This window comes from Nicotiana tabacum, chromosome 21 (assembly GCF_000715075.1).
Source record: "Nicotiana tabacum cultivar K326 chromosome 21, ASM71507v2, whole genome shotgun sequence".
NCBI lineage: Eukaryota > Viridiplantae > Streptophyta > Magnoliopsida > Solanales > Solanaceae > Nicotiana > Nicotiana tabacum.
Window position 1 is genome coordinate 29,411,334 of NC_134100.1, and position 72,089 is coordinate 29,483,422.

Genomic DNA, 72,089 nt, shown 5'->3' on the forward strand with positions numbered 1-72,089 from the left:
GATCATGAAACTTTACAAAGACAATTTGCCAATGATATTTTTTTTTGAGGACGAAGAAAATGAGGAAGAACAATTAGAGGAAACACCGACTAGTCCCGCAACACAAGCTCCAACTCAGAGTCAATCTTGGTCTGAAGCTTTACCCCTTGTACCTCTTGAAAGGGGTAAGCCTAAGCCTGAACGTCCCAAAACATCACTTGTATGAAATTTTTTTAAACATGATAAAGTCAATCATCGTGCTATATGTGGAAAATGTAAACAATGATTTTCACACACAAAAAGTGGTGGAACGGGGGGTTTAACCAGACACTTACTTAAGGAGCACAAATCTTTATGGATACAAGCTAACATAGAAGCCGGAAAAATTATGGATCTTAGCACTAGTACTGGCACTCTTGGTGGATCTGGCGGGGGTTCTAATTTTTTACAACAACAGCTTGACCCTACTTCTGGTACTGTTTTACGCCCGTATAACAAAGATAGAGATCGTGAAAACTTAGCAAAAATGGTGGCTATCTGTGGCTTACCTTTTACTTTTTCTTCTCGCCGTGCTTTTGTGCATTATATACAAGAAACTTATAATCCTATTTTTCAAGGTTTTCCTAAGACCACGGATAGAAATGATGTTTTCAAATTTCAAACCGAATATCTTCAGTATATTCGTTGTGTATTTTTTTACTTAGATTGTAAAGTGTCTATCACATCTAATATAGGTCTTAGTCCTAATAGTTGCGATTATTTAACTGTTACATGTCATTGGGTTGATCATCACTAGAACATGCAAAAACGTATTATTGGTTATAAATTTGTTGATTCAAAACACACTGGAGCATATATTGCAACTACTATTCTACAAATACTTGATTTTTATGGACTCATTGATAAAAATTTAATTATCACCTTAGATAATGCTTCTGCTAACACAACCGCAGCAACTAGCTTAAAAACTAGACTTTGTCCAATTAATCCAGCAATTTTTCTTGTTAGATGTGCATGCCATATTTTTAACTTGGTTGTAAAGGATGGTATTAAATTATTTTCTGATGCTTATAGTAAAATACAACATGCTTGTGACTATATTTTTCGTACTAATAAAGCGAGTAGACTTCGTGAATTTGCTCAACAATGTGCTAGTGATAACCTTCCATTTAGAAAAGTTCCAAAAGATATTTGTACTATGTGGAATTCTATGTATGAAATGCTTAAAGTTGCTTATCATTATCGGGTGCCTATACAAAAGGTATTTAATATGCATAATGGTACCCCCGCTGATCAAATTGTTGATTCTGATTGGGATGAGATCAAAGAGCTTACTAAATTTTTAGAAAAGTTTTATTATGCTACACAATAATTTTCTTGCATATATTATCCTACTGTTACACAAATATTATGGTATATTTGTGGAATTTCTGTTGTATTTGGTAAGTATAAAACAAATCTAACTTATGCACCGGCCATTAATGAAATGATTTCAAAATTTAAAAAGTATTTTTTCCCTATTCCCCAAGTTTATTTAATTTCTACCTACTTAACCCAACTTTAAAACTAACAGGTGCAGAGGGACTTGTTCGTAAGATTTATGAGAGTTTAGCAATCCAAGAAAATGAACAACCATCTCTCGAAGACTGCCAAGCTAGCATATATTCTTATGGTAGATCAATATTTGATAAATATAAATCTATGGAAACAACAGGTGGTAAAACTGTTCCTTCTATTTCTAAGTCTATAGCAAAAGTTCTATGGGAAGATATGGATGATATAACAGGTTTTGATTCCTCTATTGATGATGAACTTGATTCTTATCTTAATAAAGTATTGGAAAGTATTAAAGACGAAGAAGGCAACGAACAACTTTTGGCATGGTGGAGGGAGCGTGGCAAGGTTTTTCCAATACTTTCAATAATAGCCCAAGATATCCTGGCTATTCAAGCATCATCAGTAGCATCGGAGAATGCTTTTAGCACGACAAAATTTCAAATTGGAGATCATAGACATTCACTACCGGAGGACAGTCTAGAGATTTTCATATTATTCAGATATTGGATTAATTCATAAAGAAGAAATCTTGGTTTTGAAAAATTAACCATTAGGGAAGAAGAAGAATACAATGAGATACTTAGCACTAGGAGCGATAAAGACGTGGAGCTCCTTGGAATGAATTATAAAATTCTTATCATGAGGCAAATATAATTTATCAAGTTCATAAGCTCTTGAGTTTTCTAGGATTATTTGAGCAATTTAAAAAGTGAGGTCCAGGATTTTGTTCAATGCCTAGACTTGGTAATGTTTTGTATTTTCATTTGTTTATTTTGTTAAATACTGTGTGTACGGTGAAATCGAAGGACCAATTTCTCATTGGCAAATTGCTTCGGGAGGCCGTCCCGGAGGCTCGGGACCTCGAGCCGGTTACTTCCCTCAAGATCTGTAGATGCCCAGCCGAGAATTTCATCAACCGAAACCCTGACGAATACGAGAAACCTCCGAAGAGTGCATCCGGAGTCGATCAAGTATACCTAGGCAGCCTAACATTAGCCTATGTATACGTCATGAAGCTAGTTAACTGTCTCATCCCGTTTCCTTTATCACTCAACATATTTTGTACTAAGTTTAGACTCCTATCTCTTATAAAAGGGGAGTCGTTAACACTCTGTAAATGGGGTTCCAACTATTCTCCACAAGATCAATAATATCTCTCTCTCTTCCTTCTCTCTAACGTACTCGCTCTTACTCGTTCGAGGCCATTCTTAGCATTTATTGCTTTCATACTTGTTCTTCATTTATTGCTTGATATTGGCCATAAAGAGCCTTCTTTAATTATATCTTAGTTGTTATCCCTCTCCCAGTTACCCCTGATAGCTCGAGCTCGAGCCGGATATCGACCCGGATATCGACCCGAGGCCCTCCATCGACCAGTCCGAAGCCCGGGCAGCAAGCCCCTCGATTTGATTACTGCTCCGTTTTAGCTTGTATCTCTTCGTTAAAACTTTATACTCCTAGCATCAACTGCTCTAACAACTAGCACAAAAATAGATCACGTATTTTTAGAGTCTCATTTACTAATTTAATTGTTGTTACCATTTTCACGGTAAACATACTGCATTGCTTTTGTCAAGCGACCTTTGGCCATAAAAAGAATTTATTTTTTCGATTTATTTTTATTGTTTTTCGAAATCAATATGGCCATGAAATTTTCGATTTTCGCTTGAAAACAAAAAAAATTCGGAAATTTAAAAAACCAAAAAAAAAACTGTTTTTAAAAATTTTCACTTCAGATCGCTAACAAAAATTCAAAAATAGCCTAAAGTTATATTCATGTCCAAACACAACTCTAATTTTCATATACTATTTTCACTTGATATTTTTTTTTACGTATTTTTTTTAAAATTTTACAATTCTTATGTCCAAACGCCTGTTAGGTCAAGAAACAATTTTACTTCAAGTATACTATTTGTTTTGTGCAAAAAGAAGAAAGATAAAAGTATTAGACATTTTCACAATGGATCCAACCCCAGAATATATCCTATTTGGTGTTGACTAATTAGATTAGGGAGACTTATCTGTTAAAAAGAAAATTACTTGTAACCTTTTTATTTTCTGGTGGAAAGATGCAGATGAAGAAAAGTTACACGGGTTACTTTGTTTCTTATTGAGTTAGTTAACTAGGATTAAAAATTAGTATTTTAAAGAAACTTTACTTTTTTAATTTAATTTTACAAGTGAAATAATTTTTAATGTAATAATTATGTAACTTTTTAAATATTTTATACTCATCAAAATTGGTACATACACAACGTGCATATTTTAAGACTAGTAATACAAATCGAAGAAAATGCTCTTTCGTTCGAGTTGGGATGGAGAATCTAAGTTAGAATATTACACAACTAATGATGAGCGTGAAGAATCTCCAAAAATTTGTGGAGCAAGTTAGGATAGAATTGCAGACATTAAAGTTCAAGTTTTTGGAGGAAGCATATAGTATCAAACGTATGTTAAATGATGTACACACTCCAATTTCTGGGCATCTTTTTACCCCCTTACAACTTGTTTGGATGGTTATTATATATCGTTTCATAATGTATCGTTTTGTATTGAATTATACTGTACTGTATCGTTTGATGAATACAATGTTTGGATGCATTGTATTGTTTTGCCTTCGTTTTATGGTATCACGTACTAGCAATATAATGAATAAACTTGCAATATTATAAAGAAAAATTATGATACGATATATAAAAAAGGTAACATAAATGATAAAATAAAATTATTTAATAATAATGAAGGATGAGATTGAGAGAAAAAACAATCAATAAATACTATTTCTTCCACATCACCTATGTGGGGCACAATCAATATTATTTGAAGAAGAATAATAGTCTGTTTGGCCAAGTTTCTCCAAGTTGAAAAAGTGTTTGGCCAAGCTTTTAGGAGAAGTAATTTTGGAGAAATAGAAAAAAATAACTTTTTCTCAGAAACACTTTTTTGATAAACATTTTTTAAGAAAAATATACTTACAAGTACTTTTTAAAAGTTTCGCTAAATACTAATTGCTGCGTAGAAGTGCTTTTTAAATTAATTAGTCAAATACAAGCTACTTTTCACCAAAAATACTTTTAAAATAAATTAATTTTTTAAGCTTGGCCAAACATGATATAAGGAGGTAAGAGGTGTAACTGATTTTTTGGAATAAATGCGACCAAAGTTCCTATTTTTTCTTGGATAAAGAAATGGAAAACTTGTCCACATCCCCAAAACATGAAAGGTTGAAATTCAAAAAATTCAAAATAATAGTGACTGATCAGAACCAAATTCTCACCAAACAGATCATTTCTTTCTTTAATTTTCACTTTAATTTAATTTAATAAATAAATGCTCCTACCAAAAAGTACTCCTATAATCCAAACTAAAAAAAGAAAAGCGATATACCCAATAGAGCTTCCTCTTCTAGCTCCTTCCCCCTCCTCTCCGAAACTTCAAAAAAGCTAGGGTTTTAACCCGACCCGCAAAATTCGGGTTTTGCAGATCTATATCCGGAGCTCCGTTGCCGGATCGTGCTCAACGACGGCAATGTCGTCGGTGTCCGACGACTCCCCCTCCGATTGCATATCCCAACCTTTAAATGATCTTCCGGTAATTCGTCCAGTGTCGATTCTGTAATTTAATGTTTTCTTTTCAACTACATTTCGGTATTTCTTAATGTTGCTCTGAACATAGAAAAGATCGTAACTTTATTTAGTCTCTTTGATTTCGTAACTTATATAGTGAATTACCAGCTGCATTGTTATTTCTTGGAGCTAGTTTATGTCCCAGGTAGATAATCCCACAATGAAACCAAATAGATAATAATTCGTATCAGTGGAAAACGCAGCTGGCCACAAAAAAACTTTCTTTTTATGATTGATGGTGTAGGGGCCAGCCTGCACACTTTATCAATTCACTACCTGCTAACCAACACAGGTACCGTGTAACTCCATCCACCAAAGCTTAGACTTCGGTAGATGAGAAGAAATTACCTAGTGTTTGTTGTAAGCATAATTGGGTAAATCTTACTTTTTCTACTCCTTTGTTTATTTTCTCAACAAAAAATGAATTTTGCCGGCTATGCTTAATGAAAAGAAGTACTGCCAGCTATGTTTTTGATCTGTACGAGTTACTTATTCTTTGTTTCGCTTGTTGTATAAAGTCTGATGTTTTGACTTAAGAAGTTCTTGATGAATTCAGAGTCTTTGTCAGTTCTAGTTTGGACATGTAGAAGGGCTTGTAGTATAGTTGTGAATCTTGCAGGAAAAATTGTATCTGTTTTTCTTATAGGAAAAATTATATTTTTAATACTTAATTCTTTGTTCATAGAGATAATAATGAGCGCACATCCCTAATTTAATAAATTCAATGTGCTAAACGTACAGCAATGACTGGATGGTAATTTTTCCGGTGTTTTAAAAGGCACCGACGCAAGGCGAGTTGTTTTACCTGATACGGGGCGAGGCATAAGCTTCAAGGCTCTGGGCGTAAACCTCGTGGATCTTTAATTATTAATATATTATAAATTGATATAATAAAGATAAATATTAAAAGAAGGTAAAATACATTGAAATTAATTAAATTTCTTGAAAATATGATATAAGTGAAAATGCATATAGAACTGCATAATCTTAAAACGCTAATCATAATCAACAATTGAGTAAAAAACTAATTAGAACTGCGTCATCTAAAAAACTATTCAGACTTTGGAAAAAAAATTTAGTAGAAAATTTTAAACTAACTTGAAAGAGCAAAAAATAAAAAATAAAAGAGAAAAAGCGATGAATGAACCTACCATCAGAAGCGTCGAACCAGAGCAAGTGATGGAAGATGATGCCATTTTGCTTTGGAGTTTGCAAATTGATCATTTTTCCTTTTACCCTGTAGAAGACAAGGAGAAAGAACAAAAATTATGTCTAACAATAAAAAATCTTTTGACTTTTATGTTCATTAACGTTCTAGGATTTAATAACAAGTTGGCTCTTGTGTTTTTTGTATTAAATTAAGGACTTATTTAGTAATTTTATTTCTAATTTGAAAGTTTTTCTGTGCTTACGGCCCAACCAAAAAAGAACTCGCCAACGCCTAAGTGTACGCTCAGAACAATGGGGCTTATGCCTCGCTGTACTTTCACCCCCAAATTTCCCCGGTGTTTTTTACTACGCCCCGCCCCGGGACTTGCCCCAGAAACGCCTTGTAAAACACTTTTTATTTATTTATAAAGTAGTGTCAATTTCATTAGAATTCAGTACCAAGTAGGTAATATAAAGAATACAAAAACAAGGGACTAAAGATTTCAACTATGTCTTCATGCCATCCAAAAGATCTTGGGTGAATGGTACTTTAATTCCTGATTGCGAAACTAGTTTGAACACTTTCCTTTTTCGGGGTCTTCTTTTGGTGGTTCTCTTATTTCATTTTGATTTTCACGCAGCAAAATGCCCATGTTCCTTTTATTGTGCTTCTTTAGTGCATTTACCCCTTTCCTCAGAGTGTTGTGTACTCGAGTACAATACTAGTAGTATTGGTGTGTCTATATATCTTGTTCTCCTAGTCTTTGAGATTTTTCAGAACATTTAATTAAGACTTCTATTGCATTATTTGTTTAGTTGTGTTTAGAATTACTGCTTTTGGATCGCATAGGGTTATTTTCATACCCGAGTGTCTCTCAGCTGGTGTCTTGTGCATTTGTGCTCGGGTGTTTTTGCTTATGTCGCATGTAGGAGGCTCTCGCCTATTTTGAGGAAGTGAAACCATATATTGCATGTGCATTCCAATATTTGTTAATTGTTATTTCTCTTGCCACACTTAATTCCTTTTTTCTTTTTTTCAATATACAAAATTGGAATGGTACATATCCAAATGGAGTGGAATGGTTATTGAAGATTCATATGGCGAATGGCTGGTAGTTTGGGTTGAGGCATTGTTGATGTTACTGTAAAATTGAAAGATTATCATTTAATGGGATCATAATTTCTTGACAGAATGTGCCACCTGAAGAAGCAACTGTAGAACCTGAGGAAGTATTATCAGTTATTAATTCTTTGAAGGAAAAAGTTGCTTCTGAACGTGCTGAGTATATAAAGGTGCTCTTTCTTTTTCTGTCTTTCAGTTTCTTCCGCATTCTGCCCAATAATCAGTTCTGAATTTTGATTATAGGTACTTTACTATATTTGAACTAATGAGACCCGTTCTCTTCTCTTCGTAGAAAAGGGTAGACGGAAATACACAAAAGTTGGAGAATCTGACAAAGGATCTTTACAATTTGGCAACAGAGAGAAAATCTCTTGAGATCTTTGGTGCTGACAGAACAGTTGATCTACTATCGAAAAGGCAGAAGGATGCAATTGATATGCAAAATGGCATTGATACCAATAATGGAGATGATGATAGCAATAGCTCTGAAGATGACGGATACGCCACTTCTGCAATTCTTTTAGGATCAAGTATTGCAGTCAAGAACGCCGTACGTCCCATTAAACTTCCAGAAGAGAAAAGAATACCTCCATATACTACATGGATTTTCTTGGATAGGTGCGTTAAGTTGTCTTGACAAAGTACACATCTGATGTTCAAGTTTGAATTTTGCTTCCTTAACAGCTTGTGGTTTCATGCACCCCAGCTATATTAAATTATTAATGAGGTTTCTCTAAAACTGTACATGCCTTGAGAATAGCTTTTAATCATTATTCTCATCTCCTATTAGTTTGTTAACTTTTAATCTCATACCCAGAATAGGACTTTTTATCCAATGCTTGTATTCTGTAATGAAAGCCAAGTAGAACCACCTATCCTCTTACTTATCAAAAAAAGAAAAGAAAAAGGAACTGCCTATCCTCTTAATTTATAGTCTATAGCAGCTTTTATCTTAATCTCTTGTATGATCTTAGATATAACTTGTAATATTCTTGACTTCAGGACCGTCTTCTTTATGATTATTATTCCTACAGGCTAAAGATCAGTGCAGTAGTGGATTTTAGTTGATGCCTGTGTTTCTGGATATGTGAACCTGATCTTAGTATGTCAATACTGATTAAGTGGTTATCTGTTGGATTTCGTTCCTCCCTCTTCACAGAGAACTTTGATATTGTTGTAAGTCAAAGAATTTCATTAATAAACACCAATTCGGTGTCCAAAAATATGTACAAGATGTGCGTCTGTCTGGGTGATGCACTTTCTTCCACCAAGCTTGATCAACTACCAATGGTATTTTCTCTTTACACCAAAAATACAAGTGAAATAAAAAAGTTTTTTTAATGCTTTGACATTATTCCCACTATTATGAAACAACCTCCTATCCTGTTTATTCCGCATACTCCAAAAGAGACCTATGTTGATGTATCCTTGTTTTACATAGTAGTTTGTACAGTCTCTTTATTCTTAGAAGGCAGAATGGAGAAATTGATGCATGTCTTTTTGTGGGTTATTTGCATTGGTTTTCAGCGATAGGGCTGTCTCAAATTTTTTTACCTCTTTTCCTTATTGCCTTTTTTTTTTTCTGTCCAAAGCCAGGAAATAACTGGGACTCTAAATGTTAAAATTTCCATTAACAATGCCGCTTCACCATTTTGATAGTTGTAGGTGTCAAAGTGTTCATTGTAGCTATTGCCAGTTACTTCTCTTCCTGATATTTTAATTTTTCTGGTCCTACATTGCGTTTTGCAGAAATCAGAGAATGACTGAGGATCAATCTGTGGTTGGTCGTAGAAGAATTTATTATGACCAGAATGGTGGAGAAACTTTAATTTGTAGTGATAGTGATGAAGAAGTACTTGAAGAAGAAGAAGAAAAGAAGGTGTTTGCAGAGTCCGAAGATTATATGCTGCGGTTGGTAAAATTAAGCTACCTGAAGTCAATTGTGCCCTTTAGTAATTTCTTTTTCTTTCTGGTAGATGGAGAATCTTCTTCAGAGAAAACGTTTTCCACATGGAACAATGGCATCATGTTTCTCTGAAGGATTAAGTATTCTTTAGCTAGGGGATTAGAACTAGATAGTTCCATCAATATTTCCTCCACTTTGGGTCAGTAATATTCCCATAGGAAAGATTTACCTGTTACGTATGTCATAGCTATTTTTTTTCTTTCTCCGCTGTGAATATTATACCTTGAGAACTAATATTCCCTTACCCAAAAAAAAAAGACATACTTTCCAGTCGTGTAGAGAAAGTTCAGACATTGGGCCTATGGCGCTTGCTAATTACTTTGAAGACAAGATCATCACAATCTGACTGTAGTTAATCTTGAGGTGGCTTCCACCTTTTTAATCTCATGCTATCATGACAGTTGTATTAATTACTGTTAATGATGCCAAGTATGGGTGTCCGTATTCTCTTAATTTATAAAGGCTGTGCATAATTTCTAAGCTTGTATTCTGTCTAAATCTACTGCAATTGTTTGATAATTCTTCCCAGACTTAAGCTAAGTCTTGTTTTTATGTATCCCTGAATGTAGAACTTGATCTAGATTTTTATGTCACGAATACGATGGTCAAAATAATGTATCTTTGTCTGCTTATTCGCAGAATGACGATCAAAGAAGTTGGCTTGTCCGACAGTGTGTTGGAATTGCTAGGACAGTGCTTGTCTAGAAAACCTAGTGAAGTGAAGGTACACACTTGGTTTTGATATTTGTTACACTTTGTCATTAAGCATCCATTATCTAATAAAACTGGTCATAGTGCGAACTCTGGTCCAGCTGTTTCCCATTTCTTGGTTTTTGCTGGCTTTACAGAGATAAAACACCATCAAACATTTATACAGGCGAGATATGAAGATCTTGTTAAGAAAGATAATGCAGGCTCTTCAAAGAATGAGTACACGGAAAGTTCTTTAGATTTATATCTTGCCAAAGATCTTGATGCCGCTCTGGATTCTTTTGATAATCTATTTTGTCGTCGATGTCTTGTAAGTATATCTTTGGTTATTCCTCTTACTTTTTGTTTACCAAACTACCACATAATATGTTATATCGAATCTTCTCTTCTCGTTGTTTTTTTTGGTTTCGTACTTCTTCCTACTTATAAAATGTTTTCCTTCTCATTTTGCCCACACTGGCAGGTCTTTGATTGTAGATTACATGGATGTTCACAGGATCTTATTTTTCCTGTACGTTATTGGTCTTCCGACAGATGTTTCATTACCTTGGAACTGTATGTACTCGAAATGGGATGCTTATGATGTCTTTTTACATTAATTAGGCTGAAAAACAACTACCATGGTACTGCTCTAATGCAGATATGGAGCCCTGTGGTCCAAATTGCTACAATCTGGTATCTTTCCTCTCTAAAATTGTACAATTTTTAGACATTTGAGGATTAATTTGGCTTCCTGCTTTTTTTTCTTATGTCTAAAAAATCTAGCAGTACAAATTAGGTATGCTGGTTTTTGTATCGCTTTTTTGGTCGTACTACCTCCAAATCTTATTTGCTTTTTTATGCACTTCAGGCTATAAAGTTCGAAAGTAATGCTACTACAATGATCTGTCCTCAGAGCGCTACTCATGGCAAAAAATCTGTCCTGCCATCTGACGTTGCTAATAATACTCAGATGCCAAGTAGGAAGCATGTGTCGAGAAGATCAAAGTCTTCACAAGGTGAAGGTGCTCCATCAAATGCGAAAAACACCTCGGAGAGCAGTGATTCAGAGATTAGACCCATAAATAATGTCACTCCTAATGAGCACTCTTCATCTCCATTGAAAAGCAAATCTGCCAGTAAAGATGGGAGCAACAAAAGGAACAGCAAGCGAATAGCTGAACATGTTCTAGTTGCCATTAAGAAAAGGCAGAAGAAAATGACAGCTTTAGAATCCGACTCTGTTGCAAGTGGAAGTCTAGGTTCCAAAGATTTGAATCTTCATTGTATTTCACAGAAGGAAAATGAAGATGTGAGTCCATCTTCACAAAAAACACAATGTAATAGTGCTAAAAGGTCCAGGAGGAAAAACTCTCCAGTTTTGGACAGTAAAAGTTCTTTGCAAGGAGAGGCTTTTGGTTGCCAATTGCTGGAAGCTACCAGTGACAAACCTGTGACAAATTATGATGACTCGTCGAGGAAAAATGAATATGTGGGTGAGAGTAACTGCAAACAAGAAATAGATAGTGCTAAATCTTGGAGACCCATTGAAAAGGCTCTCTTTGAAAAGGGTCTAGAAATGTTTGGTAGAAACAGGTTGGTAAACTCCAAAACTATGCTTTGCTATATCTCTGGTCTTGCTTATTTTGCTTCCATATGCGTGGGTCGTGGGTCATCTTTATAAGTTTTGTCGTTTTGTATTATAAGATGTGAAATTATCACTCACATTGCCTGCCTTCTGACTAAAAAAGAAAATGACGTTCAGCATATTAGTTAGATGCCTTGTGCTAGCTTTCGAAAAGCAAGCACACAAGTTGGCCTAGATACCACCGTTGTCCAAACAAGGGGAAAAAAGAAAAGCTGGCTTGGATAGCTTTCTTTGATGCTGTGGATTCGGATCCCGTTTTACAGTGCCTCCTAATTAATGAAAATGTAAGGTTTATTTATTTATTGTTACCCATTGGCCATCATACAAGTTCACATGTCCAACTTGGTCTGTTATCAACTCACAACCTTGATCATTTGGTTGCCACCGAGTCTACTGTGTACCAAGATATCTGACTGCTCAAAGTTCACATAAAGCAAGCTTCTAGTCACTAATTTGCAATCCTTAAATGAGAGATAATGTAAATTTATCCTGGGGTCATTTGTTGTTTGTACAGCAAGAGAAGTATCATATCTACCCATAAGGCAGTGATTTTCTTCACTCTCAGAAATTAGAAACTTAGGGTATGGCGATTTGTCCAAACTTTATGAGATGAACTGAGTCAGCCTATTTGTACTAAGCGAACCGCCAGTTGAGTTGTTTAAACATTGAATATGAAAACCTACAGACGAACTCCTTTATGTTTCATTGGTTGTGAAGATTAAATTTTTTTTCCTTTGGGTGATAAATTTGAGTGCCTTTCTTATTTGTATCATTACACCTTTGATTTTAACCTGGATTATCAACTTTATTTGTTATACAGCTGTTTGATAGCTCGAAATCTCATGAATGGTTTGAAGACATGCTGGGAGGTTTTCCAGTATATGAACAATTCCGGGAATAAGCTATTCTCAGGAGCATGTGATGGGATGAATGGCGGTCTTGAAGGTGGTTCCAACGATGGTCAGGAAATCATGGTCAGTGTTTACTTTTCTCAAAATTGTTCTGCTTAGGTAAGGGAAGTTGAATCATAGCCCGCTTAGGTAAATCCTGTTGTGATAATAAATTCATAATATATTTTAGGGTAATGAACCTCGAAGAAGATCCAAATTTTTACGTAGAAGAGGCAGAGTTCGCCGTTTAAAATACACATGGAAATCTGCTGGATATCATGCAATTAGGAAACGGATTTCTGAGAGGAAGGATCAACCCTGTCGGCAGTTTAATCCATGTGGCTGTCAAGGCCCTTGTGGAAAAGAGTGTCCCTGCATTGTAAATGGGACCTGCTGCGAAAAATACTGTGGGTAAGTCAGCATTGTTCTCTTGAAATTGCTATGAGATTTTCTTATACACTTTATGTAAGTCAGCATTGTTCTCTTGAAATTGCCATGAGTAACTATGAGATTTTCTCATTGAACATTTGCTTCTTATTAAAAAAGAAATTGCTATGAGAACCGTGAAGCAGACACTGGGGTACCACTTTTGAAATTCACAACCTCAGACTTTGTATCTTTTGCCATACATCTCTTTGTTATTACAGATTTAATGCTTTGATTAGCTAATGTTCCTCGAGTGCTTTGCTATTTTTATTCCTAGATGCCCAAAGAGTTGCAAAAATAGGTTTCGTGGTTGTCATTGTGCCAAAAGTCAATGTAGAAGCCGTCAATGCCCTTGCTTTGCTGCAGGCAGGGAATGTGATCCTGATGTTTGTCGAAATTGTTGGATCAGGTGCGTTCTATCAGCCATGCTGTTATTTTCTGTTGCTTTCTAGTTCCTTTAAGCTGTTGATTTGGATTAGCAATACCATAGCAGAAACTGTTTCTAGTGCCCACGGACATTTTTATTAGTTTTTTTCCTTCGTTGGATCGCCCATCTTCTGTATACCTGCCTTGGGTTAGTACTTGCTAATCATCTTGATCCTTTCTAGCGGAAAGTGGTAGTGGAGTTCCTTTTTGTCCCAAATCTCACCATTTTTTTCCAAAGCCTTGATTCTACTTTTTCGGGTTGTGGGTATGCCAATTGAAGGACTAAACCTTTTTGCATTAGCAATTATTACAAACTTAGCAGTAACTATTTTTAACTGCCAAGCTAAACAGTTCATATAATGCTTGTCTTGTGCGGACTTTAACAATAGTCTTATCTTTCAAAATGAACAAAACTTGTATGTTTTAGCACTCATCTCTTTTCGCAAATAATTTGCGTGCATGTTATTTGGCTTTCCCAGTTGTGGTGATGGTACTCTTGGGGTTCCTCCGCAAAGAGGTGATAGTCATGAATGCAGGAATATGAAGCTACTTCTCAAACAGCAACAAAAGGTACTTATATTTGTTATTTCTTCTTGAATCTGGTGAAATTTTACCACATAGACAAGTAATTATTACTGGGTCTTCCTTTTTCTCCGTAAAGAGGGTATCAATTTTTGAATTGAAGTTTCTTATCCAATGGGTATACATTCTTTTACTGGGTTCTATTACTGTCCTCTGTCCTCTATCTGGAAAAGATTTTTCTTTTGAAAATTTGTGTGCTCTTGAATTAGATGACTTCTTTTTTAATCTTTTATGTTCAACTTCTTCCCTGGCTAGATTGTTGAGTCAATTCTTAAGAATGTTTCTGGCTTGGTCCTAATTGACAAGGAGGCCCTTTCATTCGTTCTCTAGTACCTTGCTGTGACGGTCCACCCTAAGTGAAAAAACTCTTGCGGTATTCATTTTGAGGTGGAGAATTATATTGCTCTATTGCACATTTATAGTTTTATGTATCATTTGAGCTTTTGCTGTAATTAGTCATCATAAGGAAGCTGCTGCTTTCCTTCTCCTTCCCACCTTCTCCGTGGTGTTCTAAGTTAAGAATGAAAGTTGCCAAATCTCAGCTCTAGGCTGATTGTGATGACTTATATTCATCTACAGGTTCTTCTTGGTAGATCTGATGTTTCTGGCTGGGGAGCTTTCTTGAAGGTAAGATCTGACAACATGATGGGTTTACATAAAGTAGAAACATGTTTCTTGGGGCCTCATCTTTAAGCATTACTTTCAGAATACTGTTGGAAAGCATGAATACCTTGGGGAGTACACAGGTGAATTAATTTCACACCGTGAAGCTGACAAGCGCGGAAAGATTTATGATCGTGAAAATTCTTCATTTCTATTCAATCTAAATGATCAGGCATGAGACACAACACCCTCTATACTCGGCTATTTGTATTTTATTCCCTAGAATTAATGGTCTCAGCCCCAACTCATACGAACAACTTATCTTTTTCCTGGTGCAGTTTGTGCTTGATGCTCATCGGAAGGGCGATAAACTAAAATTTGCAAATCATTCTCCTGTTCCAAATTGCTATGCTAAGGTAGTTAAATTTATATAAAAACTTCGAGGCCATGGTAGAATTCCTGTTTCTGCGTTGCTGACTCAACTCTTCGATAGGTCATGATGGTGGCTGGAGATCACAGAGTTGGTATCTTTGCCAATGAAAGAATTTGCGCTGGAGAAGAACTCTTTTATGATTATCGTTATGAGCCAGACAGTGCACCCGCGTGGGCGAGGAAGCCTGAGGCATCTGGTACTAGGAAAGAGGATGCTGCTCCTTCCAGTGGTCGTGCGAGGAAACATACATAATTGAGCGTCTATTTAACTGATTTTTGATCCGTTAATATCATTCTTCTTTCCATAGATCCTCGCTGATGACCATGAGATGGAACTTCTAATCAATTTATTGCTGGAGAAGCCATTGCAATCTCCATGGTAACTGATCATAGACTTTTTTGTTTCTGGACTAGGCCCTTCTCAGCTTTGAGTGTATTCAAGCGGGAAAATTGTTAGTCTTAGTAGTTTCAAAGTACATTGTTTCTCATGTAACAGAACATGCAACATTTGTTCAATTATTTGCCCAAATCTTATTGGAATCTCGTAAAGATAGGTGTTCCATGAGATTTGTTGATATTCCACTCGCTGCCGAAGTAATTTTTCTTTTATTACAGAAAACTTGGGTGCAGCAGATTCAAGTACAAGTGGAACTCGTGATAATCAATATTGCCTACTTTCACATCTTATGTCTCAACGGCTCACTTTTGAAGATTGACGTTCTTACATAGCAACCTAACTGCCCTCCACCTTCTCTTTCATAATTTCACCCCCGACTAAAAAATTGGATTGAAAAGTAGGAAAAGAATATCTTTTGCTTTGGATAAAGAAAAAAAAAACATTTGGTTGACTTTGAAAGGAGTGGTTTTACTAAAATACTTGGAATAGGTGAGGTAGAAAGTTGAGCGGGCGTAGGAGAGTGTCATGGCCCGCCACATCATCATGCCATGTAGGTGCCACTTGGCATATGTTTTTGACATATAAAAAGCTTACATATGAAATAGACTAGCACATGCGGGAAAGTTGTAGAGAAATACGTAGATATCTCATGGATAACCTTAGAACCCCATGCAATTGCTAGGAAAGACCTCAGAAGATTCTAGCAATGTAGAATATTCTAGAGAAGGGACTTACTTGTAAATAATAAGGGCCTTGTGTTAATTGTTATTTACTCACTAGCCCCTAGCAGACTAGTATATAAATAGGGCTATTCATTTGTAACTCATCAAGAAAAACAATCAAGTTCTCTACAATAAAAAGCTTCATTTGACAAATTTCTCGTCTTTCAGTCTTTCTTATCTAACATTCTCTTAGCGATCTTGAGTGTTGTAATCTTGGCTGACTTGTAATAGCAAGTTCGTGAGCAAGTTGTCAAGTGTCGTACATGCGCTTAGTTTAAAACTAAGGATGTAACAACGTGGTACCAGAGCAAAAGTTATAACTAAAGGAATGTTAGAAAGAATACAAGAGATTGCTAGAAGGAAGCTTTGTAGGGAACCATAGTCGGAATTACCAAGGGCTTGGTACTTGCAAAAGGGACCAATGTGAAGGTCCGTAAGTGAAAGTAGAGTAGCATTGCATGGGACGCACGCGAGGTGGCAAACCTACTTTGGAGGATGGACAAGTACTTTGAGATAGTCAAGGAGAATGACGAAGTTGTTAAGGTACGCAATGCCTCAATGTACTTGGCCGAGGTTGCCGCGTTATGGTGGCATCGACAGTGTGTTGACATGGAATTCGGCTGTAGTTCATAGGAATCTTCATCAGATCAATCATGCAGTTACGGCTAATCAAGCAGAGATCGATTGTCCTACCAGAGAGCTGACATTAGAAGATTGACACCCACAACACCAACAAAGCTGGACGACATACGATCAAAAGTTCGGGATGATGTGATCCAAGTCAACCTAGAGGCAAAGCAGTTCCTTGAGTTTGAAGGGGCTATGCAAGATTGAGACGTGGGAGCAGTTCAAGAAGGAGTTGAAGAAGCAATTCTACCCGATAAATTTGGTGTACGAGGCTAGGCGGAAGCTAAAGGAGCTCCGACAAACGGTCACAATTCGGGAGTATGTGCGCGAGTTCACTACATTAATGCTGCAAATCTCATCATTGTCCGAGGAAGATTGCCTCTTCTACCTCATGAATGAGTTGCGAAATTGGGCAAAGCAGAAGTTAAGAAAACATCAGGTAGCCAAAGTGGACGAAGCCATAGAGGTAGCTGAGTCGTTCGTTGACTTCAAGATGGAGCCTGCCAAGTCCAAAGAAAGCAACGCCGAGATAGGTGGGGGAGATAATGACAAGGACAACAAGAAAGGCATAGCCAAGGTATATAAGGGCAATGGCAAGGGGCCATCCCATAACGGACATGATGCAAGAGAAACGGCAAAGGGCCACAAAATAGTGTGAGTACGTGCCTAAAAAAAGGTGCTACTTTTGTAAAGGATCACATCGGGCAGGTGAACGCCCAGAGTTCGAAAAGCTTGCAGCAATAATCGGGAACTTTGCTCAGGTACACAAGGGTGACACATGAGGGACCGCCTGCATTGGGGGATGCGCCTGGAATCTAAGCCGAAAGGACGGGATTCCAAAGCCTATCTTGGCGCCATGCAAATGGAGCACGGTGGCAACAAAGTTGGGCAGACATAGTTGAAAAGGATGACGAGTTACAAAGTGATGACACTCTATCAGACTTAGACAATGCACCAAGCAGAGGGGTCAAGTTTGCTAGCAAGGCTGGGACTATGGAGGGTAGCCAAATAAGGAGTGGAAACATAGACTCGATGCTTGAGAAGCTGCTAGACTTGGTTGAGTCACGGGGAGATTCATGCCAAGAGCAAGGGGTCACATCCGATGGGTGGAGGATCGAGACCATCATTGCTAGCTGTCCAAAGTACAAACAGGGCAAGAAGAAAGGTGACCAATACCTTGTGACATGGGAAAGCGAACCGCTCCATAGGGCATCATGGCTAATGGACAAAGATCTCCGGTGACGCCAAGGCAAGGTGCACGCGTACATGTCGATGATTTGTGCCGAGGGCGGCACAAAATTGGGTGGAGAAGAGTGTCATGGACCGCCATATCATCATGCCACATAGTTTCCACTTGGCATATGTTTTTGATGTATGGAATGCTTACATATGAAATAGACTAACACATGTGGGAATGTTCCAGAAAAATACGGAGATTTCTCATGGAAGACATTCGAACCCTATGGAACTGCTAGGAAAGTCCTAAGAAGATTCTAGCTATGTAGAATATTCTAGAGAAGGGACTTACTTGTAAATAATAAGGGCCTTGTGTAATAATTATTATTTACTCATTAGCCCCTAGGAGACTAGTATACAAAGAGACTATTCATTTGTAACCCATCAAGAAAAAACAATCAAGTTCTCTACAATAAAAAGCTTCATTTGGCAAAATTTTCTTGTCTTTCAGTCTTTCTTATCTAACATTCTCTTGGCAATCTTGAGTGTAGTAATCTAAGCTGACTTGGTATAGCAAGTTCGTGAGCAAGTTGTATAAGATCGTGAGCAAGTTATCAAGTACCGCACGTGCACTTAGTTTAAAACTAAGGACGTTGCAACGTGATATCATAGCAAAGGTTATGACAAGGAATGTTAGAAAGAATACAAGAGATTGCTAGATGGAAGCTTTGTAAGGAACAATGGTCGGAATTACCAAGGGCTTGGTGCTTTCAAAAGGGACCAATGTGAAGGTCCCAAGCAAAAGTAGTGTAGCGTCGCACGGGACGCACACGAGGTGGAAAACCTACTTTGGAGGATGGACAAGTACTTTGAGGTAGTCAAGGAGGATGACAAAGTTTTTAAGGTACGCAACGCCCCAATGTACTTGATCTAGGTTGTCGCGTTATGGTGGCGTCGAAAGTGTGCTTACATGGAGAAAGGGCTATCTAAGCTTGAGACGTGGAGTAGTTCAAGAAGGAGTTGTAGAAGTAATTCTATCCGATGAATGTGGTATATGAGGCTAGGCGGGAGATAAGGGAACTACGATAATCGGCCACAATTCGGGAGTATGTGCGCTAGTTCACTACCTTAATGCTGCAAATCTCGTCATTGTTCGAGGAAGATTCCCTCTTCTACTTCATGGATGGGTTGAAAAATTGGGCAAAGCAGGAGTTAAGAAGACATAAGGTAGCCAAAGCGGACGAGGCCATAGAGGTAGCCGAGTTGCTTGTTGACTTCAAGATGGAGCCTGCCAAGTCCAAAGAAAGCAATGCCGAGAGGGGTGGGGGAGATCATGACAAAGACAACGAGAAAGACATAGCCAAGTTATACAAAGACAATGGCAATGGGCCATCCCATAACAGACAGGGGTCCAAGACAAAGGGAAAGGGGCCGAAAAACAGTAGCGAGTACGTGCCCAAAAGAAGGTGCTACTTTTGTAAAGGATCACATCAGGCAGGTGAATGACCAGAGTTGGGAAAGCTTGCAGCAATGATCGGGAACTTTGCGCAGGCACACAAGGGTGAGTCATGAGGGACTGCCTGCATTGGGGGGATGTGCCTAGAATCTAAGCCAAAAGTAGAGGATTCCAAAGCCTATCTTGGCGCCATGCAAATGGAGCATGGTGGCAACAAGAAAATTTGGGCGAAGATAGTTGAAAAGGATGGCGAGTTACAAAGTGATGACACTCTATCAGACTTAGATGATGCACCAAGCAGAGGGGTCAAGTTTGCTAGAAAAGCTGGGACCACAGATGGCAGTCAAATAAGGAGTGGAAGCATGACCCGATGCTTAAGAAGCTGCTAGACTTGGTTGAGTCATGGGGAGATTCAGCCCAAAAGCAAGGAGAGACATCTGATGGGCGGAGTATCGAGATCATCATTGCTAGTCGTCCAAAGTACAAACGGGGCAAGAAGAAAGGTGACCAGTACCTTGTGACATGGGAAGGCGAACCACTCCATAGAGCATCATGGCTAATGGACAAAGATCTCCGGTGATTCCATGGTGAGGTGCGCACGTACATGTCGATACTTTGTGAAGAGGGCGATACAAAATTGGGTGGAGGAGAGTGTCATGGTCCGCCACATCATCATGCCATGTAGGTGTAACTTGGCATATATTTTGACATATGGAAAGCTTACATATGAAATAGACTAGCACATGTGGGAAGGTTCTAGAGAAATACGAAGATTTCTCATGGAAGACCTTAGAACCCTATGGAATTTCTAGAAAATTCCTTCGAAGATTCTAGCTATGTAGAATATTCTAGAGAAGGGACTTACTTATAAATAATAAGGCCTTGTGTAGTAATTATTATTTACTCACTAGCCCCAAGGAGACTAGTATATAAAGGCGGCTATTCATTGTAACTCATCAAGAAAACAATCAAGTTTTCTACAATAAAAAGCTTTATTTGGTAAATTTCTCTTGTCTTTCCGTCTTTCTTACCTAACATTCTCTTAGCGATCTTAAGTGTAGTTATCTAGGATGACTTGGCATAGCAAGTACGTGAGCAAGTTGTGCAAGATCCTGAGCAAGTTGTCAAGTGCCGCACATGCGCTTAATTGAAAACTAAGCACGTGACAACGCGGTATCAGAGCAAAGGTTATGACTATAAGAATGTTAGAAAGAATACAAGAGATTTCTAGAAGGAAGTTTTATAGGGAACCATGGTCGGAATTACCAAGGACTTAGTACTTGCAAAAGGGACCAATGTGAAGGTCCCTAAGCGAAAGTAGTGTAGTGGTGCACGTGACGCACTCGAGGTGGCAAACTTAGTTTGGAGGATGAACAAGTACTTTGAGGTAGTTAAGGAGGATGACGAAGTTGTTAAGGTATGCAACACCTCAATGTGCTTGACCGAGGTTGACGCGTTATGGTGGCGTCGAAAGTGTGCTTACATGGAGAAGGGGCTATGCAAGATTGAGACATGGGAGCAGATCAAGAAGGGGTTGAATAAGCAATTCACCCAATGAATGTGGTGTACAAGGCTAGGCGGAAGCTAAGGGAGCTCCGACAGTCGGCCACAATTTGCGAGTATGTGCGCGAGTTCACTACTTTAATGTTGCAAATCTTGTCATTGTCCAAAGAAGATTCACTCTTCTACTTCATGGATGGGTTGCAAAATTAGGCAAAGCAGGAGTTAAGAAAACATCAAGTAACCAACGTGGACGAGGCCATAGAGGTAGTCGAGTCGCTCGTTGACTTCAAGATGGAGCCTACCAAGTCCAAAGAATGGTAACTAAATATAGAGAGAAGAAAATCCTTAGGTTGACCAAGGATAGGAAATCTACTCTATCTACTGATGCGGGAAAGGTTGTTGAGAAGGGGACATGTGATCAATTTGTTCTCCTTTCTAACCGATCCATTGCGTGTCACGTCGCCCTATCCATAGAGGAAGAAGGCGTATGCTCAAGTCTAAAATCAAGGGGCCATCCCATAACGGATAGGGGTCCAAGAGAACGGGCAAGGGGGCGGAAAATGGTAACGAGTACGTGCCTAAAAGAGGGTGCTACTTTTGAAAAGGATCACATCGGGCAGGTGAATGCCCAAAGTTAGGAAAGCTTGCAGCAATGATCAGGAACTTGGCTCAAGCACACAAGGGTTACACATGAGGGACCGCATGCATTGGGGGGATGCGCCTGGAATCAAAGCCAAGAGTAGGGAATTCCAAAGCCTATCTTGGCGCCATGCAAATAGAGCATGGTGGCAACAAGAAAAGTTAGGCGGACATAGTTGAAAAGGATGGCGAGTTACAAAGTGATGACACTCTATCGGACTTAGATGATGCACTAACAAATGGGTCAAGTTTGCTAGCATAGCTGGGACCACGGATGGCAGCCAAATAAGGAGTGGAAGCATGACCCGATGCTTAAGAAGCTGCTAGACTTGGTTGAGTCATGGGGAGATTCAGCCCAAAAGCAAGGAGAGACATCCGATGGGTGGAGGATCGAAACCATCATTGCTAGTCGTCCAAAGTACAAATGGGGCAAGAAGAAAGGTGACCAATACCTTGTGACATGGGAAGGCGAACGGCTCCATAGGGCATCATGGCTAATGGACAAAGATCTTCGGCGACGCTAGGGCGAGCACGTGTCGATGCTTTGTGCCGAGGGACGCACAAAATTGGGTGGAGGAGTGTCATGGCCTGCCATATCCTCATGCCACGTAGGTGCCATTTGGAATATATTTTTGACATATGAAAAACTTACATATGAAATAGACTGACACATGTGGGAAGGTTCTAGAGAAATATGAAGATATCTCATGGAAGACCTTAGAACCCTATGAAATTGCTTGGAAAGTCCTTAAAAGATCTTAGCTATGTAGAATATTCTAGAGAAGGGACTTACTTGCAAATAATAAGGGCCTTGTGTAATAATTATTATTGACTCACTAGCCCCTAGAAAACTAGTATATAAAGGAGGCTATTCATTTGTATCTCATCAAGAAAAACATTCAAGTTCTCTACAATAAAAAGCTTCATTTGGCAAATTTCCCTTGTCTTTTAGTCTTTCTTATCTAACATTCTCTTAGCAATCTTGAGTGTAGTAATCTAGGCTAACTTGGCATACCAAGTTCGTAAACAAATTGTCAAGTGCCGCACATGCGCCTAGTTTAAAACTAAGGACGTGACACAAGTCTGTAAAGTAGAATATTCCTCAGTCTACTCTTTCGCATTTTAGAAACGACCAACAAAACTTGCTCTACACGAGTTAGCTACACTTACATATGGATACTGCTTTTGCATTTGTCAGGCCGTATGTGACAAATTTCTACAACTGAACAGTAAACTATATCTATACAAAACTGACTTAGCATAAGAAGTTGGTCAGATTTAAAACTCATGTTATTCAATTCCTGCATTAAGACAGTGCCCTTAGCATAAGAAGTTGGTCAGATTTAAAACTCATGTTATTCAATTCCTGCATTAAGACAGTGCCTAAAGAAAGGTTTCGGATTGCTCAACGGCACTATGCTAATGAAATTTATCGAATTGTTTGAGCTTGCAACATAATTTTTCTGCTCGTTAAGACAAGACAACTTGGTCTAGATATCATTGCTGAGGATATATTATTTTATTTATACAATAGATGGGACTAGCCCGTGCTTGTAGTTTGCATTATACCCTTTTTTTTCCCCGATAAATACAGTCTCTCATCACACGGAGTACAATATTCAGCTGAAGAACATGTATTTTTACCATGTTAACAAAATAAAACATAATGTATTTGCCGTTCCTGAATCCAGATTATTGCTAATACTTTCACAAGTCAACAATGGTTTCGCTGTCAAGGGAATTCTAGCTTACGGGTACACGGAATCCACAATATCAACAAAACTCTAGGCAAGTCTTTCTACTTCATCAATAAGTTGCCCCAGTGCACACGAAAAACACAATAAGTCTAAATTTTATTACAAGGGAAAACACACTATTGGAATACTCCTCACTTTCAGCAGAGAAATTAAAAGAATTCTGAAAAAAGAATTGACATCTAAAAGTAATATTCAACACAATAGTAATCAGCACTCAAAACCAAGTTATCATTATGCCTGATCACTTTTGAAAAATGCAAGTCAAAACAAATGGTGAGAACACATGGAACACTAATTTATTGATTTACATGGCTGCAATTCTATCCACCTGTATTTCAACATCTATGAGAACAATAGCCCCCTTCAATGTCCTAACAAGCTGCTAACAACTATCCTTGCATTTAACATCTTAATACCCTATTAGAATAAGTAGCTATGTTTTTATTTATTTATGCAGGACGCCAAAAATATAGTCATAGAGCAGACTTGAATTTTGCAAAAAGGTAGGTCTAAAAGGATCGCTGAACATGCTCAGTTCACATCAATGTATATATAGACTAACTAACTGGTAACTTGAAACAAGGCGTTGCCCACTTTATATAAAAAGATAGACATCAAAAGCACCTATATGCGGCTAACACGGTGAGAAACAAAATCAAAAGAAGGCTTTAACCCCCTGCAATTTAGAACTGTAAAGCACAGATATTCAAATTCCTCCAGCTGGTTTACTAATAAAAGCAGAGTCCTTGAAAGTGTGAGATATAGCTTCAATATTTTCCGCTTTAATGGAACCAGAAAGCAGCTAGTTAACTGCAATTCACAATAGAAGCGATTAGGGAAGCTTGCAGTAAAGCTATTACTACTAAATACGAAAAACCGGCTGTGTTAAAGTATAACTCAAACACAGGCGGCGTTAAATTTTTTTTTCTTCAGTTAAGGAACGGCGTGACATGCCGTATGAGAATAGTATATATGTGGAGCATGTGGAATACGGGGTTAGGCAAGAATCAAGTTGACAATTAAGTCACCATGAATTAAGTAATTGTTGGGACATTGAGATCGACGAAGTCATGGAGGCAATGCGTAAGATGAGAAGGGACAGAGCTAGCGGGCCAGACGAAATTCCGGTTGAACTGTGGAGGTGTGTGGGTAGAGCAGGCTTGGAATGGCTTACTGCATTGTTTAGTGTTATATTCAAGACTAATAGGATGCCTGAAGAGTGGAGGTGGAGTACAATGGTCCCGTTGTATAAGAACAAAGGTGATGTCCAGAGCTGTAACAACTATAGGGGCATCAAATTACTAAGTCATACCATGAAAGTTTGGGAGAGAGTGGTAGAAATGAGAGTGCGAAGGACGGTGTCTATTTCAGACAACCAGTTCGGGTTCATGCCGGGGCGATCTACCACAGAAGCTATCCACCTTATTAGGAGGATGGTGGAACAGTACAGAGATAGGAAGAAGAATCTCCACATGGTGTTTATTGATCTGGAGAAAGCGTACGATAGGGTTCCTAGGGAGGTCTTATGGAGCTGCTTAGAGGATAAAGGGGTCCCGGTTGACTATATTAGGGTGATTAAAGACATGTATGCTGGAGCTAAGACTCGGGTTAGGACAGTAGGAGGCGACTCTGAACACTTTCCAATTATTACGGGGTTGCATCAAGGGTCTGCGCTCAGCCCATTCCTATTTGCCCTGGTGATGGATGCACTGACTCATCATATTCAAGGGGAGGTGCCATGGTGCATGCTATTTGCTGATGACATTATTTTATTTGACGAAACACGAGGCGGCGTCAACGAGAGGCTAGAGATTTGGAGACATGCTCTTGAGTCTAAAGGTTTCAAGTTGAGCAGGACGAAGACGGAATACCTAGAGTGCAAATTTGGAGTTGAGCCGACGGAAGCGGGAGTTGAAGTGAGGCTTGACTCTCAAGTCATTCCCAAGAGGGTTAGTTTCAAGTAACTTGGATCGGTTATCCAGGGGACCGGGGAGATTGACGAGGATGTCACACACCGTATAGGGGTGGGGTGGATGAAGTGGAGGTTAGCGTCGGGAGTCTTGTGTGACAAGAAAGTGTCATCGTTACTAAAAGGTAAGTTTTATAGAGCAGTAGTTAGGCCTGCCATGTTATATGGAACTGAATGTTGGCCGGTAAAGAACTCACACATCCAGAAGATGAAAGTAGCAGAGATGAGGATGTTGAGGTGGATGTGCGGACATACAAGGATGGATAAGATTAGGAATGAAGATATTCGAGAGAAGGTGGGCGTGGCCCCCATGGAGGACAAGATGCGGGAAGTAAGACTCAGATGGTTCGGGCACATTCAGAGGAGGAGCACTGATGCACCGGTGAGGAGGCGTGAGCGACTGGCTGTGGTGGGCACACGGAGAGGTAGAGGGCGACCTAAGAAGTATTGGGGAGAGGTGATCAGACAGGACATGGCGCGACTTAGGATTACTGAGGACATGGCCCTTGACAGAGAATTATGGAGGTCGAGCATTAAGGTTGTAGGTTAGGGGAAAGTTGTGAATATTTCTACAGCACAATAGAGTGAGACTAGCCAGTTAGGAGTTAGACTAAGAATGTCATTGGTCGTCTATTGATGCAGGGCTTTACCTGCTAGTTTTACTATACCAGCCATCTATTTCGTATTTCGTATTCTATATTTCATATCTCTTATATTGCTGTTATTTTATTATGCATTTTTATGGTACTAATATATCGGCTCATGTTGCTTTTTTGAGCCGAGGGTCTCCTGGAAACAGCCTCTCTACCCTTCGGGGTAGGGGTAAGGTCTGCGTACATATTACCCTCCCCAGACCCCACTTGTGGGATTATACTGGGTCGTTGCTGTTGTTGTTGTTGAAGACTCTGACTCGAGTAATGGAGTCTAAATCGTGATTCCAAGACCTCAAAATGAAAAACACTTGTTTTTACCTATCCAACTTCTCAAAATTTGTCATCAGCTAGGAAGAGAAAACAGCCATAACATGAATATTTTTCAACTTTTCTCTGACGTCCAGCAAAATCAAGCAATATACCACATTTTTTCACTTATCTAGTATCCTTCACTACAAGAGGGGTTGGAATTATCCCTCCAACAACCTCGTAATACCCGCCCTCACTTCCTTCAACCTCATCAGGCACCGACAATCCGAGGAAATATAGTTATTAGTATAGATTAGATTCTTTTTTTATTTTATTTTGGGAAAACTACACAGTATAGTCGCTTCCAAAAATAATAGCAGGTAAAATGCATATTTTTTGTATATTAATGTATAATATACATATTTTATACTTATTTTTTTATATATTTGGCTAGCGGATGTAATTATTTTTGGCCGACCGGCCAAATGTGTGTGTTCCTCGAAAATATTTTTAGCAACCATACTCATCTTGCGTGTCTTCTTATTAATAGAAGAATTGAGATCAACATGCACTGTGGACTTCTGCTCCTGTATTCTCCGCGAACTTCGTTAGAAATTATCATTAGTCTCTTTACTACTTCAATCTTTAAATTTTGTCAATTTACCAGGTCTAGCAGTTACTATGACAGGAAGAAAAGTTAGGAGCAGCATCGGACAGTGTGAGAATGGGATAACTAACCAGTTCCATTCTATTCTATGTAACCACATCGTGCAGTTATAACCACTCAGCAGTTAACTGTGTAGGAGTAATAAGAGCAAAAGTTGGATGGGAGCGGCACATACCCCAGCTCCACAGACAATATTGTAGAAACCTGTTGATATCTCATTTTGAACAACAATGTCCACTTTTGGTGTAAAGTGTTCTGCTTTTATCTCGGAAACCTGTAAGATCAAAAGCCAAAGGTCATAGCTTAGTTGTGTGGAGCTGTACAAGTTAAAAATTCCTGCTTTCAGTAAGCAGGTAAGAATACATCACCAGCAGGGCAAATCTCCTATTACTTCCTCTTGCTGTAGTTCTGCCAAAATATCAACTCACCATAGAAGAAAGGCCCACATACTAATAGCGACAATAAAGCACGTCACATTCATATCCTCTTACGCATACTTGTTTTCAAGTACACGATCTCATTTTAGTCTAAGCAACTCAAACTTTGAAAACAACAAAATACACGTACCCAATGAGTCCCAGTCATTCAGCAATGAACAGTAGTAGTAGTAGTAGTACAGCAAAAGGATACCCCTAATGTTTTCATATTCACATTGGATAGGACTTGTAGTTATCATGTAATTGACTACATACGGTGCCGAAGAAACCAACTCCCTAAAACATAAAAGGAGTCACATATAAGCATCTCAAACACATTATTCTTCTACGCAAATGAAGCAAAATCTAACAAACTGTCAGAACTTAATGCATAAGAGTATCAGATAACAGAAATAAGGCAAGAGTTTACAATCTTACAGTTAGTAGCTCATGTAAAATCATAGTATCAGGCTATCAGCGATTGAAATATTTTGTTATTTTAACTTTTAATTTTCTTTCATTAGGCAATAATTTTAGTACAAACTGAATGCCAACTCAAACAAAAAAAAGCAAGTATCAAAATGAGAATATATGAGCTATAACACATTTTCTCACTTTCCATTGGGGAGCATTATTTCAATCCATAATCAGTAACCAATGAGGTACTGAAGTATTTCCATAAAAGGACAATATGGTACCTCAGAGAAACATTTTGCTACTGTCTTTGATGCAAAAAAAAAAAAAACATCTCGATTGTCAAATAACATTCAAGCAAGAAAAAGGAACAACAACAACAACAACACCATACCCAGTATTATCAAATAACATTCAAGCAAGAAAAAGGAACAACAACAACAACATACCCAGTATTATCCCAAAGCAAGATAAATTTGAAACAGCAAAAACAACCGTCTCCTGCTTGCCAAGCCTCTTCTATATATTAGTACAATGTGAAATTCCATTTTCCATTTAGAAAATTATTTACTTAAATTAATTTTTAGTTTCTATATGGCCAAGAATTTCTTGTTTAGGATTCTTTCTTCCTATTCTCTCATGAACCTGACTATCAAATCGAAAAACAAGGTGGCGTGATGATAGAACTCAACAAGATATCACTTTGCCAATGATTTGACAGATAGTTGATGTTTTGATATTCATATGAAGGAAAAGGTCATCCAGGAAAGACATTTGCATATTCCCAGAGTTTTAAGTAGCCTGAAGTTTTTCCAAGACTTCAATAATTCCAAGTGAAATTCATGATTGAACCACTAAAAACCTCAAATTTGACTTGGTTGGACAGCTTCTTGAAGTGTTCTATAAATACCACTATCAAAGTATTTCAGTTTCCAAATACAGCAAACATCTTCCCTTGTCCTTATAACAAGGTCCAACAAGGTTTATGTTGCAGCCACAACATTTAGGATTAAGAACAAGCGGGAAAAAAAACAATGAAGAGAAGTGAGAATTTCTTTCGTCATATAACAATTTAACATAATGACCAAAGTGTAAATAAAGGGGTAAGCACACGAAAGAAAATTCAAATGTAACAGCATAAACTTCTCCAAAACAATATACAAGCAGTATGTTTTTCCATGTTTAAATAGGCACCTCATATATTTCACAGTTAGAACTGACAAAGAAAAAGGGGGCAAAACAAAGGCAAATAGATAAGAATTAAAGCAATATAAACAGGAATTGCTATATTGCTTTCAAGAAAACTCTCATAGAATCGAGAATGAAGTTTCCTCCAGTAAATGCATGATTATAAGTTCATGCCATACGGGAATAGGCCGGAATAGTCATATGCAATCTCATTATGAGAAGGGGTCAATCGGTCCTATCTAAACAGATACCATGCTTACATAATGGTTCCTGGATCAAGTTTGATCTTTATAAGGTCCTGGTCTTTCACTTTGCTTTTCCCTCCCTAACCTCAGTGCCCTCATTCCCCCACTCCCCACCCCTAAAAAAGAAAAGAAAAAACAAACAACCTAAAGAAAAAAAAATATTACAGAAGGAACAGCAAAATGCATACTCAGATAGTGTAATGAAATGGAATATAACACACAACAGTTCCCCACAACCAACACAAGCACACCCTATGACAATGATGCACAAAGTGAAGAGGAGTTGGAAAATTGATACGAAGAATGCTCAGAAAAATCAGTTGATCTATATGTAAGACATAAGAAAAACCAATTATGGTATACAAGAAACAAGTGAAACAGCTAAGAGGCAATGAAAAAGTCCATCAGAAACGACAATCAGCCAGTTAAATTGAAAAATTCATCTGCTTTGTGCCATGGTATCAGCAACAAAATTGCAGAGATCTCAAGCTCTGCACTGATCTTAATCTCTGCACCTTCAGCACTGACTATTAAACTGTGTCGCTTCTGTCCAATCTTTGCACTTCAACCTCTATGTGATAAAGAACGGCACCAGCCTCTCAGCTTTGCCCCTATAATAATATTTGTCTGTCAAACAATGTCATGACTTCAGAATTTTCCAAAAATTTGTACATTTGATAAAAACATGAACTTATTTTCCGCACACATACTTTAAAAAGAAGCATGTCTAATGAAGATACATTTGGAATAAGTGCTACTGTATAAGATTAATTATGCAAAAATTTATTAATAATAACCTAAAGTGATATAGTAATAGCTTGATCTACAACCAAAGAATTCACTATTGACACAACTCTTCTGGATTGAAAATGTGAGTCGCAACTCAAATATATTAAGAAGAGAAATCCCAGCTTAATACAGCACCCTATAGAGACCGTGAAGCTGGTTGTTACAGCAACAATTGCAGTAGAGAAAAGAAAAGGAAAGCACTCAGAAAGAACGAATGAAAGCTTAACTTTTTTTGATAAAGAAGAATGAAAGCTTAACCATTCCAACTTCTAAAACTTTTTAAATTTTAACCCAAAATTAAATGTCACTACATAATTCTGTTATTCTTTTCAGTTCTTTTAACTTATGCAAGAGATTTCCCACAAGAAAAAATTTATGCAGTAGACATAAGTTTCTTTACCCATACTAAAAGTAACTAGATGGTAGCTTCATTATCATGTTGTGATGCAGACTCGATGAACAGTGCTAGCGGCATACAATCTGTGAGAATGCACAGGAGAAAAATCTATTTATTAACAATGATACAATGAGCCTTATATATAATACACATTCTACTCCTACTACATAAGGGACTAGGACATATTCTACAACTACCTCAGCAAGTATAACTGCAATGAAACACATAAATCGAACAGGCCTTTGAAAGAATTGATTGAAATACGACAGTGGATAAGTCAAAACATAATGCACTCAAAACCAGTCTTTATGCTACATGTTTCTTCATAGTTCCAACAGGGATAGAAACATGGCAAAAGAGTTGATAATGAAGTAAAAGACTCGATGAACAGTGCTAGCGGCATAAAAAGTGTGAGAATGCACGGGAGAAAAATCTATTTATTAACAATGATACAATGAGCCCTATATATAATGCACATTCTACAACTACCTCAGCAAGTATAACTGCAATGAAACACATAAATAGAACAGGCCTTTGAAAGAATTGATTGAAATACGACAGTGGATAAGTCAAAACATAATGCACACAAACCCAGTCTTTATGCTACATGTTTCTTCATAGTTCCAACAGGGATAGAAACATGACAAAATAGTTGATAATGAAGTAAAAGAATTACCTCATGAGCACCATTCTCTGGCATTTTGGAACATGCGCAACCAGGGACTTGGACCTTTCTTTTCAACATCCCAATTTTTAGGATACCATGGGAACTGCCACATCAAGAAACAGCGTTCTGGATGAGGCATTATCGCAAGATGTCGCCCATCTGGCGAACAAATTGCCGCCACACCCAAGGGAGAACCATTAAGATTGAAAGGATATATATCTGTTGGTCTGCCATCATCATCGCAATATTTCACTGGTGCCAAGTTGGAGCCAACAATATGATTGAAAACATTATCATCAGGGAAATAAGCTCTTCCTTCACCATGAGCAGCCCAAACGCCCAGTGTACTACCTTCCATACCTTTGAACATTATGGCCGGTGATTCTTCTATTGTCACACTCGTGAAGCGGCATTCAAACCTTCCAGACTCATTATGTACAAACCTAGGCTGTGATGGGTCCCCGCCGGCACCGAAAACACCTCCCACTTGGGGCCCCGGAACCCAACCCAACAGAGCCATAAGTTGGCACCCGTTGCAAACTCCGAGGCTGAAAGTGTCTGGACGGTTATAAAATGCCTGAAATTGGTTTAAAAGAGGTTGATTAAAGCGAATGGACGCTGCCCAGCCTTTTGCAGAATCAAGCACGTCAGCATAACTAAAACCTCCAACAAACACAATTCCTCTAAATTCATCAAGCGTGATGACTCCATTGAGAAGGTCTGACATTGCAACATCCCATGGCTCAAATCCAGCAGCATAAAAAGCTGCAGCCATTTCTCTATCACCATTGCTGCCTTCCTCGCGAATAATTGCGACCTTTGGCTTGGAAACGACAGTCATATATTTATCATCAGTAAATGTTGGTGTGAAGGATAGTTTCCAGGATGGTTCATGCCGATTCTTCAATCCTTCTTTTTCTAATTCTACACACGAAGCCAGTCTTTGGAGCTTTTCCAATTGAAAGCTGGTTTCTTCCCACATATCCCTCAGCACAGAAGTTTTCTCATTCAAATGAGTAACCCCGTCAACTGTCAACTCAACTATTGGAGATGAAGTAACTTGAGCAATAATATTAGCTGAAACAGCACCACTGCGGAGCTTTTCCAGAACTAAGTCCAAGTTCTTCCTGCTAACTTCAATGAGAAGGCCAAGCTCCTCTGCAAAAAGTGTTTGGGGTACACTACTCCCTAAAGAAGTTAAATCCAAGCGAATGCCACAGTTCCCTGCGAATGCCATTTCCAGGGCATTCACTAAAAGTCCCCCATCACTGATATCATGACCAGCAGATATCAGCTCATCAGAGATTAGATTCTGAACCTCATTAAAAACAGTCTTAAGATAAGATGTGTCATCCAGATCAGGACTTTCATCCCCAATTTGATCAAAAACCTGTGCAAGAGCAGATCCACCAAGTCGTCGTTTTCCTTTAGCCAAGTCAATATGAAGCAGTACACCATCATCTCCAAGCTTCAAGTCTGGAGTAACTGTCTTGGTTATATCAGGACACGTCACATAGGTACTGATGACTAGATTCCCTGGGGCTTTAACAAGTTCCCCAGACGAGTGGGCTGCCATGGAAAGGCTGTCTTTCCCCCCGTCAATTGCAATTCCAAGTTCAATCATAGCTTCAGAAAGAGCAACAGCAGCGTCATACATTGCAGCTCCTTCACCATCTAGCTTTGCAGCATACATCCAATTCCCACTTGCTTTAACATCAGAAAGAGATGTAACTTTCGCCCAAACAAGATTTGTGAGTGCTTCTCCGACAGCCAGCCGTGCCATTGCTTTTGGATCCAAAAGACCTTTTATTGGCTGCTCCCCAATTGAGCATGCACCTCCAGTTAAGTCTGTATAAGTTTGAGCTATAACAGCAACATCAGCAAGAGGAATCTGCAGGGGACCCACAGTTTGTTGCTGTGCCACAAGGCCTGTGACACACCTGTCAACTTTAGTGGTCAAGAACCTTTTCGAACAAACAGAAGGGAGCCTCAGGACCCTCTTCAATGAATCTAAAACTGTTGTTGCAGGAGCAATATCAAGTGGTTCACGCAGATTGTTCATGCGACGGAATTCAAATGTCTTTTTAGGCATATCGCCAAGCACCTTCTCAAGCTCAAGATCCACTGCAGGTGGAGGAGGAGGCAATCCACTAGACCTGCATTTTTCAATTGCTTTTTAGCATAAAAGATGGAGCTAGAATCGCTTACACACAAGTTTTGCATGCTAAAAATCAAAGCCTGAAATGAAATTTAATCTTTATCCTCAAATTTTCAGCATAAGAAAAAAGATTAAATTCTGGTTCTTTCTCGATAAACAAACAGCCAGATGCTTTTTAGCACAAAAATTGGACCAAGAATGCCATACGCACCAGCATTGCACAGCAAAAATCAACGCTCAGAAATAAACATTAATCTTTCTCCAAAATTTTCAGCATACAAAAAAAAACAATTTTGACAACCAGAAAATAGCTTTGAGTTATTGCTTTAGCAAAATCAACAAATATCATTGCCAAAAATCAAAATTTGAAATAAATACTTAATTGTTCTTCCACGAATTTTCAGCATCCATAAAAAGATTCAGTTTTGAGCAAGGCCAGTGAGTGTGTTGGAACTTTTGGACAAAAGCTCAGCAGTGAGACATTCCTTTTTTTAAAAACTTAAATTACTCTTCTAAGAACAAATGCCTGATTAAAAATTTAATATAATTTATTATCATTAGTTTTAGGGCGGAATTGCCCTACCTGTTGGGAAATATACTGGGTATGTTGTTGTTGTTGTTTTAGGGCGGAACTGACAGAGGTTTGTAATTGAGTGATGGATATCTAGTCAACTTAGGTAATAAAATTCATGATTGTTAATCTTTCAGACATTAATTTTAATTTTACTTTAAGGATGAGGGCAGTTCACCAGACCTGGATTTTTCAATTGCCACGCTATCCTCCAGGACAATACGCCCTTCACCATTAATTGTTCCAATAACAGCCATGGAAACTCTTTCCCTCGCACATATTGCTTGCAAAAGATCACGACTTTCAGGCTTCACTAGTATAGCATCTTGCTCCTGATATTCTGCACCCCAAATTTCCAGAACAGACATCGTGTGATCGCCAACTACAATTGCCCTTATATCAATTTTGGCGCCCTGTGGATGTATTATTTCCTTCACAACATTACAGTTTCCACCAGCACCCTGATCATGAATACTTATGATCGGGTTGTTGTCCCCTATCTCAATGCAAGCACGAACAACCCGATACAACTTCTGTGCCATCTCAGCATCTCCACGCTGCACGGCGTTGAAGTCAAGCTCAGCATCATTCTGTCCACTGACCATGCTGGATGCAGCGCCACCTCCCATTCCAATACGATATGCTGGTCCTCCAATCTTAACTACCAACATACCAATCTCGGGTTCTCCCTTTGATAAGTGAAGGTGATCTATTTGCCCAATGCCAGCACTAAACATGATCGGCTTCAACCATTCCCTCCTCTCACCACTTGGCAGTCTCATTCCAAACGTTCGACAATAACCCTGAATCAAAGGCTCCCCGAATTTGTTCCCATAGTCCGATGCTCCATTACTAGCATCAATAAGGATCTGCAGCGGTGAAGCCAAATTTGCTGGGTATGTGAAAGAAGGATCTTCCCAAGGAGCATATGAACCTTCAATATGAAGATTTCCAACACAATATCCAGCTGTAGATGCAACAACAAAAGAACCCCTTCCCGTAGCATGGGTATCCCGGATACGGCCGCCTGCACCTGTCTCAGCACCAGGATAAGGTGCCACAGCACAAGGGAAATTGTGGGTTTCTGCAGTAAACAAGATAGCTAGGTCACTGGTAATCATGACCAAGAAGCATGCCGAACCAGGCTTGATAGGTCGCAATTGCTTCACTCGGAACCCCTTGATAGCGCTGGAATTATCTTTGAAACCAATAACCGAATTGTTTGGATTTGCAAGCAAAGTGCTCTTGACGATCTGCATAAGAGTCTTATCCACAGGTTGACCATCTATAACAAGTTTCCCTGTAAAGAACCAGTGCCTACTATGTTCGCTATTAGATTGAGCAATATCAAATAATTCCACATTCGTTGGGTTTCGCTTCATGTCATCCCTGAAAAGTTTGATGTAGTACTGTAAGTCTTGCTCATCAAAAGCCAACCCCATTTTCTCATTAATTTCCTCCAATGCCTTTCGACCCCTTTCTATGACGGGTATATATCGAACCTCCTCTGGAACTATGCTTGTCTTGAAAGAAGTAAGCTTCTCAACATAAACACACTCAGTCATCCGATCATGAACCATAGAAGCAAACTCATTAATTTGACTATCCAGAAGTGACCCGTCAACATATAATAAATACCTCCTAGAACGCTCCATTCTATTTATCTCTGTTAATCCGCATGCTTGGCAAATGGACACTGCATTAGCGGACCACGCCGTAGTGAAAGATAACCGTGGACCAACTTCAATGATATATGCATCTGGAATTTTCCTCTTCTCCTCATCGAGGAAACTCTCGCTTCCCAAGTTCTCAGGTTCATAAGTTTCTCCTAAAACCCATTTAAGCACAAAAAGTTTCTCACTTGAAATATCTGAATTGAGCCCGATATTGAAACACTGTTCTGTTTTCAAGCCAATTATCTGATTAGAGACCTTTGTTTGAACCAACTTGAGAAGCTCAGCAGTGGCACTGTCCTGTAGAAACGGAACACGATATAAATGCATCACCTTCTCAGCAACCTGAACATCTTCATCAACGACGCTCTTGATATCCCTCGAGACCACAGCTCTAATCTTCGCCGGAATATGAGACCTTAAACTCAAATTCTTATGTGAATACTTAAGAGGGCTTTGTCTTGGAAGTGTACCCCAAAGCAAACGATTCGTCTGCTTACTGGAATGTCGGGGTAATGCTAGCTTTTGTCTATCAAAACCCTGCAATTAAATAAGTACCAGAGTTAAAACAATTTCCTCAACATCATTATACAGAACATATTAAAAGAAACAGTAATAATCATACCTGTAAGAATTCTGTTGCAGTGATGTCCCAAGCAGATGTTGCCATTGCAAAAGTCTGCTGCTGCAATAAATAAGAATGAAACAAATTATCGTTGAACCAAAAAAAAACATAGACAAGAAACAAGTCAGCACGATAAATTTATGGGATAAGAAAAACCTTAACTTCTAGAAAACTAACAGAATATACGCTAGCTAAAGAAAACTCAAAATCAAATAACCCCAGGAAAAAATCAATTAAATACCCCACTCAAGAACAATATTTGTTACAAAGGAGTAGCCTTTACCCAATTTTGGCGTTTCCTTCACCACGCGCGCAAAAAGCTTTTTAGCATAAAAACTGAGCTAGAATACAAATTTGTGTGTGATAACAATCAAAACTTGAAATAAAAATATAATCTTTCTCCACACATTTTCAGCATAGGAGAAAACAAGAATCAATGTACCTTTAAGTTGTGGTTTTAGCAAAATCAGCTAAAATTATGGCCAACGTGAGTGGGGAAAAGCCAGCGTGAGAGAGTGTTGGCTGAGGCTTTTGGACAAAAACCCTAGTACTCAGATATTCCTTTTTCTTTTTTCATTCTACTTTATTCGAAATTAAAGATTGATATAGAGTCAACTTAAAATTTGATTATTCGAAAATTGTTATAAATATATTATATTATGAATGTTCATTTAGTACTCCGTTGTAAATAATCTTCATCCATATGAGATTCCACCGTAAATTTGTTTATCCATTTAGTACTCTATTGGAAATAAGCTTCCTGAAGAAGCTTATCACTTCGGTACCCGGTTATGGATAAACATTACCCTAGGTAGAAGATTATCCATACCGGGTATAATAAGCTTATCCATTCAGTACTCCGTTATGGATAAACATTGCTCTCAGTAGAAGATTATCCATATCTAGTATAGTAGCAGCTTACACAGCAGCTTGCAGTAGCAGCTTACACAGCAGCTTGCTGTAGCAGCTTACACAGCAGAGCTTGCGTAGCAGCTTACACAACAGCTTGTAGTAGCAGCTTACATAGCAGCTTGCGTAGCAGCTTACACAACAGCTTCCTTTCTTTTATAAATAGAAGAGATTTCAGTTCATTATGTACATCAGTTTGAATTCGAATAATATATCAGTTTCTCTCTATACTTGTCTTTACTTTATAGTCTTTATTTTATAACACGTTATCAGCACGAGACTCTGCCATCTCGAGCAAATATTTTGAAAGTATCTGAGGTAAGAACTTTCTTTTCCTAAATAATGTCAAATCTTTCTAAACTTGAATTTGTAGCCCTGGATATATCAGGCAAAAGCTACATGTCTTGGGTGTTTGATACTGAAATTTATCTTAATGCGATGGGTCTGGCAGACACCATCAAAGACAAAAATCAAGCATCAAACCAAGACCGTGCCAAAGCAATGATATTCCTACGCCATCACCTTGATGAGGGCCTAAAAATGAAATATCTTACTGTTAAAGATCCAGTCATACAGTGGAATAATTTGAAAGATAGATATGACCACCTGAAGATGGTTGTTTTTCCACAGACACGAAATGATTGGACTCATCTAAGGCTACAAGATTTTAAATCTATCAGTGAGTATAATTCTGCTATGATTAGAATTATTTCCCAATTGAAGTTATGTGGTGATAATATTACTAATCATGATATGTTGGAGAAAACTTTCACCACTTTTCATGCCTCGAATATGCTCCTGCAGCAGCAATATCGAGAGATGGGATTTAAAAAGTATTCTGAACTTATCTCACATCTTCTTATAGCCGAGCAATATAATGGGCTATTAATGAAAAATCATGAAAGCCGACATGCTGGTTCTTGTCCATTCCCTGAAGTGAATGAGACGAATTTCCACCAGGCTAAACGTGGAAAAGGTCGTGGCCCCGGTCGTGGTCATGGTCGTGGTCGGGAAAGAAACTCTAATCATGGTAATAATAATGCACCAAAGAACACTCCTCAACACCAGCAGTGGAAAAGGAAGGAACAAAAGCATGAAGCGGTGCAAGCACCAAATGCAGAAAATGCATGCTATAAATGTGGAGAAAAAGGGCACTGGTCACGTACCTGTCGTACGCCAAAGCACCTGGTTGAGCTTTATCAAGTCTCCCTAAAGAAGGCAGAGAAAAATGCTGAAGCAAATTTTATTTCTGAAGATAATTTAGACTTCATGCATTTGGATGTAACTGATTACCTTGCACTCCCAGAAGGAGAAACAAGTCATGTAATCGGTGGTAAATCTATAGAAATGTAAATATTTTAATTTTTGTTGTTTGTAATAGATAGTATGGTTATCTAATTGTTGTACATAAAGAATAAATTATGATTTGATAATGATGTTTACTATAATATATCTTATTTATGTCATTTTGAAGAATATGGATAATATTATTAGATCAACTTAAACTCTAGCAGAGTTTGCAAGAAATATACAACCACCAGAAGTAGTTATATTTCATATATCTCATTGTAATTAACCACCAGAAGTGGTATATGTCTATGATCACCAGAAGTGATAATTTAGGCTTTCTATGGTTACAATTGAAGATAAGCTACATAAATATTCTCTATATTAAATGCACGCCTCGATTTGCTCCTGAAATAGTAAATATTTTAAAAGAGATTGAGGCATCACAATTTGATGATTAATGCGCATTCAGATAATTATGTTCGATTTCCTGAAGGATGAGAACTTTGGATAATATTAATCCATTCCCTGAAGTGAATGTGACAATATTAATAAATCGGGTAAATATGAACGCACTCTTGATGTGAATATATCACAGTTCACCTTAAGAAGAGGTAATATAATTGAGAGAATATATACTCAATATTTCGTATTTTAAATTTGCTCCTGAATAAGTAACACAATTGAAATTGCCTCCTAAAGTAGGAAAATATTATGAAGAAGAGTTTTCTTGTGCTTAAATAATTGTTTTACATTATTTATTTGATTGTGATTTTCTCTCATGATACCAGAAGTGTATGAGAAATATTTGATAGTACAAAATGTATCAACAACTCCTGAAGAGCTAAATATTTGCCTAAAGAATACATGACACCAGTAGTGCCAGATAAATATTAGATTGTGGATAATAAATGAAGGCTCTCAAAGAGCTTATATACAAATATGTCATTCATATTATATGATTATGGTCAAAACATATGTTGTAGTAAACCTGAAGTTTACTAATACAAATGGCTATCATATTGAGACTACAAATGATTGGAAGATTGATAATCTTCATGTTTTCACAATCATAGGGGGTAAAATAATATGTATGTGAGAAGTTACCTGTCTTATTCTTTAATTTGTACTATATCATGTATCACAGTAAACCAGAAGTTTACTAAAACAAAAGTTTATGCCATAGTAAACCAGAAGTTTACTAAGAGATAGCACATGACATGATAAACTTGAAGTTTTCATTTGCCATTTTTAAATGAGCTATTTGAGAATTCAGATAAGCATATACTAAAGAACTAGAAGATTCTTCAGGAATTCTCATGGGTTACTTGCTCTCATAATGAATTGATTATACCAGCTAAAGTTGGGACTAAGACCCCTGATTCTGAAATATATAAAAGGTGAATATGAGCTCGTTCACCTATCATGTGAACCACTTATAGGTGCATATATGAGATGGTTACATGTGTAATTATTGTCAACCTGCAGTTTGGCATTTGGAATTGCTTTTCTCGATTAAGAGCATAATTTTCAGATTATGAAATCAAGACAGTTCATCTTGATAATGCTGGTTTATATCCAAGCTGGTTTAGCATTGAATACCTCCTATTAATGGCTAAACCATTGCTTATGAGAACAAAGTTTCATGTATTGGTCTAAGATTTTCTAAATTGCATATAGCAGCACTTGTATGCATCAAATCAATAATATATGATAAGTCCTCCCTTCACAATTGGTTTAGGATCGGAAACCAAATATTTTTACTATCTTTTGTTGTGTGATATATGATTAATTTCTCTACCATAATACACAAAGGTATGTTTCCCAAAGATGATTGGGGATATATGTTAGTTTTTCTAACATTTGGGGGATGGAATAAACAGTTGAAAAATATGCTATATGAATCGAATTATCATTAATATGATCCTCACTTAGAAGATAATTCAAGTCAAATGCCAGAAGCATTTGCTGATCCAAAATTAAATATCATATTTCAGCTACAAATGCTCCTATTAAAATTAAAGTCCCTGAAGGATAGAGTTTACTGTACGCATGAAGCGTGGTAGACCAATCGGTTCCAACGGTAACAATTCTTGTAAAATAGTAGGAGCTAATGATCAAAATGATCATAATGAGGAGGAAATAAGCTCTAGAAGAGCCCACGACATAACATTTCATGAAACTCCCGAAAAAGTTCAGGTACCCGAAAATAAAGAAAGTGATAAGATCTCCACAAGTTATGTCGCTTCGGAACTGACACAAAATGATCGTCGACGATATATTTGATACAATATAGTGCACAATATTATAAAAGATTGTGAGGATCGGACTAGCAGTCCAGACACTTGAAGATGTCATACCATTTAGAGACAAGTCTTAACCTATATGACTTATTTGGCTAAATCTATAGGAAGATCGTTGAAGGATTGAAAATGCTCGAAGCATATAATTCAAAGTCTTGAGAAATGTACTCGATCAAATTATAAAGATCTTTGTACGGTTTAAAGCATTCTGTGCGCGTGTGGTATAATCGCCTCAGTAAATATTTGTTGAAAGAAAGTTACATAAATTATGTTATTTGTCCATGTATTTTTATAAAGAAAATGTCATCAAAATTTATTACACTTGTTGTTTATGTTGGTGACATAAATCTTATTGGAACTCCGGAAGAGCTCCAAGAGGGTCTTAAAAATACTTTTACATGTACAAAGTGTACCCATTAAGTACACCAATGAATATTCAGTCACTTGAAGTGAATAAGGATCCGTTCCAACCTCTAGAAGAGGACGAGGAACTCCTTGGTCCCGAAGTACCCTATCTCAGTGCAATTGGTGCACTAATGTATCTTGCTAATGCTATAAGGTCTGACATAGCATTTTCTGTTAATTTACTAGCAAGATATAGTTCTTCTCCTACACGGAGACATTGGAACGTGATTAAGCATATATTGCGATATTTAAAGGGAACTCTTGATATGAGTTTGTTTTATGCTAACAAAGATAGTGCAGACCTTGTTGGTTATGCAGATGCAGGTTATTTATCTAATCCCCATAAAGCTCGATCTCAAACCGGCTACGTATTTACATATGGAGGTACTATCATATCATGGCGCTCCACAAAGCCATCTATTGTTGCTACTTCTTCAAATCACGCTGAGATAATAGCTATTCACGAAGCAAGTAGGAAATGCGTATGGTTGAGATCAATAATTCATTTTATTTGAGAAAAATGTGGTTTGGAATGTGAGAAAAGAACCACAATTTTATACGAAGACAATGTTGCATGCATAGCCCAATTGAAGGGAGGATTTATAAAAGGAGATAGAACGAAGCACATTTCACCAAAATTATTCTACACACACGATCTTCAGAAAAGTGGTGACATTGATGTGCAACAAATCCGTTCAAGTGATAATCCAGCAGATTTATTCACTAAATCTTTGCCAACTTCAACTTTTGAGAAGATGGTATACAAGATTGGAATGCGGAGACTCAAATATTTGAAACAAGGTTTTCATCAGGGGGAGTAAAATACGCGATGCACTCTTTTTCCCTTACTAAGGTTTTTTCCCATGGGGTTTTCCTTATAAGATTTTTAATAAGGCACCTAGCAATGCGTATTACTAAATATGTGTACTCTTTTTCCTTCACTAGGATTTTTTTCCACGTGATTTTTCCTAGTAAGGTTTTAATGAGACACATTATCTTTTAATGAACATCCAAGGGGGAGTGTTATAAATATATTATATTATGGATGTTCATTTAGTACTTCGTTGTAAATAATCTTCCTGAAGAAGCTTATCCATATGAGACTCCACCGTAAATATGTTTATCCATTTAGTACTCTATTGGAAATAAGCTTCCTGAAGAAGCTTATCACTTCGGTACCCGGTTATGGATAAATATTACCCTAGGTAGAAGATTATCCATACCGGGTATAATAAGCTTATCCATTCAGTACTCCGTTATGGATAAACATTGCTCTCAGTAGAAGATTATCCATATCTAGTATAGTAGCAGCTTACACAGCAGCTTGCAGTAGCAGCTTACACAACAACTTGCAGTAGCAGCTTACACAGCAGAGCTTGCGTAGCAGCTTACAGAGCAGCTTGTAATAACAGCTTGTAGTAGCAGCTTACATAGCAGTTTGCGTAGCAGCTTACACAACAGCTTCCTTTCTTCTATAAATAGAAGAGATTTCAGTTCATTATGTACATCAGTTTGAATTCGAATAATATATCAGTTTCTCTCTATACTTGTCTTTACTTTATAGTCTTTATTTTATAACAAAAATACCTTTTTCCTTTTATTTTAGACGATGGGGCAAACCGCAAAACAAAGAGATTGTAGACTTAAAGCTTGTTCTTTCAAAATTAAAAGACTGCTTATTTTATTTCTTCCAATTACTTCTATTAGACCTATATTTTTATTTCTCTTTTTTAATTTTTTGTCCCTTGTTCCTCGTTAATGAAGTATTATATGATAAACAACACGGCGCAATACTTCTAAATTCAAATTATCTTTGTCCGTGGTTTATGCCTTTGTTGCCACTTGCCACAAATAATGAATAGAATTTTATTTGAACAATGATAACAAAAGATAAACTGAAACGTGTTTTTATATTATCATCTTGTTTCTACAATTTTTGCTACTTAACATCTGATGATCAATAAAAAAATCAGGACCTTCTCTGAATTTAATTTGTGAGCAAGCCCAGTCTTTGTGATTAATAGAAGACCAATCACATTCTGATTGATATTCATGGCAAAAATCTAAATTGATTTAGCAACAAATTTTAAATTTTATTTATAGCCAAATTGATAGAATGTGGCCTCAAAGTTTCCCCCTCCTACAGAATTCCAATTTCATTTGCATGACTTAGTGATAATCACCTTGCAAGCAAGCGAAGACTAACTATAGTTAAGTAATATACTTACATAGATATAATTTAAATTATCTATACTAAGCAGATAAGATTGGATTTAAGTTATTAATGTAAAGATATTTTTTTAATTAATTTAGGCTCTTCCAAACATGGATAAGCTTCCGGAAAGTCCCTCAACACCGGAACTGAATCAATGGTAGAAACCTCTGCACTGACATCCATCACGAAGGCCCAATTAAGAAAAGCAATCCTTCCCAGTCATCCACTGGGTCTATGAAATATAAACCACTCCACTAGAACATAACCTGACGCACATCGCCACTCAACCTTTGGCATTTCCAACCTAGCCCATAACGCAATAGTCCAGAATAACCCAACATTGAGACGATCAGTCTAAATCCCCAACATCACATCCAAAATCTAACATACCAAGCAAAGAAAGATCCGCTCGGGCCTCCAAATCTCGGTAGTCACTAAACAGTGCTGATACACACGATCTACAATCACAACATAGCCTGAATATGAGAACTTCCGTCTCCACGTCCATACGGCACATGAATTACCATATCCTATCCCAATTTCGCCGTCCGAATATATGCCACACCTCTAATACCCAATCATTCCACTATAGATACTCTAAAATTTCTCTATGCTACCAAGCAAACCCGAATATCACCAGTCGATCTAACAAAAGGTGTCGCAATACTACCGAATTGCTATAAACTTAATAATATTGCCCTTTTACTAAAACATAGACTCTCGTCAAATCATTTCCAATTAGCAGTACCATTTCCTTAATCATCTAAGGCTACCCGCTGTCTAAGAGTTTTATGAACTTCCTTTCAGAACTGAACTGTAACTCATCTAGCCAAGATCTTCCATTGATCCCATCTAGAAGAAAAATCATTACATATCTTATTCTTCTCACACTCGGAGAAATTGCACCTCTCCAACCACGGTAGAAATCAATAAGAACTCTCCCAATTCCATTTGCACAAATTCAACTGCCATGACTGAATCCTTCTAACTAGACCAAGCTAAGCAAGCCATCAAAACCCAAGAGCATTGTTGCAAAATAGTTGTAGGAACTCATTACCTCGAACACACACAAAGAATTAATCATATCCTTACCATACCGATTTGGTCTACTATCAAGATACCCCATCTATCTAAATTCCTTCTAATTCATCTTCAACTTGATATTCCTTCTTGCTGTAGCACCACAATTTCCTCAACCTAGGCTTATCACACGAAAACCAAGCATAAAGCTACATCGTCGAAGGCTCCTAAGCCGCTGAATGCTCTTTAAGTGTTCCCCAAAGCCATTACCTTCACCTTCCCGATACTGATATATAGAATCCCATAATTAATATAGAAAATACCACAAGTCTTGCCATCTTCCACTGAAAACTCAGTTTCCATCCATAAGTACAACTTAGAAGCCTCCAATTATTGCATGTAGAGTTTTGAACACAATAGGACCATTCTCTAGAGTCATCCACACTACTCAAACCATAGTTAGATTGATTAAATGAACCGAACAATCTGTGCTTCATTAGCACTCCGACACTGCAGAATGTGACCTCATTCCAATATAACCAAGCAACTTCTTGCCCTATGCACCGAGCATTCCTTACCAACCACAACTCAAGTCATTCCCCGATTCTCGTACACCCATAAAGCATAATATAGCCTTTATTGAAATTTCCTTTACTTGAGCCATAACTGATTCACAAATGCACCTCGAACTGGGACCATTAGAGCACATACCGTGCAATCAACTATTCAATAGCGGACTCCCCCACTTGACTCAAAGCCATAGGTCAAACACGCACCATAACTCATAACACATACGCTTTATTGCTGCCATAATACCATAGTGAGATTAACTCAATCCTTTATAAGCTTGTGGAACACAGACCATCTGGTACTTCATATCTTCTACAAATCTCGAATTTACTCTCATAACAATTAAACCCACTCTCTTAAGCGACCCAAATTAAATTCACATATATATTTCACTTGTAAATGGGATCTTCTAATAGACAACATAAAGATCACACAACTCCAGAACACTTTACAGGAGATAACCCCACCTGCTTCGCCTTAACTAACATTTATGTATACCTTCCACCATCATAAACTGTACGCAGTCACTTAGTCTTCCTGAGTTTGAACTCATACCGCAACATGATTTTTTTTTACTTCACTCACAACTGGGAAACATGAAAAGATTCTTCACACGCCTATAACTCGGGGCTATACCTCGAATCAAGATGGAATTCAAGCACCTAATAGTTCTTCTATCCTCCAGTAGACCCTTCTTGTCGTTTCCAAATCATATGGATACATCTCGCAGTACTAACATACTCATCACATAGTTACTCAACCGTCACTTCCACTAATAGGGACAATACCGAACATATAAGTTTAAAACACTTGCTCACACAATCAGTACCTCGGTGCTCAAGCCATAGGCAAATATCCGGCCTCAAGTCCTTCAGACTGGCCCAACATCAACTTACAGAGATCACACATCGCCCCTCGATCGGGAAATCACAAACCATCAAGGCACATCTGATACTGAGCGCTCATACGCGTATACGAACGCGTGGAAGGAATTCAAAAAGTTACATTTCAAGATGAATCAAACGATGCATGATAAGAACTCAAGAATGTGAAGTTTTCCTAAAGGTTCTGCAGCCTCTAGAGGATAAATACAGACGTCTCCGTACCTATCCGCGAGACTCTACTAAACCTGCTCATGACTCGTGAGACCTATGTAACCTAGGCTCTGATACCAACTTGTCACGACCCAAACCCCGCTCCGGTCGTGATGGCGCCTCTTGTGAAGACAAGGCCAGCCAAAAACCCATATCGCCTTTTCAAAAAATAGTTAAACATTATTAAACAGTTTAAATATGATTTAATGATATAATTACCGGAAGCACAACCCGACACAGCCCTAATCGGGGTGTCACAAGTCACGAGCATCTACTAGGGTATAAATACAACTGAAATCCTGAAGTATACAAATACAGACTAATGAAATGAGGAGAGAGAAAAACAGTGCTGTGAACGCCGGCAGCTACCTTGCTAAACCCTGATGACTCTGTCTCCGATCAGCCAAAACATACCTGAATCTGCACACAAGGTGCAGGGAGTAATGTGAGTACTCCGACTCAGTGAGTAATAATAATAAATAAAGACTGAAGGCAAGAAATTACGCAAAAACACAAGGTATTCCATACTAAACCAGTAAATCACTTTAAATAGTAAAGTAGTGAGAAATCAAGTGAAAATCCCTTTTTTCCCAACAAGTAAAGCAAATAGTTTACAAGTGAGTAACAAAAATGATAGAAATATAAACAGCCCATCGGGCAAAACATGTACAACAAACCGCCCCTCGGGTATAATATCAACAGTGCCAGCCCCTCGGGCTCAATATCAAAATAGTAACAGCCCCTCGGGCTCAATATCAGAACAGTAACAGCCCCTCGGGCTCAATATCAGATCAGTAATAGCCCTTCGGGCTCACTCTCAGAATGGTATCGGCCTTTCGGGCTACCTCACAATCACTCATATCAGCCCCTCGGGCATAGTATCAATCACTCAGAACAATGGGTACCCGCGCTCACTGTGGGTGTGCAGACTCTGGAGGGGCCCCTTACGACCCAAGCACTATATCAAGCCACCTCGTGGCATCATCACTCAGTATATCCTCACATCACTCAAGCCACCAAGTGGCATATAAAGCATCTCAGGCCCTCGGCCTCATATCACTTAGCCTCACATCACTTAAGCCACTACGTGACATATAAAGTATCTCAGGCCCTCGGCCTCATATCACTCGGCATATCCTCACATATGGCCCTCGGCCTCACTCAGTCCGGAAATCATCATAAGCCCCTCGGGCATTTGTAAAACAGTAGTTCTCAGCCCAAAATACCATTTAGAAATATCATTTGAGTTTTCAAATCTGCATAAAAGCGTCTGAGTTTGTCAAAACAATAATTATAAACAGGACTGAGTTTAAATATAAGTCAAAACAGTGATAAAAATTCCCGAAGGATTTCAATAATTGGCACGAAGCCCAAGTATGGCAATCAGCCCAAATCATGATGATAACAAATAAGTTTCAATCAAATATGCGTAAAATCATCAATCGGGATGGACCAAGTCACAATCCCCGGTAGTAAAAGACCCCGTGCTCATCATCCAACGCGTGTCTCACCTCAATATAGCACTACAATGTGCAAATCTGGGGTTTCAAACCCTCAGGACATCATTAACAATCATTACTCAACTCGAACCGACTAATCCTCTAGCTCGCGATGCCTTTGTCTCTCAAATCGACCTCCGAATGTCTCGAATCTAGCCACAATACTTCGATTTAGTTAATAAAAATTATAGGAATTAATTCCATATGAAATTCTACATTTTCCATTAAAAATCCAAAATTGCACACAAAATTCGCCCGTGGGGCCCACATCTCATAATATGACAAAAGTCACGGAATATGAACCCCCATCCAACCACGAGTCCAACCAAATAAATTTTACCAAAATCCGACATCGGATTGGCTTTCAAATCTTAAAAATTCATCTTTATGGAATTTTAGAAAATTCCTCCATTTCTCTTCAAATATCAATAATCTAACGCCAAAAATGAAGATTTATTCATAAAATATAATCACAAAGGATTCAAGAACACTTACCCCAAGAATTCCCGTGATTTCTTGCTCAAAATTGCCCAAAACCCGAGCTTGGCAGTCAAAAAATAATGACCAAAAACCGGACTGCTGGACTTAAAACTATCCAGAATTTCGGGGTACTATTCGTACGTTTTTACTGTTCACGTGTACTTTACATGGGTACTGCTCACGCAGGTGTGGTCACTATTCACACGTGCGAAAAATGCAGAAACTGCCTAGAAAATTGCAGTAGCTTTTATTTTCACTAAAAATGCTCTAACTCCGTCATACGAACTCGGAATTCGATGATTCTTATTCCTATGAGTCACAAATAATAATACAAACATAGCTCTTCAGTCGAAACTCAATTCGGAGCTCATTTGCTCAGTTCAATACCCATTTCGCTCGTTAAACAATTAACTCATATTTCGTGTCAAAAACCCAATCGCGACTTGATGAAATTAGACCAAACTTTCCAGATCAATCCTATAATTCATTATCAAAATTCTGGAAGTCTCAAAATCAAATTTCGATCTCTAGAACTAAAAATGGACCTTTGGATCATTACATGCTTATGCTCAAAACGGCAAAATCTTCCAAAAACTCTTCCAAAACATATCCGAGCCTCATGGGACCCCGACCAAACATGCCAACACACTCCCATAACATAATTCAAACTTGTTGCAACCTTCGGAATGCTCAAAACATCAAATCACCCTCGGATTGAAGCCTAAGAATTCCAAAACTTTCGAAATCCGAATTTGATCAAAAAGTCAACCAAACGACGTCCAAATGACCTGAAATTTTGCACAAACATCACAAATGACATAATGAAGCTACAACAACTTTCAGAATTCCATTCCGACTCTCGGATCAAAATCTCACCTATCAACCGGAATTCGCCAAAATATTAACTTTGCCAATTCAAGCCAAATCCTTCCACAGACTTCCAAAATGCATTCCGATCGCGCTCCTAAGTCATAAATCACCTAACGAGGCTATCCAAATCATAAAATTTCCAATCCGAGCTCATATAAAAATGAGTCAACTCTTAGTCAAACCTTTCAAATTCAAAGCTTTCAAATGAGACGGTTCCTTCAAATTCATTCTGATTTTTCCTGAAAACCAAAACCAACGATCTGCATCAGTCATAATGCGTTACACGGGGCAAGTCATACCTGGGAACTGGCGATCAAAGTGCAAAAGTTCAAAACGACCGGTCGGGTCGTTACAATAAGAAGCAAAAGAGGGAGAAAAAATTTCAGAGAGAAACTAGATGGAGAAAAGTGGAAGATAAGTAAAAAAATAAAGAAGAATCTAAAACATAATAAAGGCAACAATGAGAAAATAAAAAACTTTAAAAAAGATCATTTTGTTATGATAAATATCACATTATGGTGGATGTCTACTCTTCTTCCATGATCTTCATCTCAAATGCTTAATGACATATTCAATGACATATTTTGTATGTTTAATGACATATTTTATTCACTTTTTATGCCTATATAAAGGCCTTGTAATAGATAGAAAAATACACACAATTGAAGAAAAAAATCTCTTCCTTCTCTCTATCTCTATTTCTTGTTCATGGTTTACTAAATTGCTTTTATTTCTTGTTCATGTTTTACTAAATTGCTTTTATTTTATAACACGTTATTAGCACGAGTCTCTAACTAATTGTATATATATCTACAAAAAATTTCCTATATCCAGAAAAATTGCAATTAAAAGCCATACATATCATCTCATGGTTAGATGTAAAGACAAACTACATATGGTAAGTAATGAAACGTAAGAATGTATGATTATCTTATACTTGTCATTCCTTTAATATCTGATATGCACACAACTTCGTACTACACATGTATAGCATAAGCACATATTAATATTACATCTTTTATATCACATGAATGGAATGAAATTTTCGAAGTTCTATATGTGAAATCATAGTAGCAGTTAATTGTTGATATGATGCACGTCATGGTAATCAAGGATATGTTATATAAGTTGTCTTATGCATATTTGTGTGTTAACTATCTTCATTCTGTCCTGCCGCTTTAGAGACATGATTATATAGAGACACTGTCTCGGGAAGGAGTGTAATGATGAAGCACGTGGGAGTGACGTCACATCCTGATAATTATATCAGTTAAGGTTCCATAGGATGTGTCTACCTCTCAACCTCGGCCGAACCAGTATGACGACAGCCAAATTTGGCGACGGGAACGAGTGATATCCGCTCATCGAGGACGTTTAAGGCTACGACCTCAACAAGCGGAGGGACTAACTATAATTGTCCAAATTTGGTTACCATGACGACGACGGATAAATGAGACTAGGGAGCAGAGTTATTACAATATGACGACTGACAGCCGTCGTGGCAGAGGACGACGACCAGAGGCGAGCAGCCGAAGTGAGGTAGGGTCGGTAGTGTCAACTCCGAAAGAGACAAAACGAATATACCTTTGGAATATTCTTTGTGCTGTACTTCTTAGGGTCTTTTGGGGAATGTCCCTTATAAATAGGAGAATATAGTAAACAAGGGGGAACTGCCCTTATCTAGAATTGAGAGATATTATAAGATTGAGAAAAGAATATACCATAAAGTTGTCTTATTCATAGCATCCATATACTTGTTGTTCATCATTTTTATCCATAGATCACAAGATCCCACTTAGACATTGAATGCTTTCCGTTCCACATCGCCAAAAAAAGGAAACATCCAATCATATGATCATTGGGTGACTATTCCTTTATACCACAATCACTACTAGTTTTTGTATTTATTACATGTTTATGATATCATACATCTTGTCACTCATAACATAAAGATTTCTCTATCTAATGCTATAAACGCGACTCATCGTACAGAAGTTTAGTTCTCATTTAATCTAGAGATTATTAAATTCAACTGAGATTCATCCTATCAATTTACATTAATTAGTTTAGCATTTATTTGCACAAACAATATGACATGAGGGATAAAATATAATTAATTCCGAGATTAAATTTGAAATGAGTTTATCTCATGTTTGGTTTTGATAAAATTATGGTATAACTAATTCCGTGATACTTAATATTTTTTTATCCCTATGGGAGGGTGGAATAACTAATCCCGAGATAGCTAATCTCAGAATAATTAATCATGAGATAACTTGTTTTCTAGCCAAACGACCCCTAAACTATTGCACCTTTGTTAGTTTCCTATCTAAACTATTCAGTATCCCAAGTTCCCCGGAACTATATTAAGTGAATATATTAAAAAAACTAAACTGTTATACTTTTTTCAAATTTCCTATCTAAACAATTCAGTATCCCCAAGACCCCCTGAATTATATTGAGTGAATACACTAAAAAACCTAATTATTTGAAGAAATACTTATTTACATTTACTTTGTAGCAAAAAATCAAATGAAAGCATATAGAGTTGCATTTTTTGAAAATCATCTTATGTTACATAATATAATTCAGGGGGTGGATGAAGTGGAGGCTTGCATATAGTGTTTTATGTGATGTGCCTCCAAGACTTAAGGACAAGTTAAGTGGTAGTGAGGCCGACTATGTTGGATGGAGCCGAGTGCTGGCTAGTCAAGAAATCTCATGTCCAGAAGATGAAAGTAGCAGAAATGAGGATGTTAAGAAGGATGTATGGGCATACCAGGAAAGACCAGGTTAGGAATGAGGTTATTAGGGACAAGGTGGGTGTGGCCCCGGTGGAAGACAAATTGCGAGAATCGAGGCTGAGATGGTTCAGGCATGTAAAAAGGAGAGACATTAATGTCCCGGTGAGGAGATGCGAGAGGTGGACCATAGCAAGGCAGATGAGAGGTAGAGGAAGGCTAAAAAGTACTGCGAAGAGGTGATTAGGCAGGATATGACACTACTTCAGCTTACCGAGGACATGGCCCTCGATAGGGAGGTGTGAAGATCGAGGATTAGGGTTGTGGGTTGACAGGTAGTCGAGAGACTCTTCTAGTTTTACTAGTAGTACTAGTACTGTAGTGAGAGTGGGGTGTGTCTGTGTGAATGAGTATCGGCAGAGGAGTCGAGAGTTCCTTGTTGTTAGACGATGTGGCATTATTGGTGGTAGTTTTTGCATTCATCTTATAGCTTCGTATTCCTAGTTCCTTTGCTATTACAGGCTGTGTTATTTGTTTCTGTTATCTTATTTTCTTGCCATTATTATTGTTTTGTTTATTGTGTCATTTTCACTGTTCTTGAGCCAATAGTCTATTGGTGTGTGGGGTTGCATTGGGGTTTTTGTTATTATTGTTGTTGTTGTTGTCGTTGTCATCCTATGTTATACAAAACAAGATTCAACAAATAAGAAAACAAAATGGACAGCAACTCCATTGTCTACAATGTGTTGGGTTTAATAAGAAAATTTAAATGAGTGTTCGTTCAATATATGGGTAAGAAATAAAAGAATATTAAAACAAGAAATATAATAAATAATTTCATAAGAAACAAAAGAGGGAGAATTTTTTTTAGAGAGAAACTAGATGGAGAAAAGTGGAAGATAAGTAAAAAAATAAAGAAGAATCTAAAACATAATAAAGGCAACAAAGAGAAAATTATTATGATAAATATCACATTATGGTGGATGTTTACTCTTCTTCCATGATCTTCATCTCAAATTCTTAATGACATATTTTGTATGTTCATTGACATATTCCATGACGTATTTTCTTCAATTTTTATGCCTATATAAAGGCCTTGTAATAGATAAAAAAATACACACAATTGAAGAAGAAAACCTCTTCCTTCTCTCTATCTCCATTTCTTGTTCATGTTTTACTAAATTGCTTTATTTCCTTGTTCAATATTGTTACTTTGAGTTATATTTCATAACACGTTATCAGTACGAATTAGTCTCTATTTTTCACCCTAAAATTGAATTTGATTTTCTCATCGAAGTTAAAAAAGTTTGCGTTGCTGCCAATTGCAATAACTAGGTAATATGTTTCAATCTGGGTTGTTAACTCTTTGGTTATATACAAGATTTTGTGTGAAAACTATTACTGATGATATCATGCTTAGCCAAATTTTTGTAATTCATCCTAACGTTGAAATATTAACTTTGCCCGCATCACAATAATTATACTTTTCATTTATAAGCCTAGTGGTATGAAATATTTGGATTGTTAGATTTCTGTCTTGATCAAAATAAAATTATCTATGCCTAATAACAACAAGACTGTGAACGTATAAAGAGTATGCAATGCATATTTACTACTCCTTTGTTTCTTTGAGTTGTTGATTATTGTTGAGAATTTGGCTAGACTTTGATGTCACCTTGAATGGTGAATTTCCCCTTTATTTATGATAATTGTTATTAATTAGAAGCAGTACTCAACTGATATATAAAAGAAAATCATCTTAATGATCAGGACATAAATGAGAATTATTAACTTCTGACAATAAAAGGCATTCATATCATTTTTTTTTGGAAATATCATAAATGAGGGTGATGACTATATCTTTTTGTTTTTCTAGAGAGCATAATATTTAATTTCCACAAAAGTGCATGGTAACTAATAATACTATTATTATATTTGATATATCATTTTCCTTAATGTTCTAGTCATATCACTTTCATCTTGAAGTAGACTTATTGCACCAAATACCACATGTAAATTTTCAAGTATTTTTGTGACGACCCGACCTGTCGTCTCGTGAGTTGCCTACCTGTTTTCCCCACTACCTATTTTGTTATGCTTAATTATCAATGTCTTGTGTGGACGAGTTGAATTGGAGTGGTTTTGATAAGAAATGAGACACTTAGTCTCTTTAAGGAAGGTTTGTGTTGGAAAAGTCAACCGGACGTTGACTTATGTGTTAGAGGGCTCGGATTTGAATTTCGATGATTCGGTTAGCTTCGGGGGATGAATTCTGACTTAGGAGTGTGATCGGAAGTAATTTTGGAGGTCCGGTGTAGAATTAGGCTTGAATTGGCGAAGTTGGTATTTTGGCGATTTCCGGTTGATAGGTAAGATTTTGATCCGAGAGTCAGAATGGAATTCCGAGAGTTGCACTAGCTTCGTTAGGCGATTTTAGATGTGTGTGCAAAATTTCAGATCATTCAGAGGTGTTTTGGTCGAGTTTTTTATCAAATGCGTATTTCGGAAGCTTTTAAGAAATTTAGGCTTGAATCCTATGTAATTTGATGGTTTTGGCGTTGTTAGAGGTGTTTTGATGATTGGAGAAAGTTTGAATAATGTTTTAAGATGTGTTGGTGCTTTTAGTTGAGGTCCCGGAGGCCTCGGGGTGATTTCGGATGGCTAACGAATGTTTTTTGGGACTTAGGATGTTGCAGAAATCTGCAGATCAGTGCTGCAGGGTTTTGCTCTATGCGATCGCAGGAGTGGCATTGCGATCACAAAGAATTATTTTTGAGGGGTTGTTTGGTTGTTCAATGCGATCGCATAGGGAGGCATGCGATCTCACAGTATAAAGTTAATCCGGGATTTTCGTGGAAATTTGTTCAATGCGATCGCAGGAGCAGGTGTGCGATCGCATAGGCTAAGGTCATTGTGCTATGCGGTCGCAGAGGATAGGATGCGATTGCATAGGATTAATTCTGGAGCTGCAGATTTTTATGCTATGCGATCGCAGAGTATTGGGCCGTGATCGCATAGGGTTGGCTACAGTGGTCCGGGCAGAATGTTAAAAACATTTCATCCGCGAACCCAAACCCATTTTCCTCCATTTGTGAGCAACCTTGAGAGCTTTTGGACGGGAATTGAAGGGGGTTTCGATGGGAAGTGATTGGAGGTAAGTCCTATGAACTAAAAACATGTTTTTATTATGAAATTGATCTTGAAATCCATGGAAATTTAGCAAAAATAGGAAGAACTAGGGCTTGAGTTTTAATATTTCAAATTTGGATTTGAGGGGTCATTTGGACTCCGATTTTGGAAAAATTGATGACAGCCACGTGGTGGCACTTCTCCATTTCAAATTATGTGATGGTAACTTCCGTCGTGCCGCGACGTTAAATCACGCACTTCTTGGGAGGCAACCCATGTGTTTTTCTTCTTGTTTTTCTTTGATTTTCATTGTAGGATAGGATTTATTTTTGGGCTAACTGGTTGTGAGATGTTACAGGATTGTGTTGGTGCAGTGCAGGACATAGTGGAAAGGTCTCTGAAGTTGTTAGTGCGGACCGCACTAGTGAAGGGTGAAATGATGACCTCTCTGAATTTTGCCACTGCGATCGCACTACATTTTGTGCGGTCCGCAGTGGACCATTGCAGCCGCTATCCATTTTGTGCGGACCGTAGTGGGTTACTTGGTCAAACTTGGCAAAAGTTGTGTAGTGCGGACCGCGGTAGATTTTTTGCGGTCCACACTAGTTGGTAAGACTGGGCCCCAGGTCCTTTTATATAAATAGGGCCTGAGGCCCTCCTTTTACCCTATTCGAACCCTGACTCTTAAAACTCATACAAACACTGTTCATCACCGTCTTTGTTCGTAATTAACTGCTTGGACTTGTTACTCTTCATTAACTTTCACATCTGGTACAAATTACTTGCCTTTTAATTGTTCAATTTTGTTAATTTCTTTTGATTTTAGTTTTTCTTGTTTCCCTCTCTATGTTTCCCGTAGTTTTTCTTCAATTGATTAGGTTAGGGTTGTTAATTTCTTGATTAGAGTAGGCTCCTGTAGTTAAAAATAATGACAAATCACTTAGGGGCACTGTTTAGGTATTAATTATGCTTTAAATCAAAAATCCGTTAAACCCGAATGTAGTGCCACAATTGGGCACTCAGTGCAGACCACAATCATTTCTGTGCGGTCTGCAGTGCCCCGGTGTGGTATGCAGTACCATTTTATGCGGACCGCATTGATGAAACTTCTGAAAGCTGAACTTTGGGCAGTGCGGCCGCACTACATTTTGTGCGGACTGCACTGGCCCCAGCGTGGCCGCACTACATTTTGTGCGGTCCGCACTACTTGGATACAGAGGGTGGGTAGTCTGGATACAGAGGGTGTGCGGACCGCATGGCCATTTTGTGCGGTCCACATTGGCCCCTGTGCGGCCACACACCACTTTGTGCGGTCCGCACTGGGTACCTTCTGCAACATGTCTGCAACTCTTTTCTTCTATCTGCAATTCTGTTTCTTGCCTGCTGCTATTGATACTAACAAAGTCATTTGAATTGTGTTTGCAGACAATGGTACAACAACGAGGCAAAGGATCTAAACAACCTGGCAGAGGTAATCTTCCCCGGGAGGGAAGCAGAAAATGATAAGACTCACTCCCCAAGCTAGGCAAAACATCAAGAACATGAGGAAAGCGATAAAAGCTGCTGACAGAGCCATTGACATGTCGGGGAGTGAGTACGAGCCTTCCCAGGAGATTTTTTCGGACTCTATGCCAGAATACATCCCTGACTGGCTAGAGAGGCATATACTGAGAGATACACCTCCAGCATCCCCCATTGCCCAAGCATTAGTGAACATCTCTTTTGGGTCATCTGAGGGCTCAGGTGATGGTAGTGGGGAATACTTCACCTCTCCTATAGCTTCATTATCTGGAGAGGGTGCAGTAGGTGATGAGGAGGGAGCAGGGAGAGATGAAGAAGTAGGAGAAGGAGGTGAACCACAAATGGGGGGTATTGCCCGAACTAGGAAGCCGGAGGTATGGCAGGACTGGTTTGTTAGTGAGGTAGCGTACCACAAGTTCCGGGAATGGTGGCCGGTAAGGAAGTTAATCCCGGAGAGGAGTTTTATTGATAGAGACTTGCTACCACACAACCCCAACGTGAGGAGGCAGTTTAGGACAAGAGTGGGCTGGGAACATTTTCTAGACGAGTGTGTGGATGCAAACGAACACTTGTTCAAGGAATTTTACAGCAACGTAGCCCACATAAAAAAGGGCTCCAAAGTGACCAAGGTTCGAAATCTGAAGGTGTTGTTTGACGGGAAGACAATCAATGACTATCTTGGGTTTAATGATGAGGATGAGACCCTGTACATGGCAAAGATGGAAATGGGCGAGGAGGTTCGTCCCTGGCTAGCACAGTACCTAGCAATCCCAGGTACCACCCCAGACTGGTTGACTGCTGGAGTCAAGATCTTGAGATGGAGTTTGAACTTTGAGGCACGAGGGTGGGAGACCTTTGTATGTAGCAGGTTAGACCCCACAACACATGACAACTCCCCTCTCTCCACCGGGCTGTGTTAGCGGCTTCGATCATGGCGGGGGTACCCAATCAATGTGGGGAATGTGATGTCTCGGATTATTAATATTGTGGGTGTCGAGCATGACAGTAACTACCCGTTCCCCAGTTTCCTCACTATGTACTTCCGGGACCTATAAGTGGAGAAGAGGCCCTTCGACATCAAAGTCAAAGCGAAGGCCCTTTTCATCTGGTACAGCATGCAGGGGGATGACAACCCCAAGAGCAAGAACTTCAAGAGTACAGTTACTGCTCCAACTGGCCAATCTGAAGAGCCAGTTATGGTAGTGACTCCAGCTGAGCCTGCATCTACTTCCACTGTTGCCCCTCCTGGTCCATCCACCTCAGCGGACCCGGAGATTCCATCTTCCCGGGCCCATCCTATTACTGCCCACCAACTAAGCCAGGCACTTCTGAGTATCAACAACTGGATGCATACTGCCTCATCCAAGTTGTCCATCCTGACTACCACGGTAGAGGCTCAGTCGGCACCCCTAGTCCTACAGGTTTCCCAGTCTATTTAGGATGCTTTGAAAGAGATTTTAGACAACCAAAAGAAAATCCTCGACACTTAGAAGGTACTGACTGAGGCAGTTGATTCACATAGCAAGGATCTCAAAGAGATTGCTCGGGAACATAGGAAACTGAGGAAGACACGGGCATCCAAGAAGTCCGTGAAGGTGGCGAGAGCTGATGTTGACGATTGAAGGCAGATCAGCTGCCTTTAGACTTACTGCTCCAGGACCCAGTACCCGCAGCTCATTCCCAGTCAGAGCAGTCACAAAGGCCTCCCAAGAGGAAGAGGATGATTCCTAGAGCGGATGATGTAGTCATCTAGTTGGCCGACCCACCGGAGGCTTCCTCCAGTCAGCCTCAGGATGCACTTTAGGAGCCAGTCCAGGTCCAGGCCCAGGTCCTAGCAGTAGCAGAGTAGCAGGACACCGGGAACCAGTCTAAGGTTCCCGAGCACAATGAGGACCCTGGGACCACTCAGAGCCTATGCAAACAGACAGGCCATAGGGAGTCCCTATATCCTTTTTCCTATCTCTTTTTGATGCTTTATTTGGTTTAGTTGGCATTAGGGACAATGCCAGCTTTCATTTGAGGGGGTAGGCCCATTCATTCTGATGATTGTATATATATTTGATACTTTGTTATGCTTTCTTGATTTTTCATCTTTGGGTTGTATATAATTTTAACATTTCGTACATTTATCGCACTTTTATTTTACTTTGGGTCTGTATATAAAGTTATGTTACATTGTACATATCCATCCTATCTATTGTATATTCAAATCCCCTCTTGTATATATTCATTCTACTTTTCACAATTTTTTCGTTCTTAGCTTCTTATTTGTGATTCATAGCTTCTTGTTTCTCAAGTTTGCAATAAGACTTTTGGTTTTCTTAATGTCACGGTTCTTTCCAAAGGTGGAGTGTTGTGTGAACTGGGTAGCTCTTCTCAATGATGGATGGCGTGACAACCTTCTTAAGGGTTTGAGTTCGTTTTTCTTTTCGTTTTTATTAGTTAGTAGTTAAGGGTGCCTCAAGCAAAGCTTCACTTGGGCCTAGCACATTTGCCTTTGATCTTATGGTCAAAAACAAATTGTTGTGTTTAGTATGGTGAAAGTAGTGACCTTGATACTCTTGTGTTGACTGACAGTCATCAAGTGGTTTTCGGGACCATTGTGTGCTCAAATCTTATCTAAGGTCGTTATGGGTCCCCGACTCTACGTTTTTAGCAATCCCATAGCTTGTGTGGTGAGTAATCGCATTGCAACTCCAAGTCCCGAGCCATTGGTCTAGAACTTGCCCTGAATGTTTGTTGAGGCAAAATACTAAGTGAATTCTCACTTGAGACATGATTATAGGCTCTCCTTGGTCCAAATGATAGTTGAACACACCCATAACCTACCAATGATAAGATCCCTAGTCAACCCTTTTGAGCCTTAAACCTTTTTCCTTCAAGAACCATAATACAAGCCTATACCCGTTCTAAAAGATACCCCCTCTTGGCACTCGATCTTTCCTTTAGCACATGGCAAAAGTATAAGTTTGGGGGGAGAGACGATGAGTGCAATAAAGTGGTAAAAAGGCACAAAAATGAAGAAAAGAAAAGGCAATGAAAAAGAAAGAAAAGCAAAACGACAAATAGAATGTTTAATATGAAAAAGAACAAAATGGGATTCAAAAGAAAGAAAGGTGTGGAAAGTTGAAAAAGGATAAAAGGTTTGAAATACATAATAAAGAGTGACAGTGTGTCTCTCTAACCCCTTAGAAAGAAGTGAAATGACTCAAAGAGTCAAGTGAATGGATGCCAAATGAATCAAAAGAAGTGCTTAAGGGAAGATGGAACCTACTTAGACCAAAACATTTCCTACCCTGAACCAAAAGCCTTTACAATGTCCCCACAAAAGCCCTATATGATCTTGAGTTGAATGAAGCTTACATTAGTGGATACTCACATAAGGGGCAAACATATGGTACCTAGAGCAGGACTTGTGACTTTTTTCTTGAGAGAGATGAGTGAACTTCCATTAACCTCGTTTTGAGTACCACTATTCTAAAGGTGAGGTTTTCTTAGGGAGAGTTGAGTATATGTAAGTTTGGGTCCCACAATGACCGAAGTAATAGAAAAGAGTTCTTTGATGTGTTGAGTCAATTCTTGATGCTCTTGTGTCGCACTTAATCCACGGTGTTTCAAGAAGTAAAAGTTGTTAACGATTCATTTGTATTGAGGGCAATTGTTAGTCCCAACTGATGCTAGATGAGGTTACTTTAGGTCAGCTAAAAATTTCTTAGATTTTCCCTTAAGGGGTGGATCTTATTTTATTTGCTTGAGGACAAGCAAAAACTTAAGTTTGGGGGAGTTGATAACTAGGGATTTTAACACATTTTATACTCTTGCTTGCTTATGCTTTGATTAGAAATTCATACTAAATAGTCCCAAAAGGATCATAAGTTGTGCCCGATTGCAGGTTTGATCAACAAAGTGACAAAATATCAAAGATCAGCTCAAAAACGAGTGAAACTTACACAAGTCCCAAGACAAGACAAAGCTCAGGCAAAACAGGCCACTGCGGGCGCACACCATTCTATGCGGTCCACACTAGGGGATTCATAGAGGTTGACATTCAGGCACAAAGTCAATGCGGCTGCACTACGTTTTGTGCGGTCCGCACTGAAGTTAATGCGGCCGCACTTGACTTAGTGCGGTCCGCAGACCCAAGAATCAGAGAGATTCTAGTTTTGAAGTTTCAAGCCAATACGGTCCGCAGTCCATTTTGTGCGGACCGCACTAGAAGCCTCCTCGGCCACAGTCCGTTCTGTGCGGTCTGCATTGCTTGAGTTCAGAGAGTTGAATTTTGAATTCAAGAGCCCTAGTGCGGCCGCACTCCATTTTGTGTGGTCCGCGCTAACCCCGCAGGGGCATTTTTGTCCAGAATTTTTAGCTTAGCATAAATAGCTTCTTTTCCCATTTTTAGGGTATCAGATATTGTAATTAAGCAGTTGCACTCGTGGGTTCGAGATTCTTAGCTTTTTTGGGCACTTTTATCTACTTTTCATCATTGAATCTTGTTATTTAGCTTAGCAATTAATTAATATGAGTTGTTATTCATCTATTTCTTGCTTTTCTTCTTTATTTATGAGTAGCTAGACCCATAAGCTAGGGTTGTGGCTCAACCCTAGTGTGGGTAATTGATGGGTCTTGTATTTTAGGGCTAAATTGACTATGGGTGTTTGATAATTGGGCATATTTCATGGTTAATTTCTGAATTAGTGGTTGCAAACACTAGTTTGTGTTTAGTTGACTTGGGTTCTTCTTGAGAAAGAGAGCCCAAGACTTCGAAATTGGTCCAACAAGGAATTGGGGCGTACTCAAGAGATTGATAGCCCCAATTAAAGGGTTAAACCTCGAGAGAGTAATACCCGACTTGAAACCTAGTTGCTTGTGCAAATTTGCATACCCAATTGGTTTTGAGAAAGTCAATTTGGGCAAAATTACTCGAACCGCCGAGAGGTGTATAGTGGGTAAAATAGTGCAACGGTTATATCATACTACCTAATTATGTCAATCGTGTCTTAGATTCAATTACCAGTCAATTAACCACCTAGGTGAAAGTCATTACCATAGTGCCTTTTAAACCATTTGAACAACCCTTTTTAGTTTAACTCTTAGCTTAGTCTAGCTGCATTTACCATTTGTAGTTGATAATGGTAGAAGTAAAACGAAAACCCCAAAAATAATTAGAAGTGTAATTTGGAACACATACGCAATCCTAAACTAGATAGATACTCGATTCCAAATTCTAGCTCTCTGTGAAAATCGATCCCGACCCAAAATCAGGTAAAAGCTGCTCCGACTCTCTCTCGCTACTCAATAGTAATGCAGAGTAGGATGCGATCACTAGTGAAACGGGAGGGTATCTGTATGGTACTGTGGGGTAATGCTGGGTAGAAATCATGATTTTAGGCTTTCCATTATGCAAATCTGCACTAGAAATCATGTTCTAGGACTTGTGTGTCTATTTACATTCTAACCATGTTAAACCTGCACACTAGATATCCTGTTCTTAGGGTATTCTCGTTTATTGCTTCAGCATACTACATGTCATATATCTCTATTCTAGCTTTGATTTTGCATAAGTAGTTTCACTTAGAGATCCTGCTATTAGGTTAATAATACTGCCTTAATAAAAGTAGTCATCTCCTATATGCATTAGATACCATGTTCTCTAGGAACTCTATTTGCATATGTTTGAACCATTTCTATTTCTATCAAATCAATAGCTGTCTACAAAAGGGTTTAAAAACGGTCCAAACACATAGATATCATGTTCTATTGTCAGCATGCCTAAAATCAGTCTTTGTCACTTAGATCTGCATGCCTATAGGATTAACTCATTTCAAGTTGTTTAATTAATTCCCAGATGATGACTGCATATAGACACACACCTAGGCAAGCCTTAGACCATTAAATAACTGTGAAATCCAGTTCTATTTATGAGTGAAATTATTCAGGCTTAACAGACTATAAAACCAGTAGGCAAACTTGTTAGGATTCTGTCACTTCCCTTAAAACAAACATTGCATATCCTGTATCTGTAACATTCATGTAGATATCATATTCCTAGGCTTTCTGAACTTCTTCAAAATCAGTTCTTTGAGACGTGCTGTCTATTTGCCTATATACATGAGGAGGTAAACATGAGCTTTTAACTACTTTTTCCCTATTTGCTTGTCCTACATGTTATTTGTTTGTCGCCTAGATTTTTGCCTTTTAAATGCCTTAGGTTTGTCTAGAACTACCCAGATTTATAGGTCCTAAGCTCCTCCAGGACCACAAGGAAGGGATGGGTAGCAGCACGCTTAGAGGTCGTTAATCAAACTCGCTTATATAACATTAAGGGGAAGGTAATGGGTAGTAGAAGGATATAATGACTTGCGCACTAATGTCACGTGTAGCCCCTCTAGTTGAGGAGAATTACCGGGCATTGCACAGATTGATCCTGTAGGCTAATCAACTTAGGAATCCACTTTCCCTATTTCTATATGTGTTTAAATTATCTAAACTTCCCTTTTATTTACATATACGTGTGTAAGCTGTCCAAACCTCTTTTACTCTCATTATCTGAACTTCCTTGATCATATATGCATTTAGATGGGGAAAACTACTTTATTTGCAAATACGGGCTTACTTGTTAATTGACTAATTCACATAGTTTAAGTTCGGTCGGCACCCACCATTGTGGACTGCGAGGAGTGCCTAACACCTTCTCCTCAAGGTTATTTCGAGCCCCTACCCTAATCTCTGGTAATGCAAACTAGTTACATGAGTTAATCGCTCTAGGTGCACTAACACACCTTAATCTGTTAGGTGGCAACTCTTCAAAATCAAATACTCAATTCCCAAAAGGAAACGAGTTATTCCCCTATAAATGTCGAAACCCAAACCCCGCGAGGGAAAAGGGGGTGCGACAACGTTACGTCTCTCTAGTTCCCCTGAGGAAAAAGAAATTAACTTAAAGAGTCGACAAAGCATGAGCCAAAAAGAGAAAATAGAGTGCTTTAGGAAAGATGAACCCATTTTATTCCATCAATTCCTACATTGATCCAAAATGCCTTCAGTACATCCTGAAAAAGCCCTATATTATTTCAAGCTGTGTGAGCTTGCATTAGTGGTGATTTACATGAGGGGCAAGCATATGGTACTTAAAGCCATACTTGTGACATTCTTTTGAGAGAGATGAGCAAACGTTTCACAAATCCTTGAATTAAGTGTTATATTCTAAAGTGAGATATGCTAAAGGAGAGTAGAAGCGGAGGAGTTTGGGATCCACAATGACCTTCGTGAAAGAGCGAACTTCCTTGATGAATAAAGTCAACTCTTGATTCTCTAGTGTCACATTAGAACTATTGTATTCAAAAAGTCAACTCATTGCATTGTTGGTAATTCATACGTGTTGTGGGTAATTGTTGGTCCCAACTGATGTGTGGTTGATTCACTTTAGCCAGCTGAAATAGTTCTTGTCTTGAGGAGGTGGGAATTACCTTATTTGCTTGAGGACAAGCAAAAGCTTAAGTTTGGGGGAGTTGATAAGTAGGGATTTTGACTACTTATTTGCACTCTTTTACTAGTGACTAATGAAATTTGCTTTCTTGCAAGAGTGTTGCAATATGAGCCAAAGAAATGAAAATTAACTCAAGAAGGAGTAAATTTGGACAAGACCAAAACAAGGCTAAAAGGGGCACAATGCGGACCACACAAAAGTGAGTGCGTCTGCAGAACCTAAGGGTGACCTCTGACAGAATTTCAGGCAAAATGCGGACCGCACAATTCTAGTGCGGCCGCGATAGATGAAGTTCAAACAATTGTATTTTGGGCTATGAAGAAGTGCGGACCGCACCATTATTGTGCGGCCGCATGATGTCAAGTGCGGGCGCACTCATAATTGTGTGGGCCGCACAATCATATGAAGTGCGACCACATCCCACTTTTATGAGATCGCAGAAGGCCCAGTAGACCAGTCAAGCTCAGAGTGGACCGCACACAGAATTGTGCAGCCGCACAACCTCCGCGGGGACAATTTTGTGAGATATTTTCAGCTTAGTATAAATAGATTTTTTTTGTCATTTTTAGGTTAAGTTTTGTTTTGGGAGAGCACCTGAGACGTTTTTACTTACTGTATTGGGTAATATTGTACTAGTTTAGCATTTTAACATTAGATTTTCTTCCCTTAATCATCTATTATGGATTTTATCTTAGTTTCTTCTTTAATTTATGCATTTTCCAAGAGTAGCTAAATTTCTAGCTAGGGTTGTGACCCAAACCTAGTGTGGGTACTTAATGGGTGTTTGATTTAGAGTTTTTTTGTGATTGGGTTAGTGATATTTAGCCTAGTTCTTGCTTGAATTCAAGAATTAATGGTTGCAAATATTGATTCATACCTATTTAACTTAGTCTCTACTTGAGAAAGAGAGATGAAGTCTAGGAAAACTTGGCTAACAAGAAATTAGGGTGCACTCAAGAAATTGATAGCCCCAAATAAAGGCTTGAATCTAGAGATAGTAAGACCCGACTTGAGTATTTATCACTTGTTTGGTGCAATACACATTTGGACTAGAGAAAGCCAAATTGGGCAAAATCACTCTAACTACCGGGAGGCATTGAGTGGGTAATTGTGTGTGATTGTTATATTACAACCCCGACCAATCAAACTTGCCCAAGAGTTTATAACCGGTTAGGTAAGCACCTAGGTGGAAGTCACGACCCTAGACCTTTTATAAACTTGAAAAGCAACCAAAACCAAAAATATTATCTCTTAGTTTTACAATTCCAATCATTATCATAATCAATAGAAGTAGAAACAACAACCAATTATGTGGAAGTTTAATTTGAGGCACATCATACATTCACACTAGGTGTATACCTAATCCAAATTCTAACTCCCTGTGGAATTGACCCCGGCTTGCATTAGATTTTTATTATTGATTCAACCGCCTCACGGCCTATATTTATAGTGTGAGTTTGGGCGACATCATGTACTAGTGCAGACCAAGTCAACAAGTAATAACAAAGACATCGAATAGCTCATCGAAACAACAAAGCAAGTCATGCAATGTGTATGACAAAAACAAGGAAAAGCACACCATCACACGAAAATCACCAACACAATGTCTCCAACCATCACACATCATCCCTGACATTGCTACCCTTATCTCTCCGGTAGCCACCCGTATAATTTCGCCCTGACATTTATCATTTACCCCCCTTGTCTCTCCTATAGCCATCCGCATCACTCCGTATAATAGCCACTCTTATCACTCCGCTAGGATAATAATGCAATAGCCACCCGTATCACTCCGTACAGTCAACAACAATGAGATTCCACCCTTATGCCCCGCATAATAACAATGTTGAAATGTCACTCTTATACTCACCATAACAACAACCAAATTACACAACAAACCACATGTGCTATAATCACAACAACACAACATATCAACTCGTATCACAAGTGCCTGTAGGCCACAAACTTTTCATGGATTCAACCATATCAATATTTTCACAACAAATAGCCCACATCTCAACACAACATATATAGAATCATAATAACAATAAAATGACGGAAAAGTAACTCAACAAGGAACAACACCCCTTTTTAAAAACAACTTTGATTAGAATAGATTAATGACTCTCGATTACTTCAATTCCAGTGAATTTTAAAGGATAACCTCGATAGTGATAGTACTTTAATGGAAAGGTATTTCCATGAAATGGTAACTCTGAATTCTAGTGCTAACAATGAAGGAAATGACATGAACTAGCAGCTACGTCTAAATGCATGAGAGTAACCCGGCAACAAAAAGATATCATGTTACAACAATTCCAATTAAGAATAACTCAACAATAAAGGAAGTCACATAATAATAAAAGAGGTAACAACTCCCAATAAAGCATATAAGATCAAACTCGACAAGTAAAGAATGTGACATGTAACGACAACTTCAAATAAAGCATGTGATAGTAGACATGATGAATAAAAGATATAATATGTGCTAACAATTGCAAATAAGTACATGAAAGAAGCCTAAGAGTCTAAGCCGGTCAATTCTTCACATATAAGCCTGGGTACGTACTCGTCACCTCGCGTACACGGCTTTCACATGACATAATAGCACAAACGACTCAAATGCTAAGGAGTAGTTTCCTCACACAAAGTTAGGCGAGACACTTACTTCAAAAAAGCTAGACCAATACTCTAAAATGACCTTCTCGAATGAAACAACCTACGGACGGCTCAAATCTAACCAATATAATTTAATATCATAAATAAAAATCATTGGAAATGATTCCGGATAATAAAGCTTCAATCTTTAATGAAAACTAAAAAGCCAACCCAAAAATTCTACCCCAGGCCTCACCTCGAAACCCGAGAAAATTCATAAATTCCGAACACCCATTTTGATATGAGTCCACCATACCAAATTTATCAAATTCCGACATCAACTAGTCCTTCAATCATCATTTTACATTTTTGAAAGTTTTCACAAAATTCCCATTTTCCCCCAACTCAAACCACTAATTTAATGATAAAAATTAAGATGAAATCATGAAATAAAATCAAATCCGAGTAGAGAACACTTACCCCAAACCAACATGTGAAGAACCCTAAAAAATTGCTCAAATCCGAGGTCTCTAGCTCAAAAGATGATAAATGGAACAAAACCCTCGATTTGGGAATTAATATTTGTTGCCCATGCATTTGCACGTCGCGATCGCAGAAATAGACATGCGATCGCGAAGAAGAAACAATGGCTGCCCCAGAAATGCACTACACGATCGCGAAATAATGCATGCGATCGTGAAGAAGAAATGACACTGCCCCACAAGCAGCACTATGCAAACACGGAAGAAATAAAACAAACGCGGTAGACAGAGACCTCCGCTTACGCGATTGCGAACCATATGACGCGAAGAACAATAAAATTTTCCTCACCAGCATGGTCTCACACTACGTGATCGCAAAACAACAAATGCGAACGTGATGAAGAAAAACTCACACTTATGCGATCTTAAGCCACTCATTGCGAATGCGAAGAAGGAAAATGGTCAGCCATAAAAACATGCTACGCGAACGTCCCAGGACCCCGCCGAAATATACCAACAAGTTCCATAACATAACGTGGACCTGCTCGAGGACTCAAATCACCTCAAACAACATCAAAACTATGAATCGCACCTCCAATCGAAATTAATGAACTTATGAGCTTTCAACTTCTACAACTCGCGTGGAATCATATCAAATCAATCAGGAATGACGTCAAATTTTGCATGTAAGTTTCAAATGACACAAAGGAGCTATACCAACTCACGGAATCAAAATCCAAACTCGATATCAACAAAGTCAACTCCCGGTCAAACCTCTTAACCTTCCAAACCTTCAACTTTTAAATTTTCGCCGAAATGCATCAAATTAATCTACGGACCTCCAAAAAAGTCAAACTCCGGTCAACTCTTACCACTTAAGCTTTTAAAGCAAGAATCCTTCTTCCAAAAATACAAAATCCGAACTCATCCACACACGCACGTCATAATACATAATACAAAGCTGCTCGAGATCTTAAGTCATTGAACAGGACACTAACTCTCAAAACGACCGACCGGGTCGTTATAGTTCATTATCACCCTAGTGCTTCAGGATGCCCTTGTCCGCTTGGTTGGTCTTATGGAGAGTGTGGCCCAGACCAGTGTGTTTTCTATGGCACCAGTAGTCTCTCAGGCTGGGAAATGAGCCTAGACTCATTCTACTCAGACTATAGATCAGATGGCTCACGGGAATCAGAACTCAGCAGTTCTACCGGTTAGGGCAGCTCAGTCTGTTGTTGCTACACAATCCGGGGAGAGACTCGCGATATCAGTTGAGGGGCTAAAGAGGTTGAACAAGTTCACTAAGTTGTTTCCCTCTCGAGTTGGTGGTACACTTTCTGAGGACCCCCAGGATTTTTTAGACCTTTGCCATGAGATATTGCGCAACATGAGTATAGTGGAGTCCAACGGGTTTGATTTCACACTGTTTAAATTGCTAATCCTTACTCTCGAGTGTTCCTCGCGTGTATTGTGCTCTCAAAGTGGCGTCTCCCCTCCCAAATTAGGTTTAGAATTCCTTTTATACGAGTTGTGGTCGTGTAAGACCGTCAAAACCAAGTCCTGAACAAAGTAGGAAAATCATGACTCAGTGTCCAGGGCAACGCGTCTCACTGGCCCTGCCCAAAGCGGAAAGTCACAAAACATCCGCGCCTGTTATCTGCGCCCCAGGCAGCGAGTCGCGCTGGCTTGGGCGCTAGCCTGGGCAATTTTCTCCTTTCTTCTTTTTTTGCTCCAACTCTTGCCCTTTTGTTCCACTTCGCTTCCAGGTGACTCCTACACAAAACGACACCACAATTTAGCTCAAACCATCACAGTACACATGCAAATATAAAAAATTTGAGTAAAATATGAGGCGACATACATATAAATACATATACTTTAAGTAGGATAACAGTAATCTAATCCTTTTCCCTGAACCAAAGCATATATAATGTTGAGCTTGTAAAATTACTATAGCTGACACAACTAGTACTGTAGAGGGGTCATGCTAAGCCAAGGGAAGAAATTAAAGTATTTTCCACATCTATCGAGAATTGAATTCGAATTGTGAACCATTAATAATTGAGAAAGGTGATCCAAAAAGGAACACAAACTGGATATAGAAAATCAGGATCTCTAGAGCCCAATTTATAACCAGAGTACAGACTTGTGAATATTCCTTAACAAGTTGGAACATAGACTAGTCAAGAATTAGCCTATCTATCCTGTGCTTTCATATTATTATTACTCAGATAGCATCTACAATTGTTAATTGTATTAGTTTTAACTTTAAGGAAATATTGTTCCTGCTGAAAACAATTGAATGACAACTTCATCTAAAAAATATAAAATGTTAGGAAAAACATATTTATTTGAACATGATACCCTTTCCAATCATCTGAAATATGTTTGATTATAAGTGGTCGTGTGACTTGAATGAAGGAACTTTGCATCTTTTTTACTAAGTCCCATTAAATAACCATTTATCAAAAAGTTTAAGTTGTTAAAGTAGAAACATATTTATCTATTGGATTTAAATTATATATACAGATAATGTAAATATTATTTTATACGATCAACGATAACTTGTGGCAGTAGGCAAGTTATCTTTTTTACTAGTTTACTAATTATGGAGTAACATTTATCAAGAGATGTACATGCAATTATCTAATAAGTAATCTGATTCTGTTAATTTTTTAATACCATTAATATGTAGAACTTAAACCCTTACTTACTCGGTAAAGTTTCAACCAAAAAATGGAATCATGTTTCAACGCTAAAACATCAGTCAATATTTTTGTCATTTCATTGTACGCTTGCCCTAACAGAGACGTCTTAACAAAACTAACAAGATATCTTGAAATGAAAAGGAAAGTCCTATCTACTTAGGTTAAATTTTGGAACTTTGATGCAACTTATATTTGTTTCAATATTGTATCTCATAAAAGGGAAATTTATCTTGTATACGGGTAAAACCGGGCAACTGAACACCTCGATTTCTCGGTAAATCAAATGGAGAAAGAACGTGACCGTAATGAATTGAAGTCAGAGCGAGGTGCCCCTCATATCGGGGCTTGGGAAAAACACCTACCCACGGGGATATCGGGGCCATGTCCTCCGGGTTCCAGTTCGAGGATCAAGACTTCACAGAGCATTACCAAACAACTGCACACGGCTAACAAAGGGATGTGATGTTCGTTCCCTACCGGATATCACAGCATGAATCTCGGCCCATATCGGCAGAAAATCAGTGATTAGCAAAACAAAAGATTTGTACCTTTCTTAGAATTGTACTTAGGGTAAAACTTTACTACTATATAAAGGGAAAATCTTATTATTCAGGGGACACATTGCAACACGCATATCAAGGCAATTTATTTCAAATCTTTGTGTTGCTCAAAGTTCTTATTTTTGCTCTTAAATTCTCCATAAGTGCAAGCTTGGAATCGAGGGAAGGTTCCTCATCGAGCCATCAACCAAGCTCAGAATCACCCTTATCATTAGTTGGCCATTTATTACGTCTTTCATTTGCTTAATCTAACTTCATTAATTATTTGTATTAAATTAATTCATATATCCTTAAAAACATATATAAATTCAATTGTTATCCGTTTTTAGGGTAAACAATTTGGCTCCCACTGTGGGGCTAGGGATAATAGTGATAATTTGATACAAATTTTCATAAAGCGCTCTGTTGTACACTTGTTCTTTGAGATTTTAATTTCAGGTCAAGTTAAAAATGTCTAACTCTCAATCTGTTCATTTGAACGTTGATGCTAAGTCTAGCCACCATGGCGAGAACAACAATGTGGTGCCCAGCAACGGGGTGCCTCATGTTGACCCCAACGGAGTTCCAGTCGCGGACCCGATCGATGCTAACTCACATGTGGTTATCGATGCAAACTTGTCTACGACCCCAAAAACAACATTCACGGGGGAGCCCCATTGATAGACCGGAGTACACACGAAGGCGAAGGTGATGAGATCAATTTGCGGGTGATCTTCAAAATTTTATAGGCTCAACAGGCAGTGATAGCTCAGTTGAAGAACTAATGCCACGCCCCCAGCATAATTGAGCCCGAACCATATCGAAAAAATACCCGCAGAAACTAACCGGACATGGAAAGGCCGGGTGAAGTTGAACCTGGAACCAACCCCGAGATAATAAAGATGCTTGAGAAACTGATAAAGCAGGTGGAATCAGGAGAAAACAAAATCGAAGTCAACGACAAAAAGGTGGAGACCTATAACTCTAGGGTTGATCAAATCCCAGGAGCGGCCCCGATATTTAAAGGCCTGGATTCCAAGAAAATTGTTCAAAAACCTTTCCCTCCGAGCGCATCTCATACCCGAAATTCCAAAGTACAATGGGATGACATATCCGAATAAGCATGTGACTTCCAACACATGTGCCATCAAGGGAAATAACTTAGAGGACGACGAAATTGAGTCGGTTCTACTGAAAAAGTTCAGAGAAACCTTGTCTAAAGGAGCAATGATATAGTATCACAACCTACCCCCTAATTCCATTGATTCGTTTACTATGCTTGCGGATGCCTTCGTAAAAGCTCATGCCGGAGCCATCAAGGTCGAGACTAGAAAATCAAACCTTTTCAAAGTGAAACAAAGGGATAACAAAATGCTCAGGAAATTCGTGTCGAGGTTTCAGATGGAACGAATGGACCTACCCCCGGTTGCGGACGATTGGGCGTTTCAGGCTTTCACTCAACAGTTCAACCCCCAAAGCTCCTTGTCTTTGCAGCAGCTGAAATAGAATTTGATAGAGTGCCTGGCGATAACATGGGCTGACGTCCATAACAGGTTCCAATCGAAAATTAGATTCGAGGACAATCAACTTGGGGACCTCTCGGGGTCCATATATCAGATCAGAACTAATTACAGGTCTAAAAGAGTCGTCGATCATAAACCAAGACTAAGTAGAGATTGGTGTCAACCGTCTAGCAGGGATCGAAGTGGCAGCAAATCCGGACGTAACCCTGTGAGGAATGAAAAAATAAGCGATCGAGGTCATAATAGCCTGGGACTCATGGGCAAAAATGGTTTCGACAGGCCACTCGGGGCCAGGGAGGCACCGAGGTTATCGGAATACAACTTCACTGTCGATGCTACCAGCATCATATCTTCCATCGAACACATTAAAGATACCAAGTGGCCTCGGCCATTACAGTCTGATCCTGCCCAAAGAGACCTCAATCTGATGTGCAAGTATCATGGAACTCATGGCTATAAGACCGAAGACTGCCGACAACTAAAAGAAGAAGTATCCCGATTATTCAATAGCGGACACCTCCGGGAATTTCTAACTGATCTAGCCAAAACTAAATAGCAATCACCGACACCGGCCCCAACCAAATTGGAGGAGCAAATAGCAGGCGAGGATGATGATTACGGAGTTCCTAGGTCGTTCATCACCCTGATGATTCCG

At 38.5% G+C, this 72,089-nt stretch overlaps 3 protein-coding genes across 9 annotated transcripts; 1 reads left to right on the plus strand and 2 right to left on the minus strand.

The window, feature by feature from the left end:
- The first annotated feature begins 4,888 nt into the window (after positions 1-4,888).
- LOC107765790 (histone-lysine N-methyltransferase CLF) lies at positions 4,889-15,646 on the plus strand. 2 transcript variants are annotated; one of them, XM_016584485.2, is made up of 17 exons: positions 4,889-5,127; positions 7,503-7,604; positions 7,727-8,052; positions 9,184-9,345; positions 10,040-10,124; positions 10,278-10,421; positions 10,575-10,622; positions 10,715-10,786; positions 10,962-11,686; positions 12,559-12,712; positions 12,819-13,039; positions 13,332-13,463; positions 13,960-14,050; positions 14,642-14,689; positions 14,769-14,897; positions 15,004-15,081; positions 15,159-15,646. In XM_016584485.2, the coding sequence occupies exons 1-17, from the start codon at positions 5,065-5,067 to the stop codon at positions 15,348-15,350; spliced, it is 2,772 nt and encodes a 923-aa protein (XP_016439971.1). In that variant the 5' UTR covers positions 4,889-5,064; the 3' UTR covers positions 15,351-15,646. The 2 variants fall into 2 exon arrangements, with proteins under 2 accessions (XP_016439971.1, XP_016439972.1); XM_016584486.2 differs by lacking the exon at positions 4,889-5,127 and adding an exon at positions 7,275-7,423.
- Positions 15,647-23,844: 8,198 nt separating this feature from the next.
- LOC142175426 (uncharacterized) lies at positions 23,845-27,636 on the minus strand. Its single transcript, XM_075242173.1, has 3 exons — positions 27,480-27,636; positions 27,088-27,186; positions 23,845-24,184 (listed from the first exon to the last, which is right to left on the minus strand). Exons 1-3 carry the CDS (start codon positions 27,495-27,497, stop codon positions 23,999-24,001), a joined length of 303 nt encoding a protein of 100 aa, XP_075098274.1. The 5' UTR covers positions 27,498-27,636; the 3' UTR covers positions 23,845-23,998.
- A 1,843-nt stretch (positions 27,637-29,479) lies between these two features.
- On the minus strand, positions 29,480-36,645 carry LOC107765791 (putative phosphoribosylformylglycinamidine synthase, chloroplastic/mitochondrial). 6 transcript variants are annotated; one of them, XM_016584488.2, is made up of 5 exons: positions 36,498-36,645; positions 36,056-36,115; positions 33,941-35,970; positions 31,038-33,184; positions 29,480-29,786 (listed from the first exon to the last, which is right to left on the minus strand). In XM_016584488.2, exons 2-4 carry the CDS (start codon positions 36,098-36,100, stop codon positions 31,039-31,041), a joined length of 4,221 nt encoding a protein of 1,406 aa, XP_016439974.2. In that variant the 5' UTR covers positions 36,101-36,115; positions 36,498-36,645; the 3' UTR covers positions 29,480-29,786; position 31,038. The 6 variants fall into 6 exon arrangements, with proteins under 6 accessions (XP_016439974.2, XP_075098273.1, XP_016439973.2 ...); XM_075242172.1 differs by having other exon boundaries at positions 36,056-36,112; positions 36,498-36,644; XM_016584487.2 differs by having other exon boundaries at positions 29,480-29,802; positions 36,498-36,644.
- Positions 36,646-72,089: the final 35,444 nt, after the last annotated feature.

Coding starts and splice junctions, on each gene's coding strand:
- LOC107765790 (XM_016584485.2), top strand. CDS start 5,065: ATGTCGTCGGTGTCCGACGACTCCCCCTCCGATTGCATATCCCAACCT. Junction 10,787..10,961: donor GTCCAAATTGCTACAATCTG/GTATCTTTCCTC, acceptor TATGCACTTCAG/GCTATAAAGTTCGAAAGTAA. Junction 14,898..15,003: donor TATTCAATCTAAATGATCAG/GCATGAGACACA, acceptor TTCCTGGTGCAG/TTTGTGCTTGATGCTCATCG.
- LOC107765791 (XM_016584488.2), bottom strand. CDS start 36,100: ATGGCAACATCTGCTTGGGACATCACTGCAACAGAATTCTTACAG. Junction 35,971..36,055: donor CTGCAACAGAATTCTTACAG/GTATGATTATTA, acceptor ATTTAATTGCAG/GGTTTTGATAGACAAAAGCT. Junction 33,185..33,940: donor GTGGCAATTGAAAAATCCAG/GTCTGGTGAACT, acceptor TGAAAAATGCAG/GTCTAGTGGATTGCCTCCTC.
- LOC142175426 (XM_075242173.1), bottom strand. Junction 24,185..27,087: donor ATATTGTCTGTGGAGCTGGG/GTATGTGCCGCT, acceptor TGTGAATTGCAG/TTAACTAGCTGCTTTCTGGT.